The sequence below is a fragment of the Solanum pennellii genome, chromosome 4 (genome assembly GCF_001406875.1).
Source record: "Solanum pennellii chromosome 4, SPENNV200".
Taxonomy (NCBI): Eukaryota; Viridiplantae; Streptophyta; class Magnoliopsida; order Solanales; family Solanaceae; genus Solanum; species Solanum pennellii.
In genome coordinates, this window is record NC_028640.1 from 57,190,419 (window position 1) to 57,262,507 (window position 72,089).

Sequence of the window (72,089 nt, forward strand, 5' to 3'; positions counted from 1 at the left end):
TCATGCTTGGCTGAATAAATTGAAAATTGTTTACAAGTATATGAACTATATATTTGTTGGGTGTAAAATAAACATGTGATTATATATATGAATTCACATATAAAATATATTCTTTGATTTTAATTTTTAGTTTTTTCGGTAAAAAAAAAGAAAATGTTTCTGAGTTAACTATGAGCATTTAGATAACTATCTTTGTTTATGTACACAGTCAATCGAAAAATCAAATATGATAGTCAACAAAAAGAACGTCATCTATTATGTTATAAACTTATAAAATAAAAATTACAAAAATAATTCGAAAAGATAAAATGTAGTTGCATCTAAATAGATTAAGTGGAATACACGTGCAAAGCACATCTGGATAGATGACAAGAAAAATACACAAGTATCCTCTATAAGGTAATACTAGTTAGATACAACTAATTATATGATTGAACCTCATCAAACTGAAATAAATATATACATTATTGCATTTTAGTAATAAAATTTTCATTGACCATTTTCATAGGTACGTGCAAATAAGAGATATATATATGATGAACCACATTTGACATTCACAAAAGAATCTGCAATATTATTTTGTGCAAAGCTTATTATTCAAATCTTCGCTTAAATTTTCTGAATTGATAATCATGTGCAGAGCACATGCCAAAAAAATTAGTATATATATATATATATATATATATATATATATAGAGAGAGAGAGAGAGAGAGAGAGAGAGAGATCTAGGATTTTAATGTTGTGAGTGGTCTCTTAGCTTAATAGTGATTGAAGGAAATTCAAAATATAAAAACATCAATATATAAGAAGTCAAAGAGTGTCCAACATCAACTATACATACACAAATATAACTTTAACGAGGGAAAAAGGACATTTATAATGGTATGCATATACTCTTTGTTATACTTTTGGAACATTGGTGCCCCTACCGTCCATAAACTAGAGTTATATATGCCCTTCGCTCTAATAGAAGACTAAATAGGGACACAATCTTATTTATCGATCCGATACTTAATAAATGTCTGATTGATGGATAAGATTATGACATGTGTATGTTCACTAGTATAAAGGATATATATGCGCTAGTTCTTGAACGGCGGGGGCACCAATGTCCCAAAAGTCTAACAAAAGACTAATAATTCTTTGCTTGATTTGTATTTGTATATGATGGTTTGTATTTGTACATGATGATGATTTCTTTTGATTTTTCAGTTTTATCACCAAATATATTTAACCTTTTTTTGCATAAATTCTTAAAGTTTATAGGAGAAATGATTTAATAAGCCTCTGTATTTGTACGAGTTTGTATTGTGAACCCTTCTCCTTAACTCTTTATCAATTAAACTCTTAAACACAATCTATCAAATTCCTCTGACCATTGACTAGGCTTATGTGACATCAAGATGGTTGAGTTGACAAAAGAGCGTGAATTCACTCTCGTTGTGGCGAATGACTATCCTATATAAGTTAAAAAAAATATTTTAAAAAAATAATAATAAGTTTTTTTAAAAAAAAAATGAAAAAACTTATTTTTTCGATCACTCCACCTCCATTTTAGCCATCTTCATCCCCGTCCAACCCATTTTTTTTCTTCTTGACATTCATGTCATCTTCTTTAGAAGATCTTGGCATCGTCACCTCCTTGAATCAACTGATTTTTTGCCGGCAGAGGGAGAGAGCGGCAGTGGTTGTGCTTGCGCGGAGACATTAATTCGTAAAAGAGTAAAAGAGACGACATATGTCAGTGGAAGGAGAATGAGACGGGTAAGGGTGGGATGTGGTCATGACAATGAAGAGTTTTTTCGGGCAAATCTGATGGTCATGGTGTGTCGGAGATGAAGACGGATGAGGAAGAGAGTACATGTGATCGTCGACAAGAGCTGCGACGACGACAAAGACAAAGATGGCGATGAAGGCTTTAGATTTTGACAGTTTCAAGATGGAAATGGGGAGATAATGTATGGAGTTTCAAACTTTATTTTTAAAGAATATATTAAAAATAATGGGGAGATAGTATATGGAGTTCTCAACTTTATTATTTTATCTTTTATTAAATAAATTTGGTTAATAGTTTTTAAAAATAGTTAATAAAAATAATTGTGATATGTCATTATTTAAGTGACGTGAATTTGACATATCATTTATTTAAGGGCAAGTGAACTCCATACATGATAAGAATGATTCAAAAATCTTCTTTTGATTGAGTGTAAATGTTCAGTTGATAAGAGTGAGTGAACTCCACACACACATACACACACACACACACACACACACATATATATATATATATCAGTTACATATATACAATTATCTAACGATATACATATACTTCGCCTCTCTCTCTCACTCTCTCGTTTGCCTCTATCCTCTCTCTCATAATCTCGCTCGCCAGATATACAATTACATATAAATGTCAATTACATATATTCAGTTATTTAATGACATACATATAGAATTCACCCTCTCCCACTTCTGTCCTCTTTCTTTCGTCTCTCTCCTACCCCTCCAAATCTCGCTGCCATCCTTCTCTCTATAACACGTAGCTATGAATTGTAATTAACAAACTATAATTATGGAGCATAATTAAACTATTTTTAGGTGACTATATACGAAAATTCCCTAATAATTATTTAACTATCAGTTAAACCTTTTATGAAAAAATATCAAACGATTAAGAACGGATAATCCGTAATAAAAAATTAAAATTATTATCAAAATCACTAAGTCAATAATTCATTACGATAAAGTAATAATTTTTTTTTCAATTTGAGCTATCAATTTTGATTGATTTTGGACGTTTTTGTCTAAACCTGGATTTCACTACCACATTCACTATGGAACCATAGTGGAGCTATAGTGATGTCAATGTGTCCAACCAGATATCCTTCGCCTAACAATTATATCGTATATATAAATAAAATAGTATTCTAAATGACTATTTGTTATATTTTGGACACTCTAAGAACATCAAACATATGTAGCCCATGGTTCATTAGGGCTGAAAAAGTAAAGTGCAAGGGGAGTGGGGGAGTCCAAGTTTTGATTTTCACCGATAGCATTGTCCTTTATGCCATTTTAAAGAGTTGTTTTAGATCCTGTTTGGCTCAGCTTAAAAGCTGGTCAAACTGACTTAAAAGCTGGTTTTTGACTTATTTAGAGCATGTTTGGCTCAGCTTAAAAGCTGGTCAAACTGACTTAAAAGCTGGTTTTTGACTTATTTAGAGCATGTTTGGCTCAGCTTAAAAGCTGGTCAAACTGACTTAAAAGCTGGTTTTGACTTATTTAGCTGTTTGGCAATACTCAAAATAACTTATTTTAAGTTAAAAAAAACTTATTTTAAGCCAAAAGTTAAAAGCTGGGGTAGGGGTCCTTTTTTTTAGCTTATAAGCTGTTTTAAATTGACCATATTTTTACCTTTTTGCCCTTAATATTTTTATACAATCTCCAAATTACCCACATAACCCTAACATCTCTTTCTTCCATTTTTCCCTTTTCACGTGTGGATGATAGACAATTACTATTACTAATGAATGAAAATAAAAGAAATCTTAAATCTTTCAAGTGATCTATTCAAATTATATATTATTAAAATGTAAAATAAGTTGCACATATAACTTAAATAAAAATTTATATTCCTCTTATAAATAATTTGTGATAATAAAGAAATATGTGAATGATAGACAATTATTATTACCTATGGATGAAACTAAAATAAAATCTTAAATCGTTCTTTGATCTATTCAAATTATATATCTTTAAAATCTATAATAAGTTTATATTCCTCTTATAAATAATTTGTGATGAGAAAGAAATATGTGAATGATAGCAAAATATAATTATTTATGGCTATAAAATATAAATTAATTAACTTTTATTATGTTAACAACTTTTAAGGGTATTTCAGACATTTTGATTTAAAAAGCTGTTTATCAGCACTTATTTGCCAAACACATCAACAACTTTTTTTTAACTTTGGCACTTTTATCCAAACGCATAACTGCTTATTTTAAAAATAAGTTTCAGCACTTTCAAAAGTACTTTTTTAAAGCTGCTTTTATTAAGCCAATCCAAACGGGCCCTAAAGTTACTTTTAATAAATCTATGGTAAAAAATAATTCAAAATTAATATTATTTGATAAAATAATCTTTAATTAGATCCAATTTAAAAATTTAACAATTTTTTTAATATATAATAGCCAATCAAAATTTAAATTGATTTTGACTTTGACTTTGTTTTAAATTAAATTTAAAATAAGACTTAAGTTTTAAAAATTTAATTCAAATTACTAAACTACCTTGAAATTTTTTATAAAACAATCAAAATCAAAAAAGGGCTCTGTATAGAATTATTTTTTTAAAAGTAAGTTTGATTGTATTCTTTATTTTGTATGTAGTATATAACTTTAAATTGTTTTTGTTACATCCATTAGTCAATTTTTTTTTATATGTACTTGTTGGACACAAAATTTCGGATTTGGGCACTGCTTGGAACACAGTGAATACACGATAAAACCTCAGCTTTGGTCCCGTATGATTTGTCAACTGGCATTAAGGTTTAAGAAGTTCCTCTATTCTTTGAGTTCGAGTTTGGTCGCATTAGTGGCGGTTTCTGTGCGAGATTTTGCCGATTGTCTGAAGTTTCCGTTCACAACTCCATCAGTCCATTAGCTTTGAATTTCAAATCCAGAGACACTGAGGTTCATTCTTCTCCTTATTTTCAGAAATTTATTTCTCATATGCTTAGTGTTCATTTGTTGAGCTCAAATCGAATCTTCAATGAACTTGAAAGTAGAATGATAAATCAAAGAAATTTGTATTATGTTTATTGCATAAACTCTATCCATGTCTATGATGAGAATGATGTATGAAGGGGAAAAAAGAGACTCTGCCTTATGAACTTCCTTTTTGCATGATTCTGGTTCATTCTAATTGGGTTCTTTTGTCCGTCCTCTATCAGATTATACTTCATTCTTTCAGTATTATTTCACAGGTTGATAGCAACTACGGCAGGAGTTGTTAATAAGTTATTTATTACATCTTTTGATTATGTGGGCAACTCCAATTGCAATTTTTTATGCCTTTAACCACAACTTAATTCTTGTGTGAGCTTTCCCTAATTTTTCATTTACTTGATAAAAGATTTTGCTTAAAAATCTGGGTTATCATATGTGCCATAAGTTGATACCCATTCTAAAGTATCTATTGTTTGGTTTTAGATAACTAATATGTTTTCTTCTAACTAATTCATTATTCAAAAATCTTGGACTATGCCTTTCTTTTCATTGTTATGCTTGAGAACCTTGCCCTTTTCTTTTTGTGCTTTTACATTTGTTCGTTTTCACATCAATTTGTGGAACATGAGAAAAAGTGTGACAGATTTGTGCCCATTAATTGCTCAAGTTTGCGCTGCCCTGCAGTCTTTGTTGCTTGAAATGATGTATCCAAAGGAACCAAAGTCCTTTCACAATTTTATCTGAGTTCCGGGGACAATTATTATATGTTGGCTTCACAATATGTTTTGTCGATTGAATTAATGGGATATTGGTAAGGGGGTTGTAGTAGTCATGTTTTATGCTGATTGTGTTATTATACCGATGCCGAACTTTGCTTGAGAATGGGAGATATTTGTCATGGTGAATAGAGAATTCTGAAGATAGTTCATCTTTTGTCAAATATCTAAATGAGAAAGAAGAAACCTTGTTTTGTTGGTGGGTGATTGTAAGGTTTGGTAGAACACTCTCAAATGTGCCCCTTGCTTATATCTTAAAATAGCACACCTGATATTTTTTCTTTAAGTTATTAATTGACCAAAACATGGATAGAGTAGAAGATGATGAAATATAGCAGGTACTTATGACGGATTTTTGACTAGTTCCCGTCCTGTCACAGCCAAGTACAGCTGTGCTGAGCTTCTAGGACACGTATCTGGGAAATTACCCAATCAAAGTTAGCTGATTCGTGCTCTATCTATTAATAGTTTTGTATAACAAAGAATATCAATAAGTACTAAGAATAATATACTTTGCATCAATCCATCCAAGGATGAACTGCCTCTAGATGCAGGGACTGAATTCATTATAATTACTACATTTTCTTTCTCTTTTTTTTTTTTTTTTTTTATAGTTGGTAGTAAATTTATTCTATTATATCTGAGTTCTTACTCTGAAATCATCTTCTCTTTGGTCTTTATGTTACTTTTGCAGCCAGCATTGATGAGTTTGAGGACTGATGAGATACATCAAAGTCGAGAACTGAGTCTCAATAATTTTTCCCCACATCTTTGAACCACATAACTAATTGAGCAAAAGCTGCAACAAATATTGACAACCAGTGTGGTTTGAACGTTTGGTGGGTTGCCTATCTTCTTTTTCCATGGCCAACTTGATTCGCGCTAATGTGGACAATGAAATGGTCAAAGCTGTTGCTGCAGTTGTCTTCAAGGGGCACTGGGACAATCTTTTGAAGCCTAAGATTGGTTCATCTGTGACTTCCACCACTATTAGCCAAGCTCTTCTTCATATATCACAATATTATTTCTCCCTCTCATGGTCATTCTTTCAGTGGGCTGAATCAGTTCCCAATCACAAGCATTCGTTGCAATCCTCTTGGACTATGATGTACATACTCACCAAACAAAAACACTTCAAAACTGCACAAGACATGCTTCAGAAGGTGGCGGTCAAAAACTTTTTATCATCACCGACAGTTCTGAATGCGCTTGTGAGATCTAATATGAATAATGATGTGAACTCACATCTTTTAAGTTGGTTGGTGATATTCTATGCTAATTCAAAACTACCCCATGATGCAATTCAAGTTTTTGAGCATATGAGAGTTTGTAAGCTTATGCCCCATACACATGCTTGTACTACCCTTCTGAATTCATTGGTCAAGGATGGGTTGACTGATACTTTGTGGAAAATTTACAAAAAGATGCAAAAAATAGGGGTCCTTCCGAATATCTATATCTATAACGTGCTTATGCATGCCTGTTGTAAGTCTGGTGATGTAGAGCGGGCTGATGATTTATTGAGAGAAATGGAGTTTAAAGCTACACTGCCTGACCTTTACACTTATAACACATTGATATCATTGTACTGCAAGAAAGGCATGCATTATGAAGCTTTGTGCGTGCAGGATAGGATGGAAAGAGCAGGAGTATGTCCTGATATTGTAACCTATAATTCCTTAATTTACAGTTACTGCAGGGAAGGGAGGATGAGGGAGGCTATGAGACTTTTCAAGGAAATTAAAGGTTCTACGACTAACCTGGTTACTTACACCACATTGATAGATGGATATTGCAGAGCCAACAATGTTGCTGAAGCTTTACGATTGAAAGACGCAATGGAGACAAAGGGTTTGTATCCCGGGGTTGTTACTTACAACTCAATTCTTCGGAAATTGTGTGAGCAAGGCCAGATGAAGGATGCAAATATACTATTAAATGAGATGAATGAGAAGAAAGTCATACCTGATAATGTGACTTGCAACACTTTGATTAATGGTTACTGCAAGATCGGGGATATGGAATCTGCTCTTAAGGTGAAAAATAAGATGTTGGAAGGTGGACTAAAACCTGACCGCTTTACTTACAATGCTATGATTCATGGATTTTGTAAAGTAAAGGATACAGATGGGGCCAAAGAAGTATTATTTGACATGGTTAGGGTTGGACTTTCTCCCAGCTGCTGCTCATATTCGTGGCTTGTGGATGCTTACTGCCATCTGAATAATGAGGTAGCTGTTGTCTCATTGCCAGATGAGTTTGCGAAAGGAGGTCATCTTGTTGATGTTTCCTTTTATAGGGCAATTATAAGGAGGTTGTGTAGGAGAGGTAAAATTGATGGTGCTGAAAAAGTTTTCCACATTATGCAAACAAAGGGAGTGCTCGGAGATAGTCTAATATATGCTACTCTTGCATATGCTTTCTTTATGGTAGGGAAGGTTGATGCTGCATCATATTTGTTAGACGACATGTACAAAAGAAGGCTAATGATAACCCTAAAAATGTACAAAAGTTTTAATGCTTCTTACTCTGATGAGAATACCCTTTTAAATATGTTTTGGAATAATGTGGTTCAAAGAGGTCTGATTTCCAGAACTGTTTACGATGAAATCCAGTCATGCAATTCTTAGATATCTGGCTTGTGCATTTCCAGGAATTGCAGATCATTGGTAAGTGCCTAGACTTATTTTGAGTATATACCTTAGTCAAATGCTTTGTATCATGGAAATGAATACTCTTTGAATCTCTTGTCCTTGACATGGAATACAACCCAGGGCGGATTGGGGATTTAAACTTGATGGGTTCAACTTATATATTCTCACTGCTGGACCCATTGCACTTCTGAAATTATTGTTAAGAATTTAATAGTTATTAAAAAATTAATGATCACGTAAATATCTAAGTTCCATGTTAAAATGTTGGGTTTACCGGAACCCATATTGCATCTGCCTCTGAACATGGAAATCGGCATTACGAATGGAACAATTCTGCAGTTGGCAACTGTGTGATGTTAAACTGAGAGTAGAGTAGTAGAGTTTTGCAAAGAAACACATCTTGGTTTGCTAAGAAACCCGTCATTTGTACCAAACCAATAATAACATGTTCATTTGTTTCTGCGCTCTCCAGTGGCAGCAGCTCTTTGGAATATGTTTATTTCAATTGCTGGTAACAACTGGATTGTCCAGCGAAGTGTCAAAAAAGTAGTTAGAAGTTGGAGTCCCAGAGAAGTTGATAGCCCCATCAAGACGACCTGGCAGATGATTCCATCATTTATTTTTTGGTGTATCTGGGAGGAAAGGGATCTTAGATGTTTTGATGATATCTCAACTCCAATTAGCAGTTTGAAATCCTTTTGCCTTATTAATCTCTTCCATTGGAGCAACTTATCCCCTATAAATGATATATTACCCCTCTTAGATTTCATTAGTTTTCTCAATATGGCTTAGCGACCATTCTTTTGCTTGTGGTTATCTCCCTGATTAAATAGGTGTTTTTGTTTTCTGGAGTTAACCATATATTTGTGTATGTAATTTGCATCTCCTTGATGCCTTTCTAGTACATCTTACTTCATAAAAAAAAAAACACGAGACATGTCTTCTGCATACTCTTTTATCACCTAACTATGGTTAATTAATGTGCATTTTCATCTCATTTATTACTTAACCATGGTAAAGTACATTGTTTGGTGTAAATATCGGATGCGGTCAAGTTTTTACCTGAACAAACCAAAGAAGCACTCCAACAGAAAAGAAGAACTAGTAACGTATTAGCAGATTGGAGAATGCCTGCTCAACAACAGCACCGAATAATAAACAAGCCCTATAAAAATTTGAGAAGAGATGAATGTGAACACACAGTAAGTCGTCAATCAGAACCTATGTACTGTACCAACTTATCTGAAAAAGAAAAAAAAAGTACATCTATGGTGCCTATGGACAGCGTTGCTCTTAATTCTTAGTGATAGACTAATGTACACACTCTTAAGTTGTATAAATGCTTATCCTGGTTAGTGTTTGCTTTAACTCCTCTTTCTTACACTGTCCTACTCCTATTGAAGGTACCCTGCCGACTAATACGAAAGAGCAAAGGTAGACTCTGTGTTGGATTGGCATCACTCAAACTTGCGTCATGGCACAGGTGCTTATATCAGATATTGAGATTATTTCAGTTTCCAGTTGAATTATGATTACTTTACCTTGACCTTACTTGAGTTAATTTAGTGGTAAATGCTGGGATTTGCGAGAACTTGGGCAGAAAGATGCCTACAGGCTAATCAAGGGAATTTGTTTGTATGATCAGTTTTAGAAAAAGAGAATCTGTTTATCATGATGCTCTTCGCTAAGATACTCGCTACTAACCTAATGCAAGACAGTTGCTGCAAGCCTACAAGTTTCTTAGTCTATCTTTAGGACCTGATTCCTCTAAATTGAAACACCTGACCTTTCTCAAACCTCTAATTGTGAGTTTAGCTACTGCATGGTGGTGACTTTTTTTTCTTCAACAATGACAGTAACTAAAACCACTAGGATATGTAGTCTTTTCACCAATGTTCCCTAATTACTACTTGTTGTTGATAACTTGATATCCCGCTCTTTAGCTGTTTCCAACAGTTTTTTGAAGCATTGCTTATGTTTTCTTTCAGCTGTATATATCTTTGATACTGTTCTCGCTCCTGCTTTTGGGTTGACTTTGAATCCACAAGCAGCAGCAGAAGCTGAGAAAGTCCTTTTGGCATCTCTTGCTAATATCGAGTCTGTTTGGATCCAGAAAAAAGGGCGACTTTTGCTTGGGAGTGGCCAACCTTCAATTGCAGATCTTAGCTTAGTGCGTGAGATCATGGAACTTGAGGTAAAGAGATTTTCCCTTTTCGTGCTGTTCCTTTACATTGTTTGATCCAGAACATAAATTATCACGAGGTAAAGAGTGCTTTCATAAATAGATTAATTTTAATAAACTATTGTCTCAAAAGTCGAAACAAGCTTGTCTATCTTCATGTCACTTGCCTCTGGAGGGAAATGATGCACACATGTGAAACCATGCCTTAATTGTTTTTGCTCAAAGTGTAGTTTTTGACATTCAGAATTATGTTAACTGTTGCTTTCCCCTCCATCATCCTATATGAGCTTCCACTAAGATTAAATATTAATGCACATGGTGGTAGGAGTCTCTATTCTAAAAGCCTTAAAGAGGTAAAAATATTTTTATTTCTCTTCTCAATGCCGGGTTAAAGGTTCATAAAACTGGTCGTGACCACCATTTGTTCCCTCCGCCCTCATCCTTCGCCTTGGTTCTCTATTTCTTCTCTCTGCTTCTTCTATGGGTAGTTTCCGTCGGTCAATCTTTTTGGTTGGAAAGGTCAAGTCCTTTTATATAATGAAGTTCCATATGAATGCTTTGTATTGTCTTTTTACTTATATTTATATAGATGATGATGAAATGATGATTTTCTACTTCCTCTTGAGTTTACTTGGAGAAATATACTTGTTTCTGAGGTCTTGTTGAAATTTCTTTTATGATGAGTTTGGGTTTCGGATGTGATGAATTTAGATGTTAGATGAGTAGGATAGAGAGCGGATAATAGGCCCATACAATTATCTCTTACTTTTTTTGCAGATGTGTTTTCCACTTATCATTATAAGTGGTAATGCACATAATACTAAGATATGTCAGGTTGTTATCTGTTCATAATCTTTGAAGTTATTTTGCCGGAAACGGATTTACTCTTATGCATGTATATATCTTAACTAACGGATTTACTATTTCACTTCCTAATGATGTTGTGATGATTATTAGATTCCAACAGCCACAACCTAATATCTGAGTCCATCAAGGCTTATCATTTTGCTTTATCCGCATGTTAGACTCGAAAGCATGAGTCTTTTTACGTCTGGGAACTTCTTCCCAAACAGCGTATAGATAATCAAGTAGAAACACCATTCATTACGAGACAAGGAGGGAAATTTTACAGGACATGAAATTCGACTATACATCTCAATTGAGTCAAGAAGGAAAAATTCACAGAACATGATGTTTACCATTAATAACCATTGGCCCAGCTTTGTTGTGTTTAAACCATGTAAATGAAGGGACAATAAAGCTAGAGAAGGATATACCATTATAAAGCGAGTTGTACCATAATACAAATAAAATGGGCGGTGAACTAGTCGGACAAAAGTCACATTGCCAAAACAATGTGAATGTAAAGTGTGCTAAGGGGGGGTGGGCGGGTAACTGGAAGCACAGGGGCAGCAAATTGAAACAGTAAACATGAGATAACATTTTTTTTGTACGTTAAGTATCAGTTCCACAATCATTATTCATTGCCTGATGGATATTGCAGAGCATTCTTGGACAGATGAAGGCTGTCAGTGGTTCTTGGTTTCTCCGCAGGCATTCAATCCGTAATTTTGACATGTGAGTGTGTGCCCATTCGAGGGGGACCGGAGGTAGTTTAATTGCTGAAGCAAAAAAGAAAGACAATTTTGTTGTGGCCAACGATGAAGAAGTAGAAGGTATAATCTGTACCCAGGCAATCAATTGGAGGGGTTAGGTGTGTAGGATGGACTCTATTTCTTTCCTCCACTGGTGTATTCTTGCGTGTTTATGTATAAGGTGTATAATGAAAGTAGTAAGTTGCAGGAAAACACAATTAGTGTTCCGCACAAGTTGAAGTTTGCGTGAAGTAGCACAAGTGTATTTATTCTAAGCACTGAAAGATTGAATGTTAAAAAATGTAGCAGCAACGAAGGAGAACTAACTAATGCATGGATTCAGTAGCTGTTGAATGTACCAAGTGTCACAAAATTTTGGAATAGAGAAAGGGCAAAGAGATATTTGCGGTAAAATTAGATACGTGGCAAGCCATAAGAATGAACAATAAGCTGGCAAAAAAAAGTCAAAGGAGGCAGTCTTTGACACATGAGAACTTAAACAACACGAAGCCCAATCTACATTCTAGTTGCTATTTATGTGAAGAACAGGTGGAGACAGTCAACTATCTTTTTTTACACTGCAAATGGACAGATCAATTGTGACAGATGTTCATCCAAAAGAGGAAGATCAAGTGGACAAAGCTTGGGAGAAATATAAAAGTCCTAAAATGCTGGAACAGGGATGGGATGGAAATGCAAGGAAAAAAAGAGAAGAGATGAAGGGTCCCACCTTGTATTTGGTGGAGAATTTGGAAGGAAAGGAATCAAAGATGTTTTGAAGGAAAACAGAACAATAACCAGAAAATAAAAAACAAATTGCCTAGGGCTTTCTATTTTTGGTAAGCAAGTAGTAATAGGGGATGCTGAAAAATGTGTTTAATATCATTGACCGGCCTCTGGTGGCAACTAGAAGATCTTAGAAATGATGTAAGTAAAACTTTTTGGAGGGGGACTACACTTTGATGTAGTATACCCGTGGATATATAGAAGTAAATGTTACCTCTCTTAAAGAAAAAGATATGTAAGTAATAACAACAAAGGGAGGTATCATATTGCGGAATTACATAAAGCAGGCTTAATGGTGCCCAAATCACACACACAAGTGTACGTAGTCGTTCAAGTATTAAGTGGCTTTTATAACTGGGTATCGTACCACAGGGACTCACGATTAGAATCACTTAATTTCCCCAAAACTTTCAGCTTAACACAAGTGTTATCAAGATTTCAAGAGTGATTTATTTTATAATCAAAATGTTAAACAAAAATAAACAATAGCAATTCAATTTCAAGGGTTTCAAATAATGATTGGGTAAAGTCCAGGGCTGCAACTCTTATCAGGATTCATGCAATTTATCTTATTTAAATGGATGTTTATCAACTATCAAATTAATGATCACATGGTTAAGTTATGATTATGTTCTCTCGATCTCTATTCGCCTACGATAAATGACAACCTAATCACATCGTGAGCGGGGATAGGTTTGATCAAGTACCGAGCATTACGATTTCTTGCTGTATAATGATCAACATGGTTTTTAGGTATATCCCTATCATAGATGCAAATTAACCCTAATTAGTAAGAGAAAATCATGCTCCTTATGCCCCAAGTTCTATCCTCTTATTCCCCTCCCGAGTTCAATTCGGACAATGTGTTTATTTCAATGCTGATCAGGCACGAAATATGAAAAACAAGAACATAAGAGAATTCATATAATAGTTAAATACAATCCATAAAAACTTAATTAATTACAATATTCCTATAGCCACAGCACTAGAACTAGGGTATTTAACTCCTCATAATGGTATTGTCGATCAAACAATGTTTAAATGACATACAAAGATCGAAAATAGAAAAGTTAAACCCTTAAATCTGATGAAGTAGCTCTCCAAATCATCGTTCTTTCAAACCCAGAAAAAGAATAATTTAATAAAATAGAATATTAACCTATTTATACTAAAATCGAAACAGCCAAATCTGGCAACTATAGGCGCGATGCGGAGAGCCTGACGAATTCCATTTTGAGAATATTTTCTCTTCTCCGTGACGCGGCCTTGACACAGACCATTCCGCCTCAACTCAAATTTCGCGAACAAGTTTCAAAATCCCTCTCCACAACGCGAAGAGGGAACAGTGTGTTCTACCTCAGTTTGCTAATTTGCATCCACGAATCACATCGTTCTCCGCGACGCGTAGAGGATACAAATCTCCATTGACTTCATTTTTTCACTCTTCCTTCTTGCTGCTTTTCGGCTTGGTTCCTTTCACGCTTTCCAGTGCCCATTTTAATGCTCGTTTCTTTATCCAAGCTCACCTACACAACTAATCATGTTGGTTAGCTCATATACAACCAAAAGACTCGACACGACTATAAACAAACACAAATTGAATTCAAACTTGGCTTAAATATGGATATTATTAGGTTCTTAGGCATATAAATACGCCTAAGATCACTTAAGATGTGAATAAGGTTGTGGCAGCCAATAAAGGGTGAAATTAGCCATATGAGGAGTCCAATTTTTCTTTTTTGATGATGTGAAATGTGAGAAGGTTCCCAAGGCTTACAGGGGCAGGAGTATAGCAAAGTGAAAGCAGCACACCTGGATGATTCGGTGTGAGTGTGGCAGGCGCAATGCTAAACATATAAGTCTGGATTGTAGTGTAATGTTTAATAGACGAAGTCGTTATTGGGACCGTGCTGGGAAAAGGGAGAATGGATAGTAGGTTGAATGAGTATCATACCTGAATAGTGACATATTTGGTGCGCCGTCGAGCACAACTTCAAAGGCAGCAGTGGAGAACTTCGGGATTAGATTGAGGTTGGTGAGCAGAAGCAGTGGACATGAAGTAGTTTAGAGAATCATAATAGTCTGTGGTTCAATTCTTAAGATGGTGACAACGTTTCTGAAGGGCCGCTATAAGTTTAAAAGGAAAGAAGCGGGGAAGCGGCTGTTTAGGGCTGATGGGTTGAACTGATGTTTGATTGTGGTGTTTTTCTGGAGAATGGGAAGGGTAGTTGGTGAGAATATATAAGTTTAACTAAAAAGGAATCGTAGCTTGCGGTGGCGCCACTTCATCTGGTTGAGGGTTCTCTTATATATAGATATACGATTGTGATAAAAAAACATCAACTATCCATTTGCAATAAATATTCTGATAACTTTTGTTAAAAAACTAACAATTGAAATAAATACGTGTGCCAAGCACATGACTTCCTTCCAAATATCCATATTCGATCTGATTCTAAGTTGCCCGGACTTGGGTGCGTGTGTTCGTTACGGGTGCGATTTGGAGGTCGGATCCTTCATGATCTAATTTTAAGATTCAGGGATATGGATCCATGTATGGAGACAGGTGCGGGGAATCACCTAAATATAATCAAAATATCTAAAAAGAGAGTTATAAAACCTAACTTATGAGATATATGGAGAATTGGGGAGAATCTTGGAAGGAGATCAAAAGAAAATGAGTGAATTAGAAATTTCTACATAGAAGATATTTCATTTTCTTCAATTTCACCTTAGCTTTTGTATTGATTATAGAAATTATTAAAACTGTCCAAAATTTCTCTATCGATTTTGGTCAAAGTACCCAAAATAGGTTGACCAAATCGGATATAGATCCCACACCCACACTCATGTCGTGTCAACAAGGGTGCGGCACCAAAAAATTGATGAGTCCAAGTAACTTAGGTCTAATTGAATATAAACAGGAAAAGAAATGGTTAAAAAATACAAAAAAGAACCCGGCATACCAGTAGAAAAACCCAGCAAAACAGCACCTAACCAGCAAAAAACAGCAATGAGTTGAAAAAATCAGCAGAAAAGTTGACAAACCACTAGAAAAAACAACACCAAATTAGCCAAAAAGCAGCCATACAACAAAAAAATTGGTAAACCAATAGTAAACAGTAAAAGGATCAACAACAAAAAAGTTTAAAACTGGTAAATCAGTAGTAAAAAGCAAATAAATCAGTAATTTTTTTTGGGCAAAACAGAAGAAAAACAGCAAAAAGAGACCTATATAATATATTTAGACTTAAATGAGGAAAATAATACTTAGAGAGAAAAAAAAGGAAGCTAAAACACATATGAGCTCTGCGATCCCATCAGAGTATAACCATTAGTTGGTAATATCCGGATGGAGGGAAAACTTTAAACTTGAAACACAGGTATATGAGAAGAACAAAATTACAATAGAATATGGAGATTTGGGGGGAAATGTGCTTGACACAAATGTTTATTTCAGCCGTTAGTTTCTTAACAAAAGTTAATAGAGGGATGTTTATTGTAAATTTTGGAAACTTGAAGGATGTTTCTTGTTCACAATTGTAGCGTAAGGATGTACCCTAAGTTTGGGTATTACTTCAGGGATTAGCCAAAACTCCACCTTATATATGCAATAGTATGGTGAAAATAATTATTATAGTTCTTTTATACTATTAATAATAATGTATTGAACTTAATTGTCAAATGTAGAAATAAAGGAAAACAGGTTTTCAGACCTCACTTTGTGGGATTTTACTCGATATGTTGTTTTTGTTATCTCATTTTGTTTGCTTTTATAGGTGGAAGAATGAAAGCAAAGCACAAGCATTTGAAACCAACGCAAAGGATATGCAGTGTGAATTAACTACAGCAAAAGACAAGCTGGAAAAATCAAGGACAGAAATCCATGGCACATGATCAGAGAGAGGTAACATCTACCCCGAATTCACCTTTATTGTCATTAGCCAAGCAAATTGAGAAGGAAAAACATGTGTTTGTCGGTTGAAAAAATGCCATTCAGAACTTGCAAATCAAAGAGGTGTTGAAGTGTTTTCAACAAAAGATTTGCCACCTGTTTCTCTTGGGAAACAACTAGAGAAGGAAAAGTGCATGTTTATGCACTGTCTGAGGGAAAATCGCGGAGCCAATGACAGGAGTGGTAGATCAGAACTTTCTTCTGTTGGGATAAGAACAGAACATTCTTGCAGCAAAAAATCAGGAGTACTAAAAAAGCCACCATTTAGAGATGTTGGGAATTCATCACCCATTATTGGTGAGGCAAAATAGTAAAGCAGTTTACCCTTTGCACAACCCTTAAAGCTAAGTAAGCCAAATGTCTCTTTGTTTTAGAAGTTTTGTCATGTTATTTGTCTTCTTCAAGTGATTATTTGCTTAGTATTGATTGGTGGAAGCCTTTTGTAGAGCAAACAGTTTTGGTAGTAATAAGAGTATTTGCATTGCTAATTTTGCTACACTCTCAGAAACTCAGTGAACGAGTGTGCCCTCTCTATCCTTCTTCAAATTAAAGTTTAGGCTATTCTTTGTAGTAGGATTTGACTTATCATATGTGTTTGGCATACCCATCTCATGTTGCACTCTAATAATTGAACCAAATCCTTGAGAACATCCTTCCTTCAAGAAGATCTAATGCAAGCTTAGTTAAGAGAGACCACAAGAAGAATCATTTTGGGTTAACCACACCTATATTACATAAAGTATTCATCTGCCTTGAGATAGTTGAGCTCTCTTTTAAAAAAATTTCATGTTTGTATGTTCAAACAACCGTTGACAACATCCTTATAATATTTCACCTAAGAAGGAAAATTCTTTAGGTCTGTTTGGAAAGCTAAGCTCCATTGCATTTGGTGTAAATTACTAGGAAAGTGCCTTGTAATTACACAATATAAAAATTTATTTGTTCGGCATAATGCAATTATAAATATACGGGTTGATTGCATAATTACAACTCAAAGACTGTTACAACTTACAATAGATTCTGGATTAGATGCATAATTCTACTGTAGAAATGCATAATCTCTAATTTTGTTAATATTTGTAACAATTCTTTTGCTTACATCTAAATTAGAATCTTGCACTACTGGCATACTCCAAAATTTTTGTAAATTTTCCAATAATACATACTCGTGTTCATCACAAATTCAAGAAAACAAAAAAGAAGACATACTATTAGAAGAAAAGATGCAGGAATACAAGTTATGAGAATGATATACTCAATAACACTTACATTTTCAAAGAAGGAATTACTCAACTAAAAGGACATCAAATGAATAACATTTCTAGTGGAAATTTAAATAAATTGAGAGTAGAATTTATTAAGCCTTGGAATCCATGACCATAATGGTGCTAAGGTTCATTGGGTGCATGTAATCAGTTGTTCCAGTCATGATTTGTTCAACAATGATTCTGTTAGCCTTCTCTGTGGGGTGAAATGGATCCCAAAATGCATATTCATCTCTGTTTGGGCACAAGTTGGATAAAGGTGTGCACAACCCCATCCCATTGTATGGTCCCTGTCCACAACATGCTACCTTTGATGTCACAAATCCTGTCCCATATTCCATTTACCTTCAAAGTTAGTAAACAACTATATATATATGTAACCTATGTTTTTTGGACTCTCCAAAAAGGATGCCATACCGTATCGGATCCTCCAAAAAGTGCAGTACTTTTGAAGGAATCGGCAGACATCCGTTGACATTTTCAAAGAGTCCAGAGTAACATAGTATCTAACTAATGCATGTATATTAACATGTTGTACCAAATACTTGCCCTATTTTCTAGGTTACTATCCCTCTTATCATGGACAATTACTTGTATTTATCATAGTGTGTAAAACTTCTAATATATACTACTAGTGTGTAAAAGTTACACCGTACAATTTTTCACATATATATATATATATATATATATATATATATATATATATAAAANTCAAAGGAGTAAAAAAGGTGTAAACTCTAATTAGGAGAGTATATATATCTATATATATATATATATATAATACAAGAAGACTAAAGGGAGTTGGTCAGATGGTAGATATCTTTCACCTCCCACCCTAAGTTTGTGTATTTGAATTATCAAAGGAGTAAAAAAGGTGTAAACTCTAATTAGGAGGTGGTAAAAATAATATAGTAATAAATTCCTCCGGACCCTATGAGAACTATTATTACCTTTACCCTATGCTCTCATTATTTATAGTAGTAGCTATTAGAAAGGACTAAAAATGATAGATATCATTTAAAGCCTAGGCTAACTTATTTTGCTACAACCTATATTACTCTCATCTAACTTTTTTTCCTGTATATGCTAAGAATGAGTAAAGTAAGTAGGTAATAATAATTATGAAGGGCTAAATTATGTACCAAAAGCTTGAGGATCAGTAATGAAGTCCAAATGCATTTGGTTTGTATTTGCTGCAACAAAAACATGGGTGCCTATTTCACTATTGAGACCATTAAGCATCTCAACTAGTTGTGGATTGAACAATACTGCTGCTTGCTGCAAATCATCAGCACAGCTTCCATCCCGGCTTCTTTGGGCTAATTCCGCGGGCACACAACCTAATGGCCCTGTCCCCGTCACAATAACCCTACGAGCTCCTAAGTTATAGAGTTTCTGCATCATAAAATTAAACCGTCAGTATATATAATTTAAATTGATCATTGGTCAATTATTAGAGATTCATGTTGCATTATGATAGATCTTCAAATTCAATAATGAAAAAAGTTGTCTTTACCATGTGCTACATCAAGTAACTTCAACTTTATAATATGTACAACTAAGAATTGTACAATAATTAATCACATGCATAATTTGTTTCCTCTCTAAAGTAGGTCTGCATTGGTTCATTGTAGAACAATACTTTTATTTGTCCAAGTAGATTTTCATTTTTACCCGTCATAATTATTTTCTTAAAATTTTAATTTTGTTGTCCCAATAGTGACCAAAAAACGAGGAAGAAGGGAGTATGTATAATTGTTACCTGAAGAACATTTTTGTACTCAGAGATGACATAAGAGACATAATCTGGAAGCATATATTGACGAGATCTAACAGAAAAAGGGACTAAATAATAGTTGTTGACAAAATCATTGCCACCAAGTGTAATTAGAACAAGACCCTCTTTCACCAATTTCTTTGCCTTTTCACTTCCTATCAAAGCTCCCACTCTCTTTTGGTATTCTGCAAAGTACTCTAGTTGTTGTCCCACCCTTATAATATTTACCTGAAAAATAAAAAACTCTTCATATCATAAATCGAGACTCAAACTTCTTAATTTTGATTATAAATTTTAATATAGATTTTTTTAAAATTGAATTTTATTTCTTTGAAAACTATGTAAAAATATTTTCTCCGTTCAGATTCGCTTGTCAAATATTTTCTAATTTAATTTCTACTTTTACTTGTCAGTTTTGATAAATTAAGAAAGAACAATTTTTTTTTTTGTATTATACCCTCAATTTATTTGAACTCTATCAATTAATAAGAGTAAAATGATAAACATAATATATCAATTATTGTTATCTTAATATATATGTGAAGTTAAAATTTGACAAGTAAAGCAAAGCTAGATTTTTAAGTGGAGAAGGGTAGAGGGGCGGGCCCCTTATACACCAAGTTTAGAAGGCTGTTATTGGGTCAAAAAAGGACAGATCAAAAACGGATTTCTCGGTTATTAAAAAATATTGAAAAAGTAAAATCTCAACGAAGGGAGTACTATAAGTCAAATTATTAAAGTATAAACAAAAAGATAGGCTAAAATGTTGCTTCTTTACTCCCAATTAATGTGATATCAAACATACACAAAACTGCTTTAATTTTGACCATGTAGTTGAACGTTGAATCTTTAATTATATATTATTTTTGTGTTATATATATATATATATATATATATATATATATATATTTAAAAACTAGGTAAAACAAAGAAAAAAGCTTACAAATTGAACTCCAGTGTCATTAAGTACGCCAACCCCAGCAGAAGCAAAGTTGGCACCAACAAGAAGCTTTTCCCCTTGAAGCTCAGGACTCAAGTATGGCAATGTAGGCTCTAATCCAAGTTTTTCACCTAATAATTACGTTGACAAGGACAAAAAATAAATTTTAATTAATAATTATATATAACAGCGTATTAAACAAAAAGACTAAATGGATAATCATAGCAGTGGTGGAGGCCGCGTAGTCACCTTATAGTTAGGGGTTTCATCTAAACTCTACGAAAACTTATATTATTATACATAGTTAAAATAATTCTAGATCCCAAAATTGTCCCCTGAAGGACTACGTGTGCCTGATACAGAATAATGTTGCATGCATGCACACAGCAGCACCAAATGTGAAAATAATGAGGAAGGAAGAAAATATTTTGAAGATTGTAAGACTTCTACTCTTATTAAAGAAAATATAGAAACTAAAAAAAGTTGGAATTAATGTAATTGTGATCGGAAAAGGAATCGACTTTAATACCATATAAAATAATAGATCTTAACCTAACTCAGGTGAAAACTATCAAATCAATTATCAAAATAAGTTTTCTATGGATTTTCATATTATTCCCCATGTAATTCACGCTTTTCTTATATATAGTGCATGGAACTTGTTAATTAACATAATGATGTATATTTTGGAATGGAATGCAAACCACAAAGCAGAGAGAGGGTCCTATAATAAGTCTTTGTATGGCCATATAATAATATGGTCACTACTAAAAAAAAAAAAACTGGATTATTTAACCATAAATTTGTAGGTAAACAGTAAAATTTATCTCAGCAAAATAGCGACAGATCAACGACGAAAGAGGAATAGTAATATAATTAACTGATAATGTCAGGAATGTTAAGGCCATTAGAGAATCGTCCAGTAGGACGATGAGTTGGATAATCAATGCCATAAGGTGGTGAATCTGCACGAGCACTTGTAGCTAAATAATTGTTATTTCCATTATCAACTAATGAATCTCCAAACACAAAAAATGCTCTTTCACCTGCACCCTCTATTACTACTACTCTTAATACCACAATAATCATCAAAATAATTACTATATTGGAACCCATTGAACTAATTATGATATGTCAAAGAATGAATGAACTAGGTGGTGTTTGCTTTCTTTTTTGAAAGAAGCTTATAAATCAAGTGTGTGTATATGTTTTGGTGTGATAATTGGTAAGTAAGAGTTGCCTTTATATATAAAAAAATTATTGAGGAGATAAAATAATTATTTAAACTAATAAATGCCTTTGGAAGTTTGGTGTTATCATATAAAAAACTACTAACTAGTTAAGAAAAGGATCACAACAACTTTCAATTGGAATAATCAATGTAGACAGTTGTTTAGCTGGGGTGATTAAATGCATTTTCAATCATTTCATCTCAATGAGTTTTATTTTCTTTTCCTTTTTTAACTTGTTCAACTTTTTACACGTACGGTGCACATTATATATTACATACATACATACTCAATAATTCACACAATCTATGTAAAATAATACTTTATTCGTCCTATTTTACATGATTTCGTTTGACTTGGCACTAAGTTTAAATTATTTTTTTTTTTGAAATTTGTATAGTCTAAAATAAGTGAGATATTTGCGTGATTATAAATCATTTCATTAAGGGTAAAATAAATAGTTTAGAGTTAAATTGTTACTTAATAATTAATATAAAAATGTGTAATTCTTTTTCGAATTGATTAAAAAAAAAAATAAGTCATATAAACTGATACGAAGAAAGTACATGTTATCTTTCATAAAAAAAAATGATATTATAACAATAACCTGATGAACATAAAATGGAACTGCTATAACAAATTGAATATATTGCTAACGTAATATTAGTTATATACATATGCAATGGCTATACATTTTTATTTAAATCAATAATTTCTAGCATTTGTATCATGGATTATGTCATATTTTCACTTTTCCCATATCTTGGTTAGTCAAATGTAGGAAGTGGGTATGAGAGTATGACTATATATGTGAATTCATTACTAATTTGTTATTTAAAATTGACTAATTCTGCCGTTTGCGTTATGTTGTTGCTAAACTTGAACTTCAACTTACCTACCATTATGAAAGTTTTATGAATCTTTCAAAAAGGTCGTTTTCTTTTTCCGATTTCTCATTCTGTATTCGAAGTCCACGTTAAAATCTCGACTAAATTAAGATCGCACATTATAGGATCCATTTTGGGTGGCGCTCCCAACATGATTTTTTTCTTAGACATTGCTCAAAGTCAAGATATCTAATTAAGAATGAAGTGTGCATTCCACCATTGCACCACAATAAATATTAGTTGTGGTTGTTAAAAAGGTTTAAAAGGCATCAAAATAGCGTAGTGTATATGCATTGACGTATAAAATTGTATCATCCGATTTAACTTGTGAAATATAACTTGACTGAGCCCAATTCACCATCGTATGTTAATTAATATAGAAAATACTATAGAAGTATATAAGTAATTTTTTTGTTGAAGGAAAAACGAAAAAAATGAGATTTCTTGGCTATTTTGTGTTACTTGTAAAAATGGTCTTCATATGTTAAAAATAATAATTGTCTTATATTGACTTTTTAAAAGTGATAAATAAAAATAAAAACTTATTTTTAAAATAATAAATACGTGAAAATGAACAAAAGAGTAATTAATTTTGAACGAAGAGAGTAATTTTTTTATATTTTATATTGTTAAGACGAAGATGATGTAGGAAGCTAAGACAATTAAAGTGTATTAAATTGTTAGCTATAATTTGTGAGTAATTGGAAGTTAGTGACTATTTTCAAAGGTGCATTAAATTAATAGCTTCAAAAACAGCTAATAATTTTATTTTTATCTTCACCGAACACCGCTTTTCTTTTAATTCTCATGTTCTTTTCTCTGCCATTAATCTTTTCAACTCTTCGACAACCAAGAAGTTCACGCTCCGTAACGAAGACAATTTTATACTCAATATAAAAAAAAAAATTAAATTTGAAATATTTAATTAATGATGAAGAAATACTTATAATTCTATTATAACTTTTTATTGATTAGAATTGTCATTGACTCGACTTATTTATCTACAATATAACGTACTTTCTCCTTTCATTTTTTTAGTTGTCTACTATTTGAAAAATAGTCTTACACTTTTGCCCGTCACTTTTAATATATCAAGATTTTTTTTTTCTATTTTACTTTCAAGACTAATTACTTATTTCTCAAGACTTAAAACAGTAAAACTATGGATCAATTAATAAAATTATTAGTATAACTTACCTAAATCTCATAGTGTAATGACCTAAATTACACTATCACTACTATTTTTCAATTTACAAAAATCCCTCAAAATAAGTGCTATCCGAATACATAGGAAACGAGATGGATACGTAAATTTCGATACATTAAAATAAATTCAGTTACACTTTTAAAGAAAAGAGAATCCATTTTGAATGTGACTTCCCCAAATCATGCTAATTAACTTGATGTCAATCTCTCCCAAATGATAACAACTTCAATCAATTCAAATTCAAATTTTCTTTCATCAATTCTCTTTCAAATATTCAGTCAGATGCAAATCCTTTCAGAATCAACAAATTCAAAATTCATTTTTTTTCTATTCATTGTCTCATGTTTATCAAATAATCATTCAAATTTATCAAAAATTTGATAAGATACATAATGAACAGTTGTTGGACAAATAATTTTGTGTGAATCTCAAATTCACCATCGCAGTATATCGATGAAATGAGGAAGAACTTGAAAATCCGATATATAGCAGAAGGAAATCATAGGAAAATGTTGATTATGTTGCTTGGCCTCCTCTTCATCCCATCTCAATCGTGGGAACCATAGTAGGAGATGATCAAAGAAGTTACTGTCCATTTGAATTTGTATTTCATATTACATTAAAATCTAGTTAATGTATCCCAAAATTCTTCTTCTGATTCTTTTTAAAAAAATCTCAACTTTTTGAATCAAACTTGTCGATAAATTGTACTAATACAACTTGAACATGTCGAGCTTGTTGAGACATTTCAAAATATGAGAAAGTGAGGTGAGGTATGATCGACACAAAAGTGATGAAATTGTTGTTGGTCAAAATATTGATTTGTGAATCTCTAATCAACCATTGCAGTTGAATTAAAGATCGATAAGTTTTTAAAAAATTTGGAGATCTAATACATTGTTGAGGTGAAGAAACAAGAGTTGGGATTTTTAATGTATTCGTTATGCATTGTACAACAAACACAAATGCTAAAGAGATGCATAGCTTTGATAGATCATAAATACCTTCTGTAATGTTGCGTAATCCTTTTTTTGAATTTTGTTTTTGATATGGATAGATTTATAAATACATTACTATTTATGTATCTAGTTTAAATTGATAAGTTTTGTATTTCTATTAGATAGATTAAATAAGTAATTGTTGACCATACAAATGTTAGGTTTGAGATTGATACATAACTTTCTGTAGTTTCTGCGTATCAGATATCATTAGTATAAATTCAAATTTACATATCATGGCCAAAAAATTGTGTATTTGCTCATGCAAAAATAAAATGTTGTGTATCCGATAAATAGAGTATCATGTATCAATTATATGATTTCATAGCTGTAAAATTGTGTATCTAACGCAATTTGTACAATTTTGTTTGATAAAAGGGTATTTGATAAAGCACTGTTTAAATGACAGAATATTGTGTACATGATCTTCAAGATCTTCACATATTGCCTCAAACTAAATAAACTTTTGATAATAACATTTACTTATCACCATTTATGAATCTGATACATATTTGTGTGACACTTTAATGTATCATGTATTGTGTACTTATACATATCCTTCTAAATTTGAACAGGATAGAAGATACATAGCAACACCTAGATACATGATACATTTGGTAGAAATTTTGTATCAAATATGAAAACTAATTAAGTTTATGTATCAAAACGAATATTTGAACACGATATATTGTGCATGATAAAATCGTAATGTATCGAAGTGTTGAAACAAAAACATTATACATTAATTTGAGAAGCAAAGTTAACTAGATACATTAAAAAACAGTTCATGTATCCCAAACTATAATCATAAGAATAATTTAGTATTTAAACACGATACATTGTACATGATGAAATTGTAATGTATAATAATGTCGAAATTAAGGTATATATTAATTTAAGAAACAAAAACAACAAGATACATTAGAAATCTAAACCCATATATATCAGAATTAGATGAACAAGAAAATCAACAACTTGATCTATTTCGACTTCTCCTTCTCAACATTCACTTTAGAAGATAAATATACATCCATTTTTTTTCTATATTTACCCTTGAATCTTTTTTTTTTTAACTATTAACATAGACATCATTCATGGATCTCGATCTAAAGTCCTTACCAAGGCCACCAGTAGATCAATTTTTTTGGTCTTTTTGAGCGTTTTTCCACAATCTATTTAGAAGTCCTAGATGCATGCTTCTTCGACTAGTTGAGTAATTACAATACTAAAATAAGGATCTTAATCCGTATGTATCAAAAAATAAGAAGAAAAAAAATAAAATTGAAGAAGACGACTACGGAGGTGACACACTTTATTAGGAAATAATGAAGAAGAAAAAATAAAATCGAAGAACACAACTATTGAGTAGTTTAAATTTGATTTAGTAAAGAGAGAATCCTTTTGTAAATCAAATTAATATGAAAATTGTAACTGATAAGATTATGGAATGAAATTAGGGAGAGATCAAAGGAGTGGAAAAAGGAAGAAAATCGTATATTAAGATTGTGATATTTATGTATCTTGTTGACTTGAGAATTAAAAAAAATAAATTTTTTTAGAGAATAATAAAAATTATGAAAAATAAAGATGTGTATACAAGTAATTTATCCAAATTAGTATAATAAAATACTAATATTAATCGTAATTTTCTTAAAGGACATGCAAAGATTAAAAATGAGCTAGTAAAAATTAACGGAAAAATTACTTCTTCCAAATGATTAAAGAGTTATTCATTCTCTCATTAAGGTTAGAACTTACTTCAAGAGAGGGAATATAATTAAAGTCAAGGATAAATTCCACTAAACAACTCTACAATTTAACCTAAATTATTTTGACATAAAATAGATGAAGTATTTTTGGAATCATATTGATAGAAGAATTGATACGAAAGCACAAGGTTGGTAACTTTTATAAAATCGAAGAAGGTAAGTTCTTTGGTTCGATAAAATCAGCAAAAATATTAGAAGTTAGTCATTCTCAATGACTACTCAGTTTATAATTAAATATTCTTGATTTCACCAAATATTTTATTATATATATATATATTATCAAATACTATTTTAATTTCCAAACATATTTTCCAAACAAAACTCTTAATAACTTCTTCAGAACCAGGTTATGGACTTGATAATATTGCATGCCCTATCTATTTCCGTTCTACTTTATTGCATGTCATTTTTTAAAGAGGAATTGACATATAGCCACTCAAAAATAGTCTAATTGTTCTCCATATTTATAGTTTGATTATTATAATTCGTAGCTATATGTTATACGAAGGAGAGAGTCGAGAGAGAGGGCAGAGAGTGGGAGAGAGTCGAGAGAGAGGGCAGAGAGTGGGAGAGAGGTGAATTGTATATGTTTATCAGTTAGATAATTTTATATTATACATATGGATTTGTATATATAACAAGCGAGATTGAGAGAGGGAGGAGAGAGACGAACTAGATGGGGAGAGGGAGGAGAGAAGTGATCGAGAGAGGGCAGAGAGTGGGAGAGAGGTGAATCGTGTGATCGGAAAAAACTGGACAGAAGGGCAAATAAACACTACGTTGGAACAACAATTCTTTTTAGAAAAACAAACGGAGGGCGCTTTACTAGCCAATGGCTTTAGCTCAGAATCGATTCTCAACGAAATGGGAAAAATACGAGGGATCGCTTTATATATATATATATATATATGTTAGATTATTATATATTATACATATGTATTTGTGTATTCTGGCGAATTATGCATATACAAACATAGCTAATTATACAAATTCAAAATCAACCCACGTAATTAATATATAATATTAATTGCGAATAGTAATTATAAAAAATTATAACTATAATAAATAATTAAATAATAAAAATTTATTTAACCACATAATTTTTCCATTTTCAAAAGAATAAAACAAGAAGTTATCATTATAACTCAGAAGTTCAGTTAATAATCCAAAGCGTGTAGTTGAAGAATAATTCCTAGTCAATGTGTAACTTAATTTATGATACTATTTTTGATCTTAAATATTAATCGTTTTGATTATTAAATTTGTTTCATACCATTTCCATTCTAAGCAAGTATGTAATCCCCAACTCCCATCCCCCAAAAATATATTGTAACTAGTGAAATTATTTACGCTTCGCGCGATTATATAAAATATTTATAAAATAATAATATAAAATATATAATATTTAGATTAGTGTCGAATATATATATAATATTAATATTTCTCCTCGTCTGCGATATCATAGACTTTTTTAAATATATCAAATATATTTATTTATTTTGTATGTGTATATATTAAAACAAAATATTTACTGTGGTGAAGTAAATGGAACAAGAGATAGTATATTCAAATAACAATATATTGTATTAGGTTGAAAATGTTTTATTTGTTTTAATTTTCTCTTTTTTTTGTAGGAGTACTAATGTTCTATTCACTCTGATTTCGTCAAAACAAAATTGACTTTTTTTTTTATTATTACATTTGCTTATTATAATTTTGTAAACATTAATTAAATATTTATTAGAATTACGAAAAATGAAACATATAAAGTTATGAATCATATTTAATATTAAACGTTACAAGTAAGATGAAGAGACATGAGTTATACATAATTCAAATGTATAATTTTATTAGCCATTAAATGTATTACTAATTATGTATTAATTTTATTTGTAAAATAAATAAATAAAAATAAGGGGTGAAAATGCAAAAAGGAACTGAGAAAATATAATAATTGGTGATTACATAAAAAATATAAATACATTTCAAAGCAAAAAGAACCGTGACAGATTCTTACATACACTAAAAATGACATCATGAAAATAATATATTATTTTTCAATTACTTATAATTATAATAAAACTGAAACTAGTCATCATAAATTTGTTGTTATTGTTAAAATAATAATTATATTAATTTTTTTCATAACAAAGAGAAAGTAGAATGCTAAAGGACCAAATGATTAGCATTGACAATATAATACATTAGCTAAATTATTTATATAAATCAAAATTTAAAAAAACTCTAGCAAAAGTAACTGAGTTGCTAATACAATTCAAAGTGGAAAAATAATCTCTAATTATGCTTCATTTTTTTTTCTTCTACCATCTTCCTTTGCAAAGAGATCCACCATCATATTTTGATCCATATGTCAAACTCTTCATTATGTTCAACCAACTCAATAAAAAAATCATATACCAATTAAAAATAATTATATCAAAAGAAAGAATGAAATATAAACTATATTTAATATATTTGTATATTATCTTTTCAATAGTACTAACAATACTAAATAATAATTTTTTCTTGAAATCTAACAAAAATTATAATCAAATTATATTATATTTGGAAAACTAACTATCAGAAAGAGCAATCATACGGACAAAACATTGTTAAGAATTACAGAGATTCTTTTAATCATACTTACTTGATAATTACAATACAAACATAAAAATATATATATTAAAAAAACATGTATAAGTACATAAAAATAAAAAGAAAGACTTTAGAATGAAATATATCTTACCTTCATATACTTTTTTTGGTTACATGTTAGTTAATTCACAAACAAGTATGATGAAGAATAGAAATTATAACTTTGTATGCGAGTCTTCATGAAAATAAATATGAATTTATATAGACAAAATAAAGGAAATGAAAAAATAAGGACTTGAGAATGATATATTTATTAACGTCATGTACTTTTTTTGTTACATGTTAGTTTCATTTACAAACCAAATACGAATTTATATATACAAAAATAGAGGAAATAAAAAATAATATTTGTAATGAAATATTTCTTACCTTCATGTACTTTTTTGTTACAAACCAAACCTATATGATGAAAAAAGAAAGGATAATTGTGAATGTGAATCTTCATGAAACTATAAATTTATAGGCAAAATAAAGAAATACTATAACACATCATAAACTTATGAATTTAATTTAGAGGTTATCGACATAAAAATTATGAGAGTTATGAATATTATTAAAAGTAAAAATTAAAGAGCGGAAAGTCATGGGTAGTAACTCCCGATGAATAAATTAAAAAATAAAAATAAACATAATTAAGATGTAAATTTTTTTAATTATGATTTCATGATTAGAAGTGAGAAAAACAAATATAAAAAAAATATATAGAGTTTTTTTAAATAAAAATATTCCTACATTAATAAAATATTTATTTGTATAAATAAAGTAACATATTTTTATAATTAGATAATTAATTTAAATTAAAAAAACTCAAAAATAAATAAATTATGTTTCTCCTTTTATTATAAGTGAGATAAATAAATTGAAAAATATGAAGAGTTTCTGTTATAAATGATCCTCCATTAATAAAATATTTATCTGTAATAAATTTAAGTAATTTTTTTTATGATATAATAATTAATTTATTTAAATAAAACAAAAAAAAGAAGAAAAAAACTGAATGCAAATGAAGGTCATGAGAGGTGATACATCACCTTGTCTATGATCCTTATTTATATAAATATATATTGATTTATCAATTATTAATTAAGTAAGACACGAAATACAAAGTTTGAATATCTCATATCTAATACAAATGACTAAATTATAACAATATTACAAACGTTGATTATTTTTTAAACAGAACCTAGAAGTAGCTATTTGTGTACTTATGCCTTTTTATTAACTAACTTTCAATATACACACACTATTATAATAGTTATTTTTGAGTTAAATGAAATCCATCTTTTAAATTTAATGTAGCAAATGCAGGAGCCAAGATTATTAACCTATGTAATTTATAATAAGCTATATTTAGGGACACTTTTCTGGATCCAAAAGGGGAAAAAGCAAATAAATATTGTTTGCTTTTGTTCCTATTATCAAGAAAACCAGATTAGGCAAGTTCTAATTTAAGAGCTATTGCTTCAATAAATCTATAATATAATACACAATTAGCCAAAGAACACTTAAGATAAAGGGTGTGAAATTAATTTCTAGTTGCTGAAACTGTTTTGAAAATTGAAACTAAAAAGGGAAATTAATATTTGAATTCATAATAATTAGATCATAAGGGAAAAGGTTAAATGGGCCCACAACTTATGCGATTTATGTTTTTGCCTCGGTTTAACATATCAATGTACAAAAGTCTCAAGCGCATTACCATTAATTTCGTCTATAAAAGAGATAAATGTCTGAAATATATTTAAATTTTGGCCAAAATTACTGTTACGATATCAAACTTTGAAAAAAATCTTTTACCCCATGCACTACTCCATAAAATTTGATATCATAACAGTAATTTCAGCTAAAGTTGAAAGATTTTTCAGACCTTTTTCCCTTTATGAAATAAATGGTACAATGTCTTCCTTGAGCATCAGAATGCTTAACAATGAGGAGGGGATAAACAACGATTTTTATGTGTCATACCTCGAGCCTATACTTTGGATGCGGTGTCACCATTTAAATGAAGCTTTTTCTTTAAGCCTCCAATAATTTCGTTAATATTTTTTTACTCATTAGCTCATTCATCCAAATCAGTTGAAACTTAAGTTGTTACCGTTAGTTTGATACGTTTGAATTTTATTTTTTTAGAATATTAGTAACTGAGCACCAAATAATAGCTGACTGCGGACACATGTAATTAATTGAATGAATCTTAAATTATTTCAGTGTAACAAGAAAATAGAAAGAATAAAATTATTATTATGAATACATAAAAATATAACTTTAAGAACATAATTAAAAATAAATTAAAAAAAAAAATAGTAAAATGATGTGGAGATTCGAGAAAATCAAATGACGATGATTAATAAACATAAACTAAGAGAATTTGAAAAAACTCACAAGTCACAAATATATAACATAAATATAAGGAGTCAATAGTTATTTTATTCAACTATAATTCTAATGCATAAAGAATTCGAAGATTTTAAGTCTATTTCAATTCTAAAATAAATTTTACTTTAAAACTAAATCTGAGAGAGAGAAAAAAATAAAACTTAGCTCGGAATCAATCTCGCGATGCCCTACGCCTCAACCGACCGAGCTGTGACCAATTGTTATATGTTGTCTCATTTTAAATAATCATATTGTTATTTTTTTAAATAAATATATATGTATATATAGTAAAATATTTTGACGAAGCCGTGTCATGTGTCACCCCTTCCATCAACATAAATCTGCCCATGACAATATAACATTGTTTGAAAGCTTTTAAAAGATGATCATGCAATAACTTAGGAAATGAACTCAATAACTTTATTGTTAACAATATGAAATTTGTAAAAATATGTATTTGTGATAATATAATGTGAAAACTATAACTCAACTAGCTCGTGAAGCCTATAATATAGTGATGATAGGTTAGCGGGACAAGATCCTTATTTACCTAAATACACTCTATTAAAAACACAAAACAACTATTATATACTCTAACTGGAATCACTGAAAGCAAAGATACCTCACAAATGCTAGATGAAAGGTGAATCCTTATGATGTTTTTGCTGCTGAACCATAGTACTTGAATTTACATAATAAATTGACGCTGTACTGAATGACATCAGTACATATAATATATGATATATAAAATAGCTAAATAAAAATTAAATATACTGAATTGAAGAAAGACTCTAAAGATATATTAAAATCAGTCAAACGAATCGAATAAAATAAGATTTTCAATTGAAAGGGACATGTCCTAACATTGACTAACTGAAACATGATAGCAGAATACGTTAGATTGAGAAGTAGACACACGTAAAATGGTGTGCAAATATTGTTAAAGCACATTTTATCACCTAATATAAATCTGTTCCTATGGCTTTGAGCCGAACACATGTCTAACACAGTAAATCTAAGAAATCACCATATATATAATTGCATAAATGTTAATGCTAGTTCAAAGCATAAATGTATAAGATATTTAAAGTGGAGAGTTTCTTAGAAACCGACATACACCATGTGAGTTATGGTGTTCAACGTATAATCTAGTTGGTAGGGATGTCTCGTACCTTGCATATAGAACTTGTATGTCTGATGTGGATCCACTAACTGAGCACATTATATTTGGCTAAATTGGTCAACCTCAACTCGCGAATGACCTTTATCCTACCATGACAATGTCGTTTTGAAACTTTGAGTATTTGAAACTCATGTTTATTCGGTGCTAAATAGTCCTCCCAAATAATTTATATATATTGATATGAACATATATGGATGAACTATCTTTTTGTTTGAGTCAAATGAGACCGTGCTCAGAATAGTTCCTTTGAACTGAATTTGTTGTAAAATCTTACTATGTTTCCTTAAAGCTAAAATGTACTTTATATATAGAGAAAATACATAAAAGAAACCCCCCTAAACTTGTTCGTAAAACTCACTTTAGCACTTTAACTTTACGGGTAATAATTTACCCCCTTAACTCATTTTAAGTGAATTTAATATCCCCTTAGAAGTCTAGAACCACACTTTTAAAGATAGGTATGCTATACGCACCTCCACGTGTCAAAACATTATTTTTATATATTTTTTAAAAATTAAAAACCACCCACCCCAACCTTTATCTCCCTCACAATTCCACCACCGTATATTTCACAAAGTCTACCACAATTCACCAACTACTCTTCACTATGTTCCTCCATTGCCGCTGTCATCAAATTCACAACATTACCACCACTACCTACACCATTACCGCAATCATCAAGTCCACAATACCAAGTCTTTCACGCTATTGCTGTCAATTTCAAAATACATCAATACCTATCACAAATAGCAACGAAGTCAGCAAAATTTGACCACAATAAACGTTTGAAAACAAATTTATAATAAAATTGAAGAATACTGAGAGAAGATTGAAATGGTAGTGAGGATGAAAACATGTGCAGGTAATTAGATCCACCACAAACACCATAATGAAATGAATACAGATGGTTTTACGCAATACCCATCATCAACTCCGACCAGCTTTCTGTCCTTTCCAAGGAATTTTTTTTTGTTTTTTATTTTAAATGTTATGAACTGCAGTTAAAGATATAAAAGTATGGGGTTGCAGAGATTCGATCCTTGAATCTAGGTAGGAAATAATAGGAAATCGGAAGGTTAACAGAAATATAAAATGAACGGTTGGGATTGGAAGTTGATTAATGAAAGGTGAGGGTGAGGATTATGACAAGTGGGTACAGGTTGTTGGTGGAGGTTGTTATAAATAGTCTTGCTGGAAGAGAGAGAAGATATAACTGAAAATAGGTAAGTCACACCAATTCTCTTCTCTGCTTCCCTCTCTCTTCTTCGATCCAAATTCTTCTCGTTCTTCTTCTTCTTCTTCTTCTCTTCTTCTTGTTTTCCTTGCAGATCATCAATGGCGTAGCAGTAGGTTCCATAATTGTTAGTTTCATTAGTTGTAATAAAGGACTTCGATTATCAATAAATTCTACAGTTTGTTTTTTCTGCATTTTTTGATTTTGTTGGTGGATTGAGCTTGTGATCTTAGAAAGATCATAATACTTGGTATCAGAGCCTTTGAACCTGTGTAATGGCTGAGGGCACACGCTGAAAGATTAAAGAGGATAAGATAGCAAGGCACGATTAAATGCTCGCCGATCTGCTGAATTCACAAGAGGAAGTACGCAATGCTCAAACTGGAATTCAAGGAGCATTATATTTAATTTTGGAGAGGAGTGCTGGAAAGAGCTCCGGTGGTTCCGAATGTGGGAGCAGGTTTACTACCTATTCCGAATGGGGATAATCGCAATAGAGTTTAGCCGAATGCAGTGACATTACCTAGGTGGGAATTACCTAGTTTCGCTAGTCAACAGCCGAAGGTGTGGATTCGAAAGTGTGAGAGATTTTTTACACAATACAGAGTAGGTAATGAACAGAGGGTAGAAATGACTGCTTTGTAATTGACTGATGTTGCCGAAGTCTGGTATCAGTCGATGGTGTTAAGCGGAGGAATACCGAATTGGATCGAGTTTAAAGAGGATTTGATCAGCAGGTTTGGAGAAATTGTAGTAAGTGATGTGGTGGAAGAGTTTAACAAGCTACAACTAATCGGTACTATGGATGAGTTTTTAGGGAGATTTGAAGATCCTAAAGCTTAAATGCTTATATGAAATCCGGCTTTGAATGAAGCTCATTTCCTATCTAGTTTTATTGGAGCTTTAAAGGAGGAAATTATATTTGCGGTTAAAATGTTCAAACCAAGGACGTTGAAAGAAGCTGTAAAGAAAGCAAAGATGAAGGAAATGGCTATCGAAGCTTCACGAAACAGTGAACCGAGTGTTGCCGGCGACTGTGCAGGGAGTAGGAAAAACATCTAATGCGATGGTTAACAGGAATGGCCTTACCGACTTACTTCTGAAGTTTAGTTTAGGAAGTCGAATCAGTTGTGTTTCCGTTGTGGAGAGAAATATGGGCCGGGACATATATGCAAAATGAGACAGTTGAATTATTTAACTAGATTCGTTGAGAAGGAAAGGGAAGTCGATCAGATGTCAGTATTGGAAGACATGGAGGAGATAACCATTGAAGGAGTAGTCGAACAAGAGGTACAACACGCTGTTTGTCTTAATAATTGATTTGGGAAGAACTCATAGCTTCATTGATAAGCATACCGTAGCCGCATCAGGCTACCAACCTCATCCGTGTTCGCCTGTACGATTGACAATGGCAGATGGTAATTACGTAATGTGCAACTTTCACTGTAAAGGATTTTCGTGGAAAATGCAGGATATAATTTCATAGAAGATTTGCTCATTATTTCCTTGGGTGGTTGTGCATTGGTGTTAGGAAATGATTGGATGAAGAAACACAATTCGACTATGTTTGATCATGAACGAAAGTGTGTTACTATAGGCAAGAAAGCTAATAAGTTAGTGCTGCCGGGAATTGCAGGTGAGGGAAGTTTGAGTATGCTATCTAGTGGATCAATGAAAAAGATGTTGAAGAAGGGTCAAGCTATAGTTGCTCATCTTTTTATGATGAACATAATGACAAACAGTGAGGAGGAGGTAATCGATGATGGACTTCAAAATGTGTTGGTTAAAAATGCTGATATTTTGCAGAATTGAAGTCACTGCCACAACAAGACTGTTTGTCAATGCGATACCTCTTAAGCCGGGAGCTATGACGGTTAGTCTGAGGCCCTATAGATATAATTTCCATCAAAAGAATGAGTTGGAGAAGCAGTTGAAAGAGATGCTCAGTAGTGGAATCATACATGCTAGTCAATTGCCTTATTCTTCACCAGCATTGTTAGTAAAGAAAAAGGATGGAACATGGAGGTTTTGTGTCAATTATAGAGGATTGAATGACTTGACCATTAAATACAAGTTTCCCATACCTATAGTCAATAATTTGTTTGATGAACTACATGGTGCGTCAATCTTTTCTAAGGTGGATTTGAGGGCTGGTTATCATCAAATTAGGATGAAGATGGAAGATGTGCACAAGACGGCATTTCAGACTCACATGGGCCATTATGAGTTTAGAGTAATGCCTTTCGGACTTACCAATGCTCCAGAAACATTTCAAGAATTAATGAATCAGATTTTTAGATCGTTTCTCAGAAGGTTTATTCTAGTATTTTTCGATGATATATTAATTTATAGCCGAAATATGGAGGAGCATTTATAGCATCTGCAGGTTGTATTTGAAAATTTGAGGCTTAATGTGTTGTTTGAATAGAAGTCAAAATATTCTTTTGGGAAAGCTCAAGTGGAGTACTTAGGCCATGCTATTACTAAGGAAGGGGTAGCTACCGATCCTCATAAGATTCGAGCTATGATAGAATGGCCTAGGCCTAAGACCTTACAGGCTCTAAGAGGATTTCTTGGGCTAACAGCTTACTATCGGAAGTATGTGAAAAATTATGGGACCATCAGCAGGCCACTCACTGATTTGTTAAAAAAGGAAGTCTTCAAATGGAGTGTGGATGCCGAAACTGCCTTTGAAGCTCTTAAAATAGCTATGACGACTACACCGGTATTGGCTCTTCCTGACTATACCCAAGAGATTGTGGTAGAGAGTGATGCTAGTCATGGGGGTATCAGAGCTGTACTTATGCAGCAAGGGAGGCCAATTGCTTCCTTTAGCAAAGTATTGGCTCCTAAACATAGGGGAAAGTCGATTTATGAGAAGGAGTATATGGATCTACTTAACGCAGTGGATAAATGGAGACATTATTTATAGTTCAAACACTTTGTGGTCAAGACTGATCATCACAGTTTGAAATATCTGTTGGAACAATGAGTAACATCAGCTATACAACAAAAACGATTAACGAACTTATTAGGCCTTGATTATGAGGTGCGATACAAAAAAGAAGCGGAGAATAGGGTAGCAGATGCTCTATCCAGGCGAGACAAAAGGTTACAAGAGAGTGAAAAGTCTTCGGTAGGTTTACTGATGGCTGTGAGTATGATTACGTCAATGTGGATACAAGAAGTTATGCACATCTATACAGAGGATCCTTTTGTACAAGAGCTGGCAACCTTGATATCAGTAGATGTTCACGGGCCTAGTTTGTGGCATAACGCCAATGGGGTTTTAAGGAAGAAAGGCAAGATTTTTTTGGGTTCCAAAGGGCCTTTACAGCAACAACTAATTTCTACTTTTCATGACACTCCTTTGGGTGGTCATTTGGGCCAATTGGGCACTTTCAAAAGGTTAACTCAATATTTTTATTGGCCAAGAATGAGATCTATGGTGAATGAATATGTAGCTCAGTGTGAGGTTTGCCAACATAACAAGGACGACAATGCAGCCTATCCCGGTTTACTCCAGCCATTGCCAATTCCTAATCAAGCGTGGAGTAATATTAGCATGGACTTTATAGAAGGTTTGCCAAAGTCGAAAGCTAAAAGCGTGATATTGGTAATGGTAGATCGGTTTACCAAGTATTCCCATTTTATAGCTATGTCTCATCCGTATACTGCTGTGACAATAGCTGAGTTGTATTGGAGACATATTCATAGGTTACATGGTACTCCCGACTATATTGTGTCTGACAGAGACAAGGTACTTTTGAGTAAGTTCTGGCAGGAAATGTTCAAACTAATGGGTACACAATTACACTATAATTCAGCCTATCATCCTCAGAGTGATGGCCAAACTGAGAGAGTCAATAAGTGTCTGGAAATTACCTTCGATGTATGACTACAAGCAGGACTACGCAGTGGAAACAATGGCTACCTGCTGCAGAGTGGTGGTATAACACCAACTTCCACACGGGTCTGCGATATACTCCATTCGAAGCGTTGTATGGTTATACTCCGCCTCAACTTTCAATTGGACCTCTTTTGCAGATAGTAGTACGGCAACAGAAGACGTGGTGATGCATCAACAATAATTTCTTCCATTGTTGAAAGACAATCTAGCAACTGCCCAAGCTAGAATGAAGTTTTTCGCGGATAAGAAAAGGACCGAGCGTGAGTTTCTATTGGGAGATTGGGTTTACTTAAAGCTTCAACCATATCGGAAGACTTCCTTTGCTTTGAGACAAAATTTGAAGCTCAAAACTAAATATTACGGTCTTTATTTGATAGTCGAAAGAATTGGGTTGGTGGCTTATAGCTCTACCTTTGCATTCTAAAATTCATCCAGTTTTTCATGTTTAGTTGTTAAAGAAGAAGGTCAGAGATCGAGTGGTTATACAGTCAGATTTGCCTTATACAAATGATGACGGACAATTTTTTGGTTAAGCCAGTGGCCATTCTGCAGCGGCAGATGGTCAAACGAAACAATGTGGCTGCTGTTCGGGTTTTGGTTTAGTGGTCTAATCTTCCACCGGAGGAGGACACTTGGGAGGATTATGATTTTTTGAAGGCTAAGTTTCCTGGTTTCGATTCTAATCCTTGAGGTCAAGGATGCTTTGATGGGGAAGGAAATGTTATGAACTGCAGTTAAAGGTATAAAAGTATGGGGTTGCAGGGATTCAATCCTTGAATATGGCTAAGGAAATAACAGAAAATTGGAAGGTTAACACAAATATAAAATGAAGGCTGGGATTGGAAGTTGATTAATGAAAGGTGAGGGTGAGGATTATGACACGTGGGTACATGTTGTTGGTGGAGGTTGTTATAAATATAGTCTTGCTGGAAGAGAGAGAAGATATAACTGAAAATAGGTAAGTCATACCAATTCTCTTCTCTACTTCCTTCTCTCTTCTTCGATCCAAATTCTTCTCGTTCTCAGTCTTCTTCTTCTTCTTTTCGTTGCAGATCATCATTGGCGTAGCATTAGGTTCCATAGTTGTTAGTTTCATTAGTTGTAATAAAGGACTTCGATTATCAATAAATTCTACAGTTGTTTTTTTCTGCTTTTTTTGATTTTGTTGGTGGATTGAGCTTGTGATCTTAGGAGGATCATAATAAATAATCGAAGAAGTGGGTAGGAATAGAGGAAGAGGAATGGAGAAATGGTTCTTTTGATGGTGGAAATAGTAGCTTTGTGATCAAGATGAAGGGTGGAGAGAGAGAAAAGTGAAAAAAATTAATAAAATTGGAATTTGGTCCTTTTTTAATTACCTTTGCTCCTTTTCACGCGAGTTTAGGAGAGTGATAACACTTTCCTTGTCATATCATCAATTAAGGAGGTATTAAATTCACTTGAAATGAGTTAAGGAGGGTAAATAATTACCCGTAAAGTTAAAGTGCTAAAGTTAGTTATCTGGACAAGTTTAGAGTTTTTTTTAATGTATTTGACCTTATATATAAGAAAATGACCACATTTTCGTCGTGAAATTATGCACCTGAGGCAAATTATAATTTCTTGAAACTATATCTGAAATACCATATTAAAATATGTGATATAATTTACTCATAAAAATAATGCATGTAAAATACTGTGACAAGGTATATCGCATTCTAAGTTTTCATCGTGCCTTAATTTTTGAATTGACACCGTATTTCAAGAATTTTTATGAATCCACATGAGGCGTCTTTTGGATAATGAAAGATTAGGTCATTACTGATACTTACTTTTCTGCCAATGCCCACTACGATAAAAATTCTGCGTCGTCCACTGAACTGAACCTTGCTATAGTGGGTACAATGACGATATAATGACACCGTTGTAGTGATTGCCAGCAACTATATCGACTTGATTTGATGAAAATTTGAAATAAAAGGGAGAAGAATGAGTTTTTTATACCTATTTCTCTTTTTCACTCTCTTAAACTCACTTCTCTCTCTCCCGATCACTCAATGTCGAACATTAAAATTAAGTCAATTATCATGATTTAAATTCTTCTTTCTTCATTTTACAAAGACTAATTATTGCATGCTAGAGAACGATTGACTAGAATAAAATTGGATTGTTTTTTTCTATTATTTAAATATTTTCTCCTAATATTTCAAATTGTTGAAACATAGGGCTTCCCCTTACGTTTAAAACACTAATACAATATTCTGAGAGTAAGGATTGAGAAATATAGGATTGAAAATCTGTTCAAAATGGTGGGGGGAATTGAAGGATTGTTCTTGGTAGATCCAGTCATGATTTAGGAGTTAGCATGCTCAATTCTTGCATATTTTGATAGCAAGGTACTTTAGGAACACCGATATGTAATAAAATTGATAAAAAATGATTTTTTTGGCTAGTGGGTGCCATTGACCCACCTCTTGATGGTGGGGGATGGTTAAGGTCTTTATAGTGGCCTTGCTTATGTTATAGCGAAATAATTTTTGCTATAGCAACCCTGCATAGAGAAATGTTGCGTGCGTAGTCTCCCAATCTGTTACAAAGATGAATTTCAATGAGTTCTAATCCAACGGTTTACATATTTTGCAGGTTTAATAATCTAATTGATGTCAATCAAGAACCAAATAAGAGGTTTACTGATAAATCTAGTTGAGAGAGATATATGGATTACTGGAGGATGTGTTTTTGCTTGGAGAGGGCTTTTCACATGCTGGCGAGTGCTTTCTATAATCAGATGCATAAGTTCAGTTGAGGCCCACTAGTTGAGGCTCTCCCCGCTATTTTCTTAGGATGGTTGAGGGAGTTTTATTCCCTACTCCCGACTGTTCTTTGGAATTGCCCCCACCCTACCCTCTGTATCCAAGAGGTGGAGTTCCCCGTGGATGTCTAGGAGGTGAATTTGATTTGGGGGTAACAAATGTTCCCAAAGATGCACACGAGGCCAATATAAAGTGGATAGATATAAGATGACCATGGGATTCACTAGTTGACGAGAGGTACCAGGGTAAGGTCTATTGTCCCACTACTTAGGACACTACTAGTGCCTACTTTTATACAAAAACCTGAAGGCATCTGGCACTGGTATGTTGGACAATTCATCCATCAGGCAATCTTATTGATGTGAATTATCTCCGAGATCTTGTGTAACCTATGTAATTAAGGATATCCAACTAAATATAAGAGAATAAATAGTGTTCAAATTGAAGGACTTCTATGTAACAAGAATGGCCCCTTACCCAACTAGTGTCAACTTTGTAGACGGTAGGGGTACCTAAGGATGATACTAGCAGGGTAGAAGTTATTTACCCCCAATTTAACTCCCAACTGGTGAGGAAGCTACCTGCTATGGATTAGAGTAGAAAGAGAGTAGTTAGGCTATTGGCCCACTACTTAGGACTCTACTAGTGCTTACTTTTCTACAAAAACCTGAAGGTATCTGGCACTGGTATATTGGAGAATTCATCCATCAGGAAATCTTATTGATATGAATTATCCTCGAGATCTTGTGTAACCTATGTAATTAAGGAGATCCAACTAAATATGAGAGAATAAATAGTGTTCGAATGGAAGGACTTCTACATGGTAACAAGAATGGCCCCTTACCCAGGCTAATGTCCCAACTTTGTAGACGGTAGGGGTACCTAAGGATGATACCAGCAGGGCAGAAGATATTGACCCCCAATTTAACTCCCAACTGGTGAGAAAGCTACCTGCTATAGATTAGAGTAGAAAGAGAGTAATTAGGCTATCGTACATTCAGGTGAAGAGAATGACAATGACGTTGAGGATGATGTCCCTAATTCGCATACCCAAAACCCACTCTCTGGAAACCGTGTGGAGGAAGATCTTTCTTTAGGAGGTACGTGCAAGGCGCCAATGACGAATCTATCGCCCACCTTCCTCCGCTCAGGAGTATGCAACACTTCATACGAATCTGGCTTGGTAGAGGAAGAAGAACATCGAGTAGGATTGCCTACTATCCAAAATATGGAAGACTGTTAATGTCATGTTCACCTGCTTTACCTCTGTGAAAGAGGTTTCTTCGCTCACATCGGAGGACTTTTGGTAGTTTCCATTTTCGAGAGAGGTATGGGTAGGTGGGTGCCCCTAGTTAATCACTGCTGATGAATGGAGGGGGGGTTGTTTTTGATATATTTCTATTGTTTCTGTATTGGTATGAACTTAAAATATTGAATTTAAATGCCCCGAGAATGAAAGGAAATTCATGTGAAAATAAGACAAGAATTTTGTGTCATGTCCTGAGCTTACATCCTGGGTGAGACTGGCACTCGACAATCATTGTTGGCCCCAAGCGAACCCTTGGCGTAGCTTAACTCATAATGAAAGAATTAAATAACAGGAAAATAGTCTCTAAAGATAAAATTATGAAATAACTTAGAATGTTTTAAAAGAACGTTCAACTAGCCAAAATGTAAGCACGAGATTCAACATAAACCAATAACAAGATAATGATAAATGAACTAATTAATTGTCTATGAAGCCTCTAACAAGCCAAATGGACATCGGGACAAGAAACATAACATCCTAATGAACTAACTAATAAAACAATAAAAATGGGCCTCCGAAAGCAAGGAGGATCGCCAACAACTCTGAAGCTCAATTAGAACCAAAGATGCGCTGAATATTGATCTTGATTACCTGTATCTACATCATAAGACGATGGAGGTCAACTGACATCAGTACATTGAATATACGAGCACGCGAGGGGAATACTAAAACAAATGAGAAGAATGAAAGAACTGAAGGAACAAACTTGATCTCAACTCATTTCAATATAAAACAATAATGTAAATGCAATATAAATAAAAACTTTCAAAACATGAACAACAATTTTGTGTATTTAGAAATACAATGGTACCTCAGTTTGTATGAATAAGTACAATATAACTCTATTTGTATGTGAAAATACAAGTAATCCCGTGTATATAGGAATACAAATATAATTGTGGAAGTTTCTCTAACCGATAACCATCACTAAAGGCTATGTTATGATACAATTTTCACCTCACATTGCTAGGGTCGTGCTATACCTTATAAGGGGAATAGAATCAAACTAATAAGTAGATCCACTAGTCTATACTAAAAATCACTAAACAATCATCTAAAAAGTATGACACTTTGCTATCCATGCCGGGTACATGATTTATGGGGGCTGTGAGTTGTCTAAAATCTCTCCTACATCGGTGCTCAATACTACTCCATTAAATGTACTAGCTCATATGGTTAAAAAAATAACCCTTCCTTTGATTTGAGATGATTACTCAAAAACTAAACCAAAGGCTCTCTTGAAAATCAGTGTTTCCTCTCTTACTTGATTGTAAAAGCTTTACTCTTTACTGAGATCTAGCTCATAGGCTCTTTTGGGAATCGGTATTTTCTTTCTTATTTAATTGTGAAAGGATTTACTCTTTAGGTATACATAGTCCCTATATACTCTTATGAAGAAATGAACTTCACTCTTTACTCTTTACACAACTTAAAAATTAAGTCTTAAAACAAATTTATAACATTTGCAAAAGACTTTCGAAAGGACTCTAATAACATTCTAGACTTAGCTCTTAACTTTCCTTTAATTTGAAATTTATGGACTCAAGATTGTGATTTGTGATAGGAAAAATTTCATGATGTTTAGGAGTGCTTTTAGATAGTTAAACATGAAAAATGATTAAGAAATCCTGGGAGAAAGTCTGCAACGTGGAGATACATTTTAATATTTCGTTGCAAAATAAATTTTGAGGTAGAAGGGTCCGAGACTCCTAAATTTGACTCTTTTTCTCAATTCCTCTTTAGATTCAGATACCCAATATATTTACACAATAATCCAATAAAACACAACTCTAAAATCAACACAAGTTCATTAGGAACTCAATAATGCCATCTGATCTCAATAACGAATGCCAATTTCAAGAACACAATTCAAGATTATCAAACTTTCAACTTTCAGAATAAATTTTGCTGAAATAAACATGATTGGTGCATGGGTGAACGAACCCAACGCTATGGATGTCTCACATACTTCTTTAGGTATAAACCCTTAGTGAAACGACTTTGATTCCACAAGAAATCTCCAAGAACATGACTTCTCTCCTCTTGAGTTCTTTCTCTAAAAACCCTAGCATGAAATTTGAGTGCTAAACTGAACTAACTCAGTTTAGACCCCCCAAAATAACTTACTAAGAACGAAATAATTTAATTGGGTTATGAAATGACCAAAATACCCTTCAAAGTCATGTTAACTTTTGTTATCTAGAAAACCCAACTTCAAACAGGCATATCTCCCTCATATGAACTCTAAAATAAGCAAAATCGGTGGTGTAGTTGAAGAAATTTCATATAGTATCTTGTAGCTCACCTAAATAATTATATTTTTAGAGTTATAGTCATCTGAAATTGACCCAAAACTCATACTTTACATACTTTCCAAATTTCAGATTTTTATTCTTTCAAAAAATGGTTCTTCTTAATTCTAGCTTTTTCAATTAGCGGGTTGTTACAATATCTCCTCTTTGGAAAAATTTATATTCATATGAGATTACTCTTAGAAGGCTAAGGGTGGAACATGTAACATCCAACTCAAACACCCAACAAGTAAAATGTAAACACAACAAGTCAACTTAAAGTAAATGCCATGAAAAAGATTAGTACCTTAATTTAAAATTTCTCTAGACTCAAAGAGATGTGGGTACCTATTTTTCATGTCCTCATTGAATTTCCTAGTAGATTCTTCAACAAACTGATTTCTCCACAAAACTTTGACTGATGTTACTTCCTTGGTCCTCAAATTGCGAACTTGACGATCTAGAATCTGAACATGAATCTCCTCATAAGACAAGTTATCCTTTATATCGATATATTCAATAGGTATTATAAGGGAAGGATCTCCCATACAATTCTTCAACATAGAAATGTGAAACACCGGATGAAATATTGTTAACTCTTGCGGTAGCTCCAACTCATAAGCTACATTTCCAATCCTTTTGAATATTATGTAAGGAACAATATACCGGGTACTAACCTTCTCCTTCTTACCAAAATTCATAACACCTTCATGGGTGTAACTTTTAAGTATACCTAATCATCTATTTCAAACTCTAAGTCTCTTTTCCTAACTTCTGTATAGGATTTTTGACGACTTTGTGTTGTTTTCGGCCTCTCTTGAATAACCTTCGCTTTCTTCATAGATTCATGAACCAAATGTGGTCTTATCTACCCAAATTCATCAATCTCAAACCATCAAATATGATATTTGCATCTTCTTCAATACATATCTTCCTTAGGAGCCATTTGGATTCTAAAGTGGTAACTATTGTTGTAAGAAAAATCAATGAGAGGTACGTGATCATTCCAATTGACCTTGAAATAAATCACACCTTTCCTCAACATATCCTCTAAAGTCTGAATAGTGTGCTCTGCTTAACGATGGATAGTAGTACTCAAGTTCACCTTTCAACCCAAGCCTTTCTAGAATGACTTCCAAAAATATGCACTAAATTATGTTCCTCTATCTGAAATGATCAATACCGGCATGAAGTATGATACCTCTTGAATATACAACTTAGCATGCTCTTCTGCTGAATGGGTAGTCTTTACCGGTAAAAAGTGGAATGATCTAGTCATTCTATCAACAATCACCCGAATAGAATCATGCTGCCTGCGAAACCTTGATAAACCTGTGATTAAATCATATTTATTATCTCCCACTTCCATTCTGGAAGTTCTATATTCTAAGTCATACCATAGGTCCTTTGGTGCTCTACTTTAACTTGTTGACAATTCGGGCATTTAACAATGAACTCATCAATACTTCTATTTATACTATTCCACCAATATACTTCTCTCAAGTCACGATACATCTTTGTAAAACCCGCATGTATAGAATATCTGGAGCTATGTGCTTCCTCCATGATCCTCTCTTGGAGTTCATCCACCCTTGGTGTACACACCTAACCTTGATACCTCAATACACCATCTCCACCTTGTTCAAAAGCTATTACTTTTTGCTTATGAATATTTATCTTCAATTTAAGAAAATTAGGATCTTGATCTTGCTTTTCTTTCACTTATGACACTAATGATGATTTAACCCCATTCATCACCACTACTCCTCTTTGTGTGGAATCCATTACCTGAACCCCTAATCTTGCAAGTCTATGCTCATTTTTTTCTAACTCTTTATTATCTTCCTCAAAATAGGCGGTACTACCCATAGATAATCTACTCAAGTAATCAACAACAACATTAGTCTTACCTGGGCGATAAAGAATACTCATGTAATAGTCTTTGATTAACTCTAACCACTTTTAAGCTCTTTTTGACTAAACACATACTGAAGAATCTTGTGATTAGTGAATACATCTACATGAACATCATACAAATAATGATACCATTTTTTCAAGGCAAATACTATGGCAACCAACTTCAAGTCATAAGTTGGGGAATTTCTCGTGAACCTTAAGTTGTTTGGAGGCATAAGCTATAACCTTGCCATTCTGCATTAACACACAACCTAACCATTGATGCATCACAATATACTATAAAGCCTTGTGTACCTTCTGGTAAGGTCAATACTGGGTAGTAGTCAATCGCTTTTTTAATTCCTAAATGTTTTTCTCACACGGTTCAAACCGTTGAACTTTTTTAACTTTTTTCTGAAACAACTTGGTCAAAGGGTACAAAATAGATGAGAACCCTTCCGCGAACCTTCTATAATATCCAACCGACCGCAATAAAATCCTAATATCATTTGGAGATGTGGGTCTAGGACAATTCTATACTGCCTCTATTTTCTGAGAATCAACTCTAATCCCATCACCGGAAACAATCTTTCTTAAGAATGTCACATACTCAACCCAAAATTCACACTTGGAGAACATGGTACACTCTATCCTTCAGTATTTGGATAAATATTCTGAGATGACTAACATGATCTTCCTCATTCCTTGAATAGAATAGTATATCATTAGTGAGTACAATAACAAGCGTATCTAAATAATTTTTGAATACTCTATTTATGAAGTCCATGAACGTTGCATGCACATTACTTAAACCGAACGACCTGACCAAAAACTCATAATGACCATAAAGAGTCCTAAAAGGTATCTTTGGAATATCACATTCCCTTACTCTCAATTGTTAGTAGCCAAAGCTGGGATCTATCTTAGAGAAACAAATTGGACCCTGTAGTTGATCGAAGAGGTCATCAATTCTCGGAAGAAGATATTTATTCTTGATAGTAACCTATTTTAACAAATGGTAATTTATATACATTTAAAGAGAATCATCTCTCTTTCTCACAAATAAGACCGGACGCCCCGGATGAGACAGTTGGTCAAACAAAACTCTTCTCAAGGAGATCCTTAAACCGCTATTTTAAATATTTCAACTCTATTGGTGCCATCCTATATGACAGAATAGATATAGGACGAGTATCAGGAAGGATATCTATACTAAAATTTATTTCTCTCTTAGGTCGGACTCCGGGAATATCATTTGGAAAGACTTCTGGGAACTCTGTACCATTCAATCTAACTGAATATGAGGTATTTCAACACTGGGGTCATTAACTGGGACTAAGTGACAGACATACCCCTCGGAAACTTACTTTCTTGGCTTAAGGTATGAAATAAAATGACCCTTAGTCAATGTTGAACTACTCTTCACTCTATAACTCGCTCATTAGGAAAATGAAACTTAACAACTCAAGTTGTACAATCTACTGAAGCATAATAGGCATAAAGCCAGTCCATATCTAGAATGACATCAAAATCTACCATGTCTAACTCAACTAAGTCAGCTAAGATGGTCTTGTGATTGACAAAAATGGTATAATCATGATAGACTCTCTCTGTTAGAATTAGAATCACCAACAGGTGTAGAAACACTATAGGGCTCAATAAGTTTCTTGGGAATAACATCAAAATTAATCGCAACATAAGGAGTTACAAAGGATAAAATCGATCCTAGATCTAGCAAAGCATAAACATCAAAGTTACAGATTTGGATCACACCAGTGACAACATCTGGATAATCCTCTTGCTCTTGGCAACTAGTAATAGCATAGAGACAATTTCCTCCCCCTCCTACCCCTGAAGTAGCTCCTTAGATGCAACTCTGTCCGGTGGAGCAAGTGAAAAAGACTGGCTTTACTGCCCCAATTTTCATTTCTATGCCTATTCTTTGGACATCCTCTCATAAAATGACCATTCTGGTCACACTTGAAACAACTAACGGAGCCATCACGACACACCGCTGAATGGATCCTACCACACTTAGTACATGTAGAAGGCTTACTACCCCTTGTGACACACTACCTTGAGAATGGGCAGGTTTTGCTCTGAAATTCTGTGAATTCTAACTATTGTGCTCACCTTTCTTTCTTGGTGCAGGTGCACTAGTAGATGATAAAGCAAGTGCCGATTGTTTTTGTTGGGAGGAAGATCGATTCACATTATCCTTTTTCTGTACGTACTCATTCCTTGATGTCTTATCCCTCTTATTCTTAAACTCTTATCTATCCAATCGTTTGTCCTTTTCAACTTATTGTACATGGATCATTAGCCTTGCTATGTCCATTTCCCTATCAGCATAGTTGTCTTATCTTTCTTGCTTGACAGGTGAGATAACCCAACAATGAATAAACTCATTATGCTCCTCATGTTAGAAACCATCTCTGGAACATAGTGAAAAAGTTGTGTGAACTTTAGACTGTACTCATTAACGCTTGAAAATCTTACTTAAGAGTGAGAAACTCTCATACCTTTGCTTTTTTACAGTTCCCGTGGAAAGAAACATCCCAAAAGCCTCCTCAAACACAACCCAAGTCACGAGTGGTACCACCTCATGTCAATATTTCTTCCATTTGTCGATGTGGATTTCTAGCGACACCCTTTATTTAGAGTGCAGCTAGTTCCACCTTCTCAGCATCAACAATACGCATAATCTCAAAAATATTCTGAATCTCCTCAAGAAAGTTTCTTGGATCCTTCGTAACACTTGATCTTATGAAGCTTGGTAGTTTCATCCTTGAGAACTCATGGATCCTTGAAGTATTAGCCAAATCCTGTCGATTCTTTCTCTGCTGCCCATCTTGGTTGGTCACAACCTAGCTCAACATCCGGATGGACTCACGGAACTCAACATTGGTCACCTCTCCTTGAGATTTCTTTTTTGGTGCATTAGGTACCCCTTGTTTCTGTGGTTCAATAATTTTTCTAATCGGATGACCTCTAACAACTCTTCGTGGAGGGATTATTTAAAAGACACACACAATCACGAAAGAAACTTTTATAGAATTACACTCTATCACACGAAATGAGTATGAAAGAAGTGAGATAGTTCCTTAGTGTCGCAACAACCTAACTATAGTGTGATGCGATTACAAAGATAACTAGGAATCTACATACACGACTTCATAGACTCTTTAGGACTGTTGAACTTTGTGCTCTGATACCATGTTTGTTATACCCCGAGCTTACACCTTGGGAAAGACTGACACTCAAGAACCATTGTTGGCCCCAAACGGACCCTTGTCCAGGCTTAACTCATAGCGAAAGACATAAATAATAGGAAAATAGTTTCAAAATATAAACGAAATATAGTGGATGTCTTAAAAAACATTCAAGTAGCCAAGATGGCAACATAAGATTCAACATAATCCAAAAACAAGATAATTAAAATTGCACTAATTAATTGTCAATGAATCCTCTAATAACTAAGATGGATATCAGGACAAGACCCACAACATTCTAATAAACTTACTAATAAAGAAATAAAAAAGGGTCATCCGAAAGCAATGAGGCTCATCAACAACTCTTGATGTTCAACTAGAATAAATGCTGAGTTGGATGCTGATCATGGTTATATGTATCTGTATCATAAAATGATGTAGCCCAACTGACATCAGTACATTGAATTTAGGAGCATCATTGGAGAGTACTAAAACAAGACATAAGCTTAAAAAGAACTGAAGGAACATACTCAGTCTCAACTCAAGTCAACTCAACTCATTTAAATATAAAGCAATAATGTACATGCAATATAAAGAAAATTTTTTAAACATAAACCTGTGTGTTAAGAAATATAATGGTAACTCAATTTGTATGCAAGGATATGATATGACTTTGTTTGTATGTGAAAATACAAGTAATTTTTGTGTATATAAGAATATAAAATATAACAATTTTTTCTAACCGTCAACAATCACTCAAGAAGTACGTGATGATACAACGTTTTGCCTCATGTTGCCAGGGCCGCATACCTTTTCAGGAGCATAGAACCTAACTACTAAGTGGATTCATTAGTCTATGTAAAAAGCACAAAGAAATCAAAAAGTATGTCTTTTTTTTAATCCATGATGGATACATGGTTTATCAGGGTTGTGAGTTGCCTGAGCTCTACCCAATATCGGTGCTCAATACTGCTCCCAAAAATGTACTAGCTTATATGCTTAAAAACATAACTCTTCCTGTGGTTTGAGATAGTTACTCAAAAACTAGCCCAAAGGCTCTCTTGGAAATCAATGTCTCCTCTCTTGCTTGATTATGAAAGTATTTACAATTTACTAAAAAAACTAGATCAAAGTCTCATTTGGAAATCAATATTTCCTTTATTGCTTAAATGTGAAAACATTTACTCTTTGGGAATACATAGTCCCCACATATTATTTTGAAGAAATGAACTTCACTCTTTAATGTTTACTCAACTTAGAACCCAAGTCTCAAAACAAGTTTAAAGCATTTGCAGAAGACTTTTGAAAAGACTCTAATAACCCTCTAGACTTGACTCTTAGTTTTCCTTGAATTTGAAATTTATGGATTCAAGGTTGTGATTTGTGATAGGAAAGATCTCGTGATATTTAGGAATGTTTTTGGATAGTTAAACGTGAGAAATAATCAATAAATCATTGTCAACGTGAATATGCATTTTAATATTTGAATGTGAAATATATTTTGAGGTAGAAGGGTCCGCCGCTCCGCGATGTGGAGAAAAAATTTTCATCTTGAGGAACAGGTCCGCGGCGTAGACTTAGTACCCAAATTTGCCCAACTTGTTCCTTCTTCATTTACTAACCCCAACTCGCCTAAATTCGATTCTTTTTCTCAATTCCTCTTTAGATTTTGATACTCGTGTACAAGAATCTAATCAAACGCAACTTTAAAATTGATACGATTTCATCAAGAACCTAACAATCCCATCAAATCTCAAGAAAGAAAGCCAATTTCAAGAACACAATTCAAGATTATCAAACTTTCAACTCTCTAGAAAGAAATCCTTTAAACTAAACATGTTTGACGTGGGAATGAACGAACCCAACGCTATGAAAATCTTATATACCTCTTTAGGGATAAATCCTTGGCGAAACGACTTCGATTCCGCAAGAAATCTCCAAGAATGCTTAACTTTTCTCCTCTTATGTTCTTTCTCTAATAACCCTAGCATGAAATTGGAGTACATAAACTGAAATAACTCAATTTTTGACCCCCCAAATAGCTTACTAAAAATGAAATATTTAATTGGTTAATGAAAAGATCAAAATATCCTTCAAAATTCTGTTGACTTTCCTTATCAAGATAGTGATTTTCAACGGGCATATCTTCCTCATACGAACTCGAAAATGAGCACCTCGATGATGTTGGAAATATAATTCAAAGTCCTTTCATATAGTATCTTGTAGCTCACCTAACTCATCTTGTGCTAAAAGTTATGGTCGTTTGATGTTGACCAAAAACTCATACTTTAATTACTTACCAAACTTCAGATTTTTTTTCTTTCTAAAAATGGTTTTTCCTAATTCTAGGTCTTTAAAATACCAGGGTGTTATATTTTGTTCCGCCATGCCTGCTATAATAGCTGACACACCCTATAACATAAAATATACGCTATAGCGGGAGAACTATACGACCTAGTCCCTTTATAGCTGACCCGACAAGCAGGGCCGACTCAACAAGATGGGGGCCCTAAATCCAAACCTTAAACAGGGGGCCCTAATATTTTTTTTAATTTGTTTTAAAAAAAATATTCATGTACTATATATTTATTTAAAATAGTTTTTTTTTGCCTTTTTAAATGAAGTCATTAATTTATTGTTTTCTAATCAATTTGTTTTACTAATTCCTTTTCAATTGATAATACAACTAATACATTTAATCTCACATAGTTGATCTTAGATAAAATTTTATCAATTTTAGTTTTGGAAAACTTCTTTTGGGCGAGGCAATAGTTACAGGAATTGTTAACATTATTCTATAAACAATATAAGCATTAGGAAAAGAATCAACTTTTTTTATTTGATTGAGTAATTCCATTAAATCATTATCTTCTACTTTTATTATTTCTCTTAATAATAACTAAAACGAGAATATATATACTTACTAACTAAAAATATCAACAATAAAAAAAGTTCAAGAAAAAATTATAAATAATGTTAGAATAATAAAACCTGGATCACAAATTTGACAAGTTGATATAATAATATTCAAATAGTCTTGCGTTCCTTCAATATAATGATTTTTATTGCACTTCTTAAGATTTTGAAGAATACACACAATTTTTTTTTCCTTTTTTCACTTGTAAGCAATAATAAATTATTTTTTTAGGAGAGAATTCAATATTGAGAATAAAAATAATACAATAGAGAATTAAAAAGAGCTGAGTATAAGGTAATAATAATATAAGGTCAAATTTTTTGGAGATAAATAAGAAAACACAATATCTCACCTAAGGAAATTATTTTCACAAAATATTTTATTTCCTTAGAAAATTGGGAAAAACTAACCGCCATTTTGTTTTTTTATACTTCTCACATGTTTTATTTAAAAAATTTAAACATACATATAACTTTAAGTAATATGTATAAGTATTTTTTAAAAAAATTGGGGTCTCTAAAAAATATAAGGCCTCAAGCAATGACTTTAGTGGTCTAGTGATTACAACAGTCTTGCCGACAAGGTCAACCCAAAATTTAGAATTTATGCAAATTTCCCCTGTTCTTAGTATAATATTCCCTCCGTTTAAAAAAGAATGACCCTATTTTCTTTTTAGTCTATTTCTAAAAGGTTGAACCCTTTTTTCTTTTGGCAACACTTTAACTTTAACTTTCGACGTGGCATGATTAGACCACGACATTTTAGTACATTTGACATAACTTTAATTTAAAATCAGAAGATTAAAAACTCTTCTTTCTTTTCTTAAACTCCGTTCTAAGTCAAACTAGGTCATCTTTTTTGAAAAGGAGAGAGTACTAACTTTTGCAATGCAACCATGCTTCTAAAATAACCACAAGATAGGCTTAGCATAATGGCTTGAATGAAATACCAAAGTCATACCCAACAATACATCAGTGGGGCCAGCACCCATTTTATAAAGAGTATGCATAATTTTAAAAAGTATTCTCTGTTTTAATTATTTCTCCATTTAATAAATCAAGAAAGTACAAAAAAAGTTCTACTATACAAGTAATTAGTTATTTTTAAAAAAATTAAACCTTCTTGAAAATCTTGGATTTTTAATCATCCACTTTATATTTAATAGAGGTGAAATGATAAACTCACTATGTCAATTATTGTCGTTTTAATAGATTGTCATTTCAAAAGTGAATAAGTAATTAGAGACAAATCGAATAAGTACAAAAAATTTAGGAGTTGATTCACATTCATCTTGCTCAACCTAGTGAGATTATCATAAACAACATAATGTTTTCCTTCAAATACAGTTCGTCTACTTTTATCTTCAATTTGAGATCTCAATTATTAAGAAAATAATCTTCAAGTTGAGTAGCATTTAGTTATTAAAATGCATACATTTTAAAAGGGACTGAGTCGTGATTTTTACTTAACACGTATTGCACATTCAAAAAAATTTAGTTTATCGATTTTTACTCGAATCTAAAGTTATTTTTAATATTTGATTTTATTATTTTTTAATGACCAAAAAAGTCATTTTAGGAAACTTTTGTAAAATTACTATTTTACCCCTCTCGGTAGTTGCCCGAGTCATTTATAATTAATTGGTGAAGTTGGCTTGGAAATTTTGAACTGTTCGATAACTATAGTTACTTAATTGAAATCTATTTATTAAATAATATCTTTTAATTAAATTAGTGATTAATGGACCAAGTCCATATATAATATAATTTAAGTTAATGACCCATGTATTAAAATAAGTTACTAGGGTTTGTCACTTTTAATACATAATTAATTTAGAAAAGAAAAGAGAGAAAGAGAGTAACAGAAGCTTAAACGTGCGCAGCCTCAACAAGGGCCGAAAGCATTAGGTAAATATAAGAACCTATATATTTGAAAGTATTAGTAGATGTCACATTTTTATTATTATTAGTATTATTTGTGGAAGAGAAAGGAGACAATTCAATTTGCAAAGTTACATTGAATACCTCTGTATGTGTAGCTCTTTAAGAACGCAAAAAATAGATATAGAAGGTTGTTAAGGGTCAATGATTGGATAATGATGGCATAATGATTGTATAATCATGAATGATGATGATAATCAATCATAAGATAATTTTGTTAGGGATATGAATGGATGGTTGTTTTGTTAGCGATGCAAGCTACTGTTTTATCAGTTGGATGAAATTTAGGGGTTTTCCTTTTACTTTATTGTTGTAGTTACTTTATAATTCAAGTTTTTCTATATGGAGATATGAAATTAATTGTTAGGTATATTAATTGATATGAATATTGTTAAATTTATAATATTTAGAGGAAATTAGATTTAACTTTAGGTTTAAAATTTAGGAGGAGGATATGTAACGTATTGGTTGACATCAATAATTAGGAACTGGATAACAATAATATGGGTGTTGTTAAGTTAGAAATCATATCGCGATTATTCGTGAATAGATGCATTGATTGGAAGCTCAACAAAAGAGGGATGCTCAAGTTCCGGAGTAAATTGTTGATTAATTGAGGTAAGTTGATTTCTAAACCCTTGATAAGTGTATGAAATGCGCCTATTTTCTTGTGGTATATGTTTGGGAGTAGTGGGACTTGGTGATGGGTTGCTTGTCCACCTTAATTAATTCTAATGATAAAAAGGGGTTATAAAAGACAGCGTGATTATTTGTTTGTATGTGATGTGTTGAGAATGGTACGAGTACCGGTGTTATAATGGGAAGGTTTATTACTATAGAATGCGGATTGTAATCTGAGAATGCCAAAATATATGAGCATTAACTAATATATTATTAATTTGATTTATTATGTGTGATTGTGTTCTTTACTGAACCCTTATAATTGTGATAACTGAGATGATTATATGTCATAGCGACATTTGATTTATTGAGACGTTACATCATCTCCTTTATTTGATAACATATTGTGCACATGCATTGACATGAGACTGGGTATGAGTAAAGGTCTAACATGTGGAGATCGTCCGTGTTGAGATCGAGTTATGATTATTTTGGCACGTGAAGATCGTCCGTGCGATAGAAAAGTTATGATTATTATTGGGCACGTAGAGATCGTCCGAACAAACAGGTGGAGATCGTCCATGTCGATATATAGACCTCGCGAGTCCCTCATAAGTTATGAACTCTCGATGTATTTCCAAGGAGTATCATGTATATACAGTTGAGAGAGAAATTTGTATTCTGAGGCATATCACTTCATGGTGTCATATTGCATTGCATCCTATGATATTCTTCATTCTTGATAATTATGTGTTTTATTGGTGGTTGGGAAGTATTTGTTATTTGATTACCTCTATTTGACGAACTTGATCTTGTGTATTGCTGATATTGTGAGTGTCTTTTTGTGAAAGTTTTTATTGTTGAATATTGAGTTTGTAGTTGAGGATGTATAATTTGTTAAAATGATTTTGATGAGTTCAGTGCTATGAAATCTGTGAACTGTTAGGTTGGGATGACTTTTATGCAGGTTGTAGTTGTGAAGGTTCAGTTGGTGTGTAAGGAGTACTCGTATTTTATCCCCTTAGCTTGTGTTTAGAAGTTTACTTGCTGGGTACCGTGTGGTTTGGTAATCACCCCTTGCTACTATAATTTTTTTTGTAGGTTACTAACTCGGACTTTGTGATATTTCTCTTCTCCTTGTCAGAGGCTTCTTGGAGATTGTGAGGTAGCTGTTTGTCGTCTCAGCGGACTTTCTTTCCCCTTAGTTATGACCTTGTTCTATTCTAGAAACAAGTTCATTTGAGACTAATGTTTCTTCTGAATCAATTGTAAAACTTTAAAGGCTTGTACACGTGACAACCAGATTTTCAGGGTGTTTTAAATTGATTATGAAATTTCCGCATTTTATTGTAATGGTTGAGTTTTAGGCTGACTTATTTTGGTAGACGAGTGTCATCACGTCCATTTTTGGGTCCTGACAACATTATATCAGAGCACCAGGTTCACAGGTCTCATGTGTATACGAGTGGAGTCTAAGTACAGTCTCGAGGATTTGTACGGAGACGCCCGTACTTATCTTTGAGAGGCTATAGTGACTTTTAGGAAAAATCTTCACTACTTTGGTCTCTATTGTGCGTACTTTGTTTTTTATCGCTGCAGTCCATTCATTTTTCACTTAAAGTGATGATTCATGCGTGGTTCCTCATGTGTGTAGTTCATGTCGTGTATAGTTTGAATGTTAGATCTAATATAAAGATGGAAGTAATATACTTGTGGAAAATATGTCTGGTTAGATTTAGAATGTTCATCAATTTGAAGGGATTGTGTAAGTTTAGTTACTTTAGTAAAATGAATAGTACTTATGTGGTATATACGATAATTAGAGTGGTTTAACAATTGGAAGTAAAATGACTAAACGGTTAGCTAGAGAATGGACATGTGACGTTGGAAATTATAATTAGTAAAGTTATCATAACATGAATGGATTTCTTAGAAAATCATGGAAATAAGACACACCTATTAAGGTTAGAATTTCTACTACTATAGTATCAATGCTTACTTGGTTAGATTTATGGAGTGTGTTATTTTTAATATTGACCTGACCTACGAAAAAATACATATAGCTTGAGCTAGATATGGACCTAATTTGATAATAGTGTTCAACTATTTGATGGGTAAAAATGTTTATTATGGTGGATATGATCTTCTCAGTATGTATGATGTGCTCTAGTGGTGGATATAACGGACTTTCACGATGTGATATTAGTGGTATATGCAAACGGATATATTGATTGTTAAGCGTGAATACTAACCACATAAGGAGTTATCAGTTGTATCACATGCTCATAGAATAAGGTTTGATGTGACATTCATATCTGAGAAACCAACTAGATTGTTACTAAAAACGAATGAGTTAGGCATTATATTATAAGGAGAATTTTAGTGGTGGATCATTGGTACGGTATTGATGTGTTTAGATTGTGAAGTGTATCTCGAGAATTCTAAATGAGAATCGGTGATTTCATCTTAAGGCCCAAGGGAATAGATTACCAGAATGACAAACTTATGGGTAAATGAAGTCCCAAAGAGTATACTAGTGTGAAGATAATAGAAGATTTGTGTAAAAAAATACATATAAAAGTGGGTTAGTTCTTTGGATGTAACCGATATAATTGGGTTTAAGGTGTCATAAAATGAAACGGGTTGACTTCGTACTTATGGCAATAGATAACTTAACATGATGATGACGATTGAGATGCATTTATATAATAAAGGTTGTTGGTTAAACAAATTTATATGGTAAAGACAATTTGTGAGTACTTCAGGCTGTGGTTTGATACTCTTTCGTGAGTAGCTTGATTCAATGGACAGTTATAGGAGGTGCTGAGAATTACTTGAGTGAAACTGAAAGGAGCTAGAGTCATAAATGAAAAGAATTAGTGTAATGTAGTTTAGTCTTTGGAAAGAGGCGATAAAGAATAAAGATAGAGAACAAAGATATTTACTTTTAAGTGCAAGGAAAACAATATGTATCTTTAGATAGTAAAAAATTTGAGTTCAGAGACGCGTGGTTTCATATGTTTTGCTATACTTATGGTAATAGTGTCACGGGTTCATCATATTGGTTAAAAAAACCATTGGATAAAATTTGAGAAAGGAGTGTACAGGCGTTCAGCTCGAGTGTGATGATAATTTTGTTTTTTTCGATTTTGAATTTTATAATGAGTATGGTTGAACATTTAGTGAAATATATGATAAGGCCGATGGAGAGGGGATCACTGATAAGCTAAGATACGTGAATTAAAAAAAAATTCAAGGTATAGCTAATGTTGATATATAAGGGTATTGTGTTACATTGTTGAAATTTTTTTTCAAGTTTTTCATGATTAGTTTATGTTTGTGATAGTATGTTTTGTCAAGGTGTACATTGGTAAGGTAAAAGATGATCGATCGCCTTGAATATTGAGCATTTGAAAGAACTTTTATATATACCGAGTCATAAAGTGTGTTATTTTGATTTTCAAAGGATCCAAGAAAGGGTTTCATTTATGATTTTGTTTAAGGTATAAGTTGAAATATCATGAGTTGTTGGACAAATGATAATATTTGTAAGCAAGTCAGCGAAAAGAAAAAAGGGTATGTTGTATTAAAGAATTCAAGGTACTTGAAATTTGCATCACGAAAAAAATTTAAGAGATGTGAAGGAATAAGATCTCTCGTATAGATTCTTGGTTCGAAGCTTAAGGTTGTATAATTTTTACCCTCGTGTTTAAATTTGAATATGAGATGTAAATCGGTTTGACACTGACTTACTTAGAGTTTATCAACAACTCTATGAATATTGGATTTTTGTTTGAGTGACAAACAGTGATGAGTGAAAGATTCTATGTGATTATGTTAAGCTATATTGTTCAATATGATAGGTAACTTATGGTTGATAAGATTTTGAGGGGATTGAAACTATTTTGTTGATGGGGCGATATAAACTATTAGGATGTGTTACATAGGCATTTGATGATGAGTAGAGGTTATGAGCTAATAGTATATCGAATTATTGGATAGATAAAAAAATCTCTTAAATATTGGTATGAGGTATATGATGGTTTTGAATGTTAGTTGAAATTCGGTATCTGAAAAATTACGCGGAGTTGAAATTGAATTTGATATAATTGTTGTATGTCGATGGTAAAGTACTTTTAGATTTGAAATTTTTGTCATCAATCTTGGGTGTGACTTGTATCTGTCATGAAATGCTTAAATGGAAAGAGAGGGAGCCATAGTTTGAAAATTTATAGGCTACAACGTGTTTACTAAGAAGACTTCGATACTAGTGATGATTTGAGAGTACGGTAAATGAATGGTGTGGTTATGATGTTTGTTGATATTAAAAGTGTTGACTTCAATGGAGTACTGTGAGAAGTATGTGAGGTTTGATAAATCGAGTATGTGTGTAATGAAATCAGGCTAGTTGATTGTGAGTGGATAAAAATTGAGATATGGAGTAATATAAATATAATTGGTTGATATGTTCACAATGGAAGAAGTATCTAGTGTTATTCAACTTTGGTTCTGTATATTCTCATATGACCATATACTTTGTTTTGGATATGGTTTGGAGTGTGATTCGCTGCATATGCTCGTGTGTGTTTCTACATTTATGGGTGAATTCTAGTGGTGGATCGGATGTACCGATCCTCTTATGTCCTTTTTATAAGGTGGGATCCTCGGCAAGGTTGGTTATTTTAGTTATGATAGATTTGGTGTTGTTTGGGATAGTTGAAGTGTACTAGTGATTCTACACGCACAACCTTGCTTAAGAGAACTCATATAAGTGCTACCATGATACTTAAAGTTGTTTGATAGTCTTAATATTCATCTCGTCAGCGAGGTCACATTTCGAATATGCGTGAAGGGATCATTGGGTCTAGCTCTACCGTCCTTAAAGGTTGTCTACAATAATAGTTATGATCTATCATTTTGACTGTGTTGTTAGAGATTCAACATGCTTAGATATATTACTCTCTCTAGGTGGTTGCTTGATCGTTTTTCTCTTTGGGTTAGATAAGTTAGATTCTCCCTTGACGGGTACCCACTGTTTAAAGATCAGATTTTGATAACTTAAGCTCGTGAAAAGATTGTGTTGTGAAAAGGGAATCGTGATAAGATATGTGATAGCATGTACATTATGAGTGTCTGGTGATTGATTCAGGTTCACTTCTAGTCGTAGTCAGTATTGATTCAGAAGGTTATCTTGGTTATCTGAGAAAAGATTCGTCGTGATGGTTGTGTTAAGGCCCAATAAATTTCAATGTAGATTAAGTTCATGTGTTGGTATGTGGTTTGGTAATAACTCTTGATTTATAGATCTTTCAAAGTTAGGTTCAAAACTTCAGTTTTTAGCAATATATCTTCATAGAATGATCTTAAGGAGGAGCTCACTTGGAGAGATAAACACCGACTAGTAGGTTATAACTCAAGCTTTTTGTAATGTTGACTATCCTTCCTTCTTCTTCTTCCTTATGTTCGAGGACGAACATGATTTTTAGTGGTAGATAATATAATGATCAAAAAGGTCATTTTAAGAAATTTTTATAAAATTACTATTTTACCTCTCTCGATAGTCACCCCGAGTCATTTATAATTAATCGGTGAAGTTGGTTTGGAAATTTTGAACTGTTCGATAACTATAGTTACTTAATTGAAATCTATTTATTAAATAATATCTTTCAATTAAATTAGTGGTTAATGGACCAAGTCAATATATAATATAATTTAAGTTAATGACCCATGTATTAAAATAAGTTACTAGGATTTGTCACTTTTAATACATAATTAATTTAGAAAAGAAAAGAGAGAAAGAGAGTAACAGAAGCTTATACCTGCGCAGCCTCAACAAGGGCCGAATGCATTTTTATTATTAGTATACGTCACATTTTTATTATTATTATTATGATTTGTGGAAGAGAAAGGAGACTATTCAATTTGCAAAGTTACATTGAATACCTCTGTACGTGTAGCTCTTTAAGAACGAAAAAAAAATATATAAAATGTTGTTAATGGTCAATGATTGGATAATGATGGAATAATGATTGTATAATAATGAATGATGATTATAAGCAATCATAGGATATTTTCGTTAGGGATGTGTATGGATGGTTGTTTTGTTAGCGATGCAAGCTACTGTTTTGTCACGTACATTAAAAGTTTATGGGTTTTCCTTTTACTTTATTGTTAAACATATTTCATAATTCCAGCTTTTTTATATGGAGATATAAAATTAATTGTTAGGTATATTAATTGATATGAATATTGTTAAATTTGTAATATTAGCAGGAAATTAGATTTAATCTTAGGCTTAAAATTGAGAAGGAGGATATGTAACGTATTGGTTGACATCAAGAATTAGGAACTGGATTATAATAATATGGGTGTTGTTAAGTTAGAAATCATATCGCGATTAATTTCGGAATAGATTGCACTGATTTGGAAGCTCAACGAAAGAGGAATGCTCAAGTTCCGGAGTGAATTGTTGATTAATTGAGGCAAATGAATTTCTAAACCCTTGCTAAGTGTATGAAATGCGTGTATTTTCTTGTGGTATATTTTTTGGAGTAATGAGACTTGGTGATAGTTTGACTTGTCCATCTTGATTAATTTTAATGTTAAAAAGGGGTAATAAAAGACAATGTGATTATTTGTTTGTATGTGATGTGTTGAGAATGGTATGAGTACTGGTGTTATAATGAGAAGGTTTATTACTATAAAATGTGGATTGTAATCCGATAATGCCAAAATATATGGGCATTAACTAATATATTATTGATTTGATTTATCATGTGTGATTGTGTTCTTTACTGAACCCGTATAATTGTGATAACTGAGGTGATTATATGTCATAGCAACATTTGATTTATTGAGATGTTGCACCATCTCCTTTATTTGATATCATATTGTGCACATGCATTGACATGAGGCTGGTATGAGTAAAGATCTAACACATGGAGATCGTCCGTGGTGAAATTGAGTTATGATTATTTGGGCACGTGTAGATCGTCCGTGCGATAGAAAAGTTATGATTATTATTTGGGTACGTGGAGATCTCCGTGCGGATTTTTTTTATTTATGATAGTACGTTGAGATCGTCCTCACAGACACGTGGAGATCGTCCATGTCGGTATATGGACCTCGCGAGTCCCCCATGGGTCATGAATTCTCGATGTATTTTCAAGTAGTATCATGTATATACGGTTGAGAGAGAAATTGGTATTCTGTGGCATATCACTTCATGGTGTCATATTGCATTGCATGCCATGATATTCTTTATTCTTGATAATTATGTGTTTTATTGGTGTTTGAGAAGTACTTGATATTTGATTACCTCTATTTGACGAACTTGATCTTGTGTGTTGTTGATATTGTGAGTGCCTTTTTGTGAAACTTGTGATTGTAAAATATTGAGTTTGTAATTTAGGATGTGTAATTTGTTAAAATTATTTTGATGAGTTGCATGCTATGAAAAATGTGAATGTTAGGTTGGGTTGACTTTTATGCAGGTTGTAGTTGTGAAGGTTCGGTTGGTGTGTAAGGAGTACTCGTATTTTATCCCCTTGGCTTGTGTTTAGAAATTTACTTGCTGGGTACCGTGTGGTTTGGTACTCACCCTTTGCTACTACAATATTTTTTGTAGGTTACTAGCTAGTGATATTTCTCTTCTCCTTGTCTGAGGCTTCTTGGAGATTTTGTGAGGTAGTTGTTTGTCGTCTCAGCGGACTTTATTTCTCCTTAGTTATGACCTTGTTCTATTATAGAAACAAGTTCATTTGAGACTAGTCTTTCTTTTGAATCAATTGTAATACTTTAGAGCTTGTACACGTAACAACCAGATTTTGGGTGTTTTGAATTGAATATGAAATTTTCACATTTTCTTGTAATGGTTGAGTTTCAGGCTGACTTGTTTTGATGGGATAAGACGAGTGTCATCACGTCCATTTTTTGGATCGTAACATATTTAAAAAAATCAATCTTAATTGGCAATTAACCTACTAATTAGGAGAGAATGTAAAATACAGTGATATATACGTAATTACATGTGATATTTTTTTCTAAATTTTTTTTATAGATACCTTTTGAAAATATTATTATATATTTAATATAAATAAATATCTAAATTAGATGTGCATATAATTTTAATTATTAATAACTATTCATTCGGTCATGATCTATATTGAATACTTTCTTTCTAATTTAACAAGATGAATGTTATATGTAATTTCAAAAAATTAACTGAACTATGTAAAATAATTAAATAGTGTCATAGACCGGTAAAAAAATTAAAAGGAAAATTATTAAGGACCCACAAAGACAGGGTAAAGAATTATATAAAGGAAGTTACTAAGGACCCACAAAAAACTTTTGAAACTGATTTGATGTGTTTGACTAATAAACAATTATTTAAAAATACTTGAAGGGACCAAGTATTGAGAACCCTCAACCTCTCGCTTCGTACTTCCAGCACTCATTTTACGATTGAGTGAACTTCTCTAATTACTCAAGTGTGTGCAAACTTAAGTATATATTAAAATATCACAAATTTGTCTGTACACAATATAATTTTTTCGACGAAGGATGTTCACTTGCACACCCTTCGTTAACTGTAGCTCCGCCCCTGGAATACATGGTTGATTGAGAATTTATTACCACATGATCATAAAATTATTCCTACCTTACACCAAAACTTGTGCGTCCTATTGTTAGTGAAAAAACTTACAAGATAATAAAATTGCATTATTACAATTGAAAATAAAATGAAGAAATTAATCTCTTCAGGCTGAGGCGCGGATATCTCGCTCTCTTTAAGGAGATTCAGGCCCACTGCAGCAAATGTTTTCACCGGTCCAGCAGTAGTCCTCTTTGACTTGTTCCCTCCAGGATACAACAGCCTTCACAAAGTATAACTCAAAAACTCTGGACAAAGAGTTGAGTCCAAAGCTCCACAAAAAAGAACACCTCCCTTCAACTAATAAGAACTCTCTTTTAGACTAACTTTTTCACTCTTTGTTTTCTCTTGTGTTTTGTGTGTATTCCAAACCAAATGAAGACCACCACTATTTATACTACAAGAAGTCTTCCTAGCAATTTATAGGAAGATAATGGAGGTAGTAAATAATGAAGATAATGACCTTAGGAGTTTCATAGGTTACATAGGTTACAATAGGAATTACATAGGTTACAAAGAGTAATGGAGGAATTAAGAATGAAATAAAGTGATGGACAACCAATGCTAATGGATGATGTAGAAGTTGTCCATTCCAATATTTATTGGAATGTTTTTATCTCTACAATGAATTCAACCAATAAAGCTAAAAGTAATGGCATTACATGGCTACCAAGTCAAAGATGAATAGCATGATTAAATTGGTAGTTTAAAACACAAATGTCTACCAATGGTCATTCTTATAACTCCAAAATAAAGCAATTTAATATATTAAATATTAATATTAAAATGATAATAACGTAACAGCCACTGTGTACAGTATACACATACTGTGCAATTTTTTTCACTAACTAATGTTTTCAATATGTTGTAAATTAAATATTAATGTTTTATTTATATATTTTGAGGATGTTTTGAATTAATTAAATGATGCATGTGAAATAACAGGAGTGGCAGTTGGATCAGGATGGCAAGAACTTGTTGCTTATGTGAACATAATATGTTATTATGTCATTGGAATTCCTTTGGGTCTTTTTCTTACCTTTTTCATCAACTTAGGCATGAAGGTATTTATTAAATATTTTCTCTTATCTTATTAGTAATATTTTGTTTACATTTTTAACCTTTATAAGATGTAGTTTATTTTTTTCCCTTTGTTTTAAGGGCATGTGGTATGGGATGATAATACGAACTACAGTTCAGACAAGTGCTCTCATTTGGATAATTGCAAAGACTGATAGGGACAAGGAGGTAATCTTCTATTTCTTTTTTTTGTTTTTTTCCATCATCTTTAGTTTCCACAGAAATACAACTAATTATGTTGATTTATATTTCTCAATTTTTCAATTTATGAGACATAGTTTATATTATAATTATGAGAAAAGACATAAAGTAACATTTAGAGTTATCTCAATTTTTTTAAAAATTTAATTATATAGATGTTTCGTTATCTTTCTAAAATTTTTTGAATTGATATTATATATCATTTTGGATCAGTTTTAAGTTTTAAAAAACAAGTATTATTATATATCAATTATTATGTGACACATGTTCCCATTTTCTTTCTGTGTATTAACCTCTGACCCCCCCCCCCTCCCTTCCCCCTTTCCCCATATTCCCTTATTCTTTTGGCCAACTTCCTTTCTTTTTTGAGTGATTTTATTTTTATAATACTATTTTCTAAATTTTATTGAAGTATTGATGATAAAATTAATTATTTTTTAAGAAAATTTAAAATTTTAAAGGTATCATCAATAAATTTATCTCCTTTTTATATAACTCAAAATTGGAAATAATAACTTTTTTAGAATCAATGGGTTCTCCAAAAATTGAAGAGTTTGATTGAAATTCAGATTAAAAGCTAAATAATACCTCCAAATTATTTTGAAATCTAATGAGTTCACCAAATTATTTGAAATGTAGAAAATATTTAGATAAAGTCTTAAAGTTGAAGAGAGTTATGCTAATAGTAATAACAGAAGGATGGTGGAGTTGTGATAAAAAGGGTGAAATTGAATGTGAAGAATTTTTATGGAGATGACAATGAACTTTTGAAGAATAAAAAAGAATGAAAAAGAAAAATAATAGCAAAAAAGGTTAAAATAATAAGAAAAGCAAGAAAATATATAATATAACAAGATACTTGTAAGAATAAAATTATATTGATTAATTTTATTGCTCACGCAGGTATAACTTTACGTCTTTTACTTTAATTAATCAGGTATGAATTTTAATAAATAAACAGTTTTACACCATTAATATAAATCACTTGTTGATTATAATTATTTATCATGATTTAATAATGTTATAATGAACATCTTTAGAAGGTTTGCTACAGAAATATTCTGCGAATAAGTATGCCCAGACTATTCCATCCTAAGGTTGAAACCGGTAGGCAAGAAGGCCGTTTAGGGGAGTAAACAAAGTTGAGGCGCTGTTAGGGTAACTAATCAAAGAAGAAAGCTGTAGTAGTGACTAGACGAGATGATTAGTAAATCATTATTATTTCATAATAAATAAGTATAATCCATTAAGAGATTGGAAGGAATAAAACTTTAGCAAAAATGAATAAAATGAGTACCTACTTAATTGATGATAATGATGAATACAAGATATTACTACTTTATATACTAAAGGATCTTAATACTGATATAAAAAGAGAAATTTATGATAAATTGGTAACACATGAGATAATAGAAATAACAACCCAAGGTTGGACTGAATTAACCATACAAGATGAACTTTATTATGATATGTATGATTTATATGATGATTTAGATATCGAAGATTAGATGTCTGAAATTTGGATAAGACGAAGTATAAAATATAGGAAAAAACTAGTTAAAACCCCAAGTAAGTTAAGTAAACTTTTTAAAATTTTATACAGAAAATTATAATGGACAAAAGTAAAAAGATTAAAATAAAAAGAACCAAGATAGATAAAAAAGTAAGAAAAATATGGAAAAAATTAAAATTCTTATATATAGAATATAAACTATCACAACTAACTAAAACAAGTAATAAAGATTACTTAATAGATATAATTTCAAAAACAGAATATAAATATGTATGTTATTTAAAAAAAACAGCATGGACAAAGAAATTTATAAGCAGCAATTGATAGAAAAGATAGATGAGAAAAGACAAGAATTACAACATAAAAAAGAAAGACTAATAGAAAATATATTTACAGGAGTATGTAATAAATCAATATTTGTACAAAGAAAAAACATATTTATGAAGAAATAGACAAATCAAAAGAAATAGAAAAAATAAAAATACAAGCAAAACAAGAAGTACAACAATTAGAAGAAATAAAAAATACAAGAATAGACGAACTAGAAAAAGAATTAGCAAGATTAAAATTATTATATGAAAATAAACAAAAAGCAAAGCAGATAGAAAAAGAAAGAGAATTAACATATAAAATAGACGAAATGGAACAAAAATTAAATGAAGATCTTGAACTAAATGAAGTAAATGAAATAGATGGAAATGAAAATGACCAAAAATCAGAAATAAGTGACATAAGTGAAACATATACAAAATTTTAGAACAGGTAAATCAACTAAAAAAATTAGAAATAAATACAGGAGATGCGGGTAAACCCAGTACATCAAGAGTTAAAACCCCAGATAATAGTCCCAGAAATAGCCCTAGAGCTAGTTCGAGACAGACACCACCAACATATTATACAGAAAGTTATCAACAATCAGATAGAGCTAATGCAATATGGAACAGTAGGTAAAATAAAAATTGGATACCAAAACCAACAAATGAACAATATAATTTCTTAGACCTTGATTGTTTAACAGACATAAATAAAGCAATGTTACTATGGACAGGAAATATATCCAAACAACTAATAGATAACAAAATAAAAACAACAGAAGCACCAAGATATATAGAAAGAACATTCGTAGGAACGGTTAAATTATGGATAGAAAACCTACCCCCGAAAAGTTTAGAAGTACTTAGGAATGATAAAAAAATGGATGGATCTCCATCAGCAACAAATATAGATATTTTAGATAAATATGAATCAGCAATAAGAAGTGAATTTGGAGGTATGACCACAGATATAAGAGAACAAAACAAAGAAAAAATAATAAACGGACAACTTATGACAAAATTAGCTATATGTAAAATGTGCTATATAGAACAATACACTTGTGCATTTAAAGATTATTATTACAAAGCAAAATATAATCTTAATGAAGCAAAAGAAATAAGACAACAATATTTTACAAAATTACCAGAACCATTTAGTACAAAAATAATTAAAGATTGGGAGAATGAAGGGCTTACAGATACTTTAGGATCTAGAATAAAATTCTTATCTCAATGGTTTACACAATTATGTGAAAGCCAAAAGGAAAAATTAAAAATGGAAAAAGTATTAAATAAAAACTTATCATGTTGCCAAAATAAAATGGCACCACAATTTGGATGCACATATAAAAAACAGAAACCCAAAAGATATAAAAATTATACAAAAAATAAAACTAAGTATAAATATAAACAACCAAGAAGAAGATATTATATAAAAAATTATAAAACAAAAAGACCATATAGACCAAAATGGAAAATATCCCAATGTACTTGTTACAATTGTGGAAAAATAGGACACATAGCTAAGGATTGTAAATTACCAAAAAACCCAAAAAGAAAACAAATTGCAGAATTAATTTTAGACGATGAAAAATATATGCAAATAGAATATATAGATTATGAGTTAAGTGAAAATGATAGCATATATGAAGTGTCAGATATAGAAACTGAAGAAGAAAATATTAATCCAGATAATAATGAAATAGACAAAGAAATATAATGTCTGAAAATGAATAAAAATAATAACTGAAGAAAATTATGAAAATGAAGAATTATCACACCAAAAAATTATATTTGATAACACAATTTTTGAACAAATAAAAGGAAAAGAATTAGATCTAAGTGTTGAAAAGATACTCGAAATAACCACATTAAAAAATTGGTTTAAAAGACAAAGAGAAGAATATTATGTAGTTAGTCAAAAAGAACACGTTATAGATTGTAAATATACAAGTGGAAAAGCATATATACCATAATAAGCAAACGAATAATAAATAAAGAAATACAAGACATAAAAAATAAAGCAGCTATAAAATATGTACATTTAGGAGGAACAGAGATACTAATAAAAGCTTGTTTCAGAGAAGGAATAGATACACCCATTGAAATATATTTAGCAGATGACAGAATAATACACCCTATAGAAAAAAGCGTAATCAGTGCAGTTAGAGGAAATTTAATATACCAAAAATTTAAATTTATAATAAGTGCTAATTACACAGTAGCATTAACAGATACAAATATAGATAAATCACTAGTACTATATTGGAAATTGTCAGGAATAAAGTTAGCACCAGGAAGTAAGATATTTACAGCAAGATGCAAAAATTTATATATATTAAAACAAAACATAAAATAACAGAAAGGAATAAAATTGATAATATAAAAATAGAAAATCCTTTCGAAAGAATAATTACTGTAACAGATAATAATGACTATAGCTATAAAGAAATTGATAAAGAAGAAAATTTGGAAATAGTAAAAGAAAGATTAAGCACCTCGAGTACACCAAGTACAAGCACATCAAATACCTCACCAAGGATAAATACATCTAAAAGAAAATATGAAATACCACAAAACTTATTAGAAGAAATAACACCAAATCATTATTTTATAACAGGAATAATGAACCAAAGAAAATATAAAATCCTAATAAACACAGGACAAGAAGAAAACCATATAACAAGAGAATTAGTATTAGAAGAAGAAATTATAAAAACAGGATACACATGCCCTGGATTACCTAGTCAAATAGTAAATACAAATGAAGAAATAACAGAAAAAGAAATAATTATAGGAGGAATTCCATTAAAAATACAATTTAAAATATACCAAGGAAACCATAATATTACGTTAGGAATAAAATGGTTAGAAAAAGTTAAACCATATAATACAGAAAACGAACAATTAACAATAACATGTCAAAATAAAAAGATAATTATAAAAAGGACAAAATGAATAATGAAAATATATATACTCGCAAAAATTATCATAGAAGGATATCACAACAGATACAATACCCCCATGATAGATACAGGAGCAGAGGCAAATATATGTAAATATAATTGTCTATCAGAAGAAAAATGGGAAAAACTAAAAACACCTATGGTAGTAACAGGATTTAACAATGAAGGAAGCATGATTAAATACAAAGCAAAAAATATAAAAATACAAATATGAGATAAAATACTAACAATAGAAGAAATTTATAATTTTGAATTCACAACAAAAGATATGTTACTAGGAATGCCATTCTTAAATAAGTTCTACCCACATATAATAACAAAGACACATTGGTGGCTTACTACACCATGTGGCAGTAAAATAGGAGCAAAAAGAGTAAAAAATTGTAACGACCTGTTTAGTCGTTTTGAGCAGCAGATTTTATTTCTGGAAAAACTGGCTGAATAATGACCTTAGGAGTTTCATAGGTTACATAGGTTACAATAGGAGTTACATAGGTTACAAAGGTTACAAAGAGTAATGGAGGAAGTAAGAATGAAATAAAGTGATGGACAACCAATGCTAATGGATGATGTAAAAGTTATTCATTCCAATGTTTATTGGAATGTTTTTATCTCACAATGAATTCAACCAATAAATCCAAAAGTAATGGCATTACATGGCTACCAAGTCAAAGATGAATAACATGATTAAATTGGTAGTTTAAAACACAAATGTCTACCAATGATCATTCTTATAACTCCAAAATAAAGCAATTTAATATGTTAAATATTAATATTAAAATGCTAATAACCTAACAATCCCCCACTCATTTTAATATTTAGATAATACAGTATATCAGTTGAAGGAAGACTATTATGCATAATGAAGGTGTGCTCTGCATTGAACCTCCACTTAGTGAAACAGTAACTTTTACTCCAGAATCGTAGTGGTCTCAGACTTGAACTATGACTGCTTAAGGGAAATAAAATATCACTGCTCACACATAATAATCAAGGTGTTGACATGAGCTTTAACAGCCAACACGTTATGGACATGTGCTATCCCGATTTCATGAGTGCATTTGAGAATAAGCCCCATTCTCATAGGAAGCGACCTACTTCCACACATTACATATGTGAAATCTGTCGAGAAAGCTCCTGTAAGATTGACACTCCACCCATACGGGCTACATATATTCATTAAGAGTTTTATCAACTCAACCTTCACAAACTACAGGAAATAATGCACTCACATCATAGGGAGGGAAAAAAATAGTGCATTTTTCACAACAAGTCATCATATGATTAGTTTTTCCCTTTGAACCTGGTTATAGGATCTCTAGTCCCCAGGTTGGGTTTCCTCATATATACTCAAGGATTTGTAGGCTTCAATCCCATCCCCCTCGATGTGATCCAGACCTTTTCTCTTGTTAAGGCCTTCGTAAGAGGATCTGCAAGATTATCACAAGATTTGACATAATCAACATTAATGGTACCATTTGTCAAATACGATCTTACATTACTGTGTTTCCTCCTTATAGGTCTGAATTTACCATTGTAATAACGGTTTTGAACTCTACCAATTGCAGCGGTGCTATCATAATGAATTAAAATAGGAGGAATTGGTTTTTCAAAATAAGGAATTTGAAATAATAAATCTCTTAACCAATTCGCTTCCTCACTAGCTGAAGCTAAAGCAATTAGTTCTGTCTCTATGGTAGAGTTAGCAATTATAGTTTGTTTTTTCGATCTCCAACAAAAAGCACCACCACCTAAAGTAAAGACATAACCAGTGGTAGAACAGGAATCACCTGACAAAGTGTTCCAATCTGCGTCACAAAAGCCTTCAAGTACAGCAGGATACTTTTTATAGTTTAAACCACAATTTTTCGTTCTAATTAAATATCTCATAACTCTTGTTATAGCATGCCAATGTTCATTACCTGGCTTGCTTGTAAACCTGCCAAGTACTCATACTGCATATGCAATATCAGGCCTAGTGCAATCAGTCACATATCTCAAACTTCCGATTATACTAGCATACTTCTTTTGATTTATTACATAATTTTCACTTTCAACAGGAAATAAGTGAACACTTGAATCAAAAGGAGTAGCAACATGCTTGCAATCATGAAAGTTATATTTTTTCAAAATTTTCTCAACATAATGTGACTGGTCAAGGAAAATCCCCTCACATGTTCTTGTTATTTTTATTCCAAGAATAAAATTTACCTCACCAAGATCTTTCATATCAAAATGGCTTCTAAGAACATTTTTAGCTTCATCAATA

General features: G+C 32.3%; 2 protein-coding genes and 1 long non-coding RNA gene across 8 annotated transcripts; 2 read left to right on the forward strand and 1 right to left on the reverse strand.

Moving 5' to 3' along the window:
- The first annotated feature begins 4,452 nt into the window (after positions 1-4,452).
- Positions 4,453-17,178, forward strand: LOC107015881 (pentatricopeptide repeat-containing protein At5g38730). 6 transcript variants are annotated; one of them, XR_003577957.1, is made up of 6 exons: positions 4,453-4,698; positions 6,205-8,179; positions 9,185-9,366; positions 9,568-9,647; positions 10,153-10,358; positions 16,507-17,178. XR_003577957.1 is itself a non-coding variant. In XM_027916644.1 (3 exons), exon 2 carries the CDS (start codon positions 6,374-6,376, stop codon positions 8,138-8,140), a length of 1,767 nt encoding a protein of 588 aa, XP_027772445.1. In that variant the 5' UTR covers positions 4,453-4,698; positions 6,205-6,373; the 3' UTR covers positions 8,141-8,179; positions 8,637-9,092. The 6 variants fall into 6 exon arrangements, 1 of the variants encoding a protein (XP_027772445.1); XR_003577959.1 differs by having other exon boundaries at positions 10,278-10,358; XR_003577960.1 differs by lacking the exon at positions 9,185-9,366 and having other exon boundaries at positions 16,507-16,634; positions 16,728-17,178.
- Positions 17,179-17,810: 632 nt separating this feature from the next.
- LOC107016195 (GDSL esterase/lipase At5g33370) lies at positions 17,811-21,888 on the reverse strand. The gene is made up of 5 exons (XM_015216686.2): positions 21,546-21,888; positions 20,668-20,795; positions 19,710-19,952; positions 19,090-19,342; positions 17,811-18,272 (listed from the first exon to the last, which is right to left on the reverse strand). The coding sequence occupies exons 1-5, from the start codon at positions 21,778-21,780 to the stop codon at positions 18,040-18,042; spliced, it is 1,092 nt and encodes a 363-aa protein (XP_015072172.1). The 5' UTR covers positions 21,781-21,888; the 3' UTR covers positions 17,811-18,039.
- Positions 21,889-64,679: 42,791 nt separating this feature from the next.
- LOC114076971 lies at positions 64,680-66,647 on the forward strand. Its single transcript, XR_003578056.1, has 3 exons — positions 64,680-64,810; positions 64,908-64,994; positions 65,931-66,647. It is a non-coding gene; the product is annotated as an uncharacterized LOC114076971 (long non-coding RNA).
- The last annotated feature ends 5,442 nt before the right edge of the window (positions 66,648-72,089 follow it).

Bases quoted from the DNA above. Each gene is read 5' to 3' on its own strand.
- LOC107016195 (XM_015216686.2), bottom strand. From the start codon at position 21,780: ATGGGTTCCAATATAGTAATTATTTTGATGATTATTGTGGTATTAAGA. The intron at 19,953-20,667 runs GTAAGCTTTTTT...TTTATTTTTCAG, and splicing joins ATGACACTGGAGTTCAATTT to GTAAATATTATAAGGGTGGG. The intron at 18,273-19,089 runs GTACATAATTTA...AATATGGGACAG, and splicing joins TACTGATCCTCAAGCTTTTG to GATTTGTGACATCAAAGGTA.
- LOC107015881 (XM_027916644.1), top strand. From the start codon at position 6,374: ATGGCCAACTTGATTCGCGCTAATGTGGACAATGAAATGGTCAAAGCT.